The following is a 72,089-nucleotide window of genomic DNA, read 5'->3' on the forward strand; positions in this document are numbered from 1 at the left end:
AAATATCGAAGATCATTCTGAAAAGTGAAGAGGAGTTTATCAGACACGAGAAAGGAACCACTGTGTCATCGGTAGAAAACTGAAACTGAAACTTGGTAAACTGGATTTACAATCATTTTGGTTATGTCATTTTCAGAATGCGAGTGCAACTTTTTATCATATGGAGTTAATGCCTTGTCCGAAAATAACATTGTCTGTATGTATTTCTGAAATCATGGAAGTTAATGTATATGTTGGAAGTGTGAGCCTGAATTCGATGCACGGAATTGGGAAACTGCCATGTAAAGTTAGCAATATAACACAAATTCAGGACATACTTGATAAACTGAAATCAATAGACAACGCAGTAAATACAGACACAGATGTGAATTGCATTTTTAAAATAATAGAAACCTTGTTATCATCGGTTAAAAACAGTGTTGGTGAAGAAAGAACAAATATTGTTACGTTCCTTATTCAGCAAGTCTCTCTCCTCACAAGTAGCAAGTTCCAGTTCCGTTATTTACCTGAGATGTTAGTGTTCTTTGCATTATTACATTCAGTTGCACCACATGCATATCGCTTTTTTAGAAATTCAGGGTATATAATTCTTCCGCATCCCTCTACATTGCATGGTGTGTGTAGTCCTTTTCCCACTAGTATACATAGCGAGCAATCTGAAAGTGATTACCTTAGTTACATAAAGCAAAAGCACGTTTATTTACAATCAAAAGACAAAACTGTGGTGTTGATGATAGATGAAATTCACTTAAGGCCATTCTTTGACTATAAAGGAGGTACCATTGTTGGGAAAGCTTTTGATAACACTGATGCTGCAACAAGTGCTCATGTTTTTATGATCTCCAGTATCCAGTCATTATATACAGACGTTGTCCATATATTACCGGCTAAGACAATCAATGCTATAGTGTTGCATTCTGTGTGTGAAAAAATTATCATAGGTTTGGAGAATCTAGGATTGAAAGTGATATGCATTGTGACAGATAATAATTCAATCAACAGAAAGGCAGTGTCGTTGTTTACAACTCCTCCAGTTCAAAGTATTGTTTATCCCCATCCCTGTGATAAAAATAGGCCATTGTTTTATGTTATTGACCCTGTACATTTACTAAAATGTGTACGAAATAATTGGTTAAATGTAAAAAATGCAGAAAAATGCTTGTGGTATCCTGACTTTAAGTATGAATCAAATGACAATGTTAAGACAGCTTCATTTTCAGTTCTTAAGCAGGTTCACAATTTAGAAAGTAACAGTTTAGCAAAATATGGATATCGACTATCGCTGAAGGCACTTGCTCCTACCAATATTGAAAGGCAAAATGTAAAATTAGCATTACAAGTTTTCAACGAATTTACTGCTGTGGGTGTTCGTGAACTTGGAAAGATACATAACTTGCCCTACTACGAGGATACTGCCAACTTCATTGAAATTATAGAAAAGTGGTGGAGAATTGTCAATGTTAAATCACCAATGAAAGGACTCCGTTTGAACGACACTTTTCGGAAACCTTTAACAGCATCAGTTGACGACTCGAAATTTGCCTTTTTGGGTGAATTTGTCAACTGGTTAGATCGGTGGGATGCGATGAATTCAAATACTGGCAAACTATCAAGAGAAACTTGCGCAGCGCTGAAAACGACATCAGATTCCCTCATGCAACTGGATGTTTATTGTACTAGTGAATTGGGCATGACTTATATTTTGCCAGGCAAATATCAAACTGACTGTTTGGAATCACGATTCGGTATGTACAGGCAAATGTCAGGTGCTAATTATAGTGTGACCCTTCGTCAGATATTTGAGAATGAGTCTAAACTACGTTTTCAGTCGGTCATGAAATTAAAAATTGCTACTGGCAGCTACGGTGATGTTCCGGTGACTAATGTTGATGATAATATGCCTGAAGTTATTCAGTGTGAAGTGTCGCACGTTACAGATGCGGATATGACGCCATTTTGTATTGATGTTTCTGAAGAGTCGCTTAAAAGCACAGAGCCATATTTACCAGTTCTTGTTTATTTGGGAGGATATTGTTCCTATGTTGCTTCCAAAAAATTGAAGTGTGAAGAGTGCAAATCAATGTTGGTTTCAGGCGTATGATACAAACTGTTGCTTGCTGAAACGTTTAGACAGGGGAAAGCTTACGTATCCAACAAATGTTGTTCTCAATACAGTTGTTTATAACTTTCTTATTGTTCAAATTTTATGCAAGGATTATGAGAAAGAATTTTTAAAAGTGCAAAATCAAAGAACAGTGGCAAGGGAACTAACATTCAGAGAGCTCCAGAGTAGAGAAATGTTAGATGTCTTGGATTTATGTTCGAATGGTCATACTGCAGAAGTTGTAATTCGTTTGGTGTTAAATGTATCCAGTAATTGTTTATTAAGTAACTACTGCAGGATGCGGTCAGACACAACAATGGAAGGGATTCAGCAGAAACAAAAAAGAAGGAAAATACAAACATTCAATTAGAAATTATACTAATCTTTTTATATTCTTAGTAGATTGATATAATCACGAATATTTCAGACAGTTAACCAGGTGTTCATTTACAGTACAAGGTCACAACAAGTTAAATCATATTATGCAGCAAGACATTTACATCCTTTTTCCTTTAACACTAGTGAAAATTCATCAGTTTATATATTTACATACCAATTTAGATATTATTTTTGTCTTAAGATACTTGATTGTATTAATATTATTTAGATGATATTAATACGCTGAAATACCTATGAGATAGAAAGAACGAATATATAATTAGGTAATAAGTACACTTATCACAATCACATATACAGAATTTCGTGTAGGAAAATTTAGAATATAAGTCTTTTAATACGTTGCTCCGTAAATACGCATTACTTCGTATACAAATTAATTAACTTCCACTGATGTTGAAGCAAATAGCATGTGAAATTTTACTGAAAAAAAATTAGCCAAAACTGTGACCAGATTAGTAATTATAAGCAGTTGCTTAGGTCAGATTTCGCTTCTATTTATGCATATTATTTAAGCCGTTGTGTCCTTGAAAATGGACTATCCGAAATATCGTCTACTACGAATATAAAAAAAGGTTAGTGTAATTTCTAGTTTGAAAAATGATCTCCCTACGTTTTATTAGTCAGATTCAATTAGGTGTTTCGACTGTGATTATTAACCCTCTAAATCTGTCAGGCACGTTCATGTGTATTTATATTAACGTTTTCGTACTAATGTATGATTGTGTGTACGCTTTTTTACCATGTATGTAGGCATATTATTTAATATTTCTGTAGTGTTTGATATGTATAAATTAAGATTTAAATACGTCAAACCAAGTTATTAAAGCCTTGAATAATAATTTCGTTTTTAGTCGTTGTGACAGCAAATATTGTTTACCTGTGTGGTGCGTCGTGGGGTATTTTTTCCTACAATGTTTCGCAAACTTCACGGTTTCCTTATCCATCTAGTCTTTTTCTTCAGATTACTTGTTGAATTCCTTCATTAATGTTTTCTTCTTTTCTTTCTTTCTCTTTCTCTTTCTCTCTCTCTCTCTCTCTCTGTGTATAAAAATATGAATTAAACAATTGAACAAGTAGTCCGGAGAATAAGACTAGATGGATAAGCAAACATTGAAGTTTGCGAAATATTGTAGGAGAAAATACCCCAAAGCGCAACACACAGGTTAAAATATTTGCTTTCTTTTATATATATTAATAGTTCGTTAAAATCATTCATTGATGTATAATTTCTGTAATTAATTGGAATATTTTTGCTGCTTTTTCAAATGGTATATAACTTTAGAATAATTATTCACTTTTATGCTAGAATATTTTATTTATTTTAGAACTCTTAGATTTCTAAGTTATAAAATTTAAAATAGTGTAAATAAAACGAATAATGCAAAATAAATGCAGAATTTAAGAAAAATGCCTATTTTTTAAAAAAATAATATTGGTATCAGTGTTACAATGAAAGTAGAGAGAGGAGGTAACAGATATGACAATTTCATTGGTCGGAGCTGTTACTCTACTACACTTTCATCTCCAGTACTCACTTTGTAAAAGACACTTGTTCTCCAGGTAATAGGCGAATTTTAGATGTTATTGATGTAATTCCTTTGATAACATGTTTCTTAGATCTGCGTTTCCATATGATGCATTATATAAATAGAATCAAAGCTAATTTTGTATTTAAATTTAATAAAAAGGCTGAAGCTATATACATTAAGTTTTTTTCTAGGAGGATGGACAGATAGTCTCATTATATGCCGAAATATTCACGATAGATAATTTATGTATTTTGATCTTTCCAATATCTAGCTCGCACGCAAAAAATTGGACTTTTTATTTCACGAAGATATTTTGATCGGTTTCTAAGCTAAAAATTTTAGTACTTTAAGTTCTAAAAATGTCTCCAAATTAATTTATCGAAAGTTGGGACCAAACTATGATCATAAGAGCTCTTTTATGAAATCTTGAGCCTACCAATAATGATGCTGGATTAATTTTGCGGTACTTGACTTTTAGCTAAATCGTTTTCTTGTATCTCAAAACGCATGTGCACAAAATATTGTGAAGATAGTTTGTTCATTCTGAAATATAATGGAAGTGCTCGAAAACTCCATAAAGTGATTTATGGTAGTTGAACAATGATTAAATCGCTTTCTTATACGCTCCAACGCATTTGTACAAATTTTCTTGAAGATCCTTTATTTTTAAATATAATTTAGGCATTTCCGGGATGAAGCGCCCGAAAAGGCCGGTAAGCAAGTTTTGTCGAAAGTTGAGACTAAGCTAAATCTCTTTACTACACTCAAAAAAGGTAGTTTTACAAAATTTCATGATGATCTTCAGAACTATTTTCAGTTAAAATATTTCCGCTCCCAAATGAAGTTCGAAAACTAATTTGCGTAACTTGAAAATTAGCTGAAACACTTTCTTGTATGCGAAAATGCACTTGAGAAAAATTCCGTGTATATAGCTTGTTCTTTTTGGAATATAATTGAGGCGCCCCTAAAATGAAGCGGCCAAAAACGCCACTAATCTAATTGTAGATAATTGATCCATACCTAAATTGTTTTCTTGTACGAGACAATATATTTTCAGAAAATTGGTGAACATTCTTTGTTGTTTTTGTAATGGAAGTGAGGCGCCCCAAAACGCCACTGAACAAGTTTTTCGAAAGTTGAAACCAAGGTAGATCCATTTCCCGTATAAAGAAACGTTTCATCAGCAAATTTCACGCAAATCGTTTGAGCCGTTTTTAATATAATGGGCTTTCAAGCTTTCCTCCATTGTAATGAGATAGCCCTACCGATGATGACGTCACATTTTCGTCCACAGGCCTTTATATCGGTGGCTACGCCTGAGGAGAGAAATTGTTGTTTACGCCTAACTGCAGGACGAAGTTGATTTTTCAGCAGGTTTGAATACGAGGCACTGGTTACTGTACTCATTTTTCCATGTACTGTTCGAAAATTACTCCCTTTGCATCCCAGAAGAGAGTGAGCATGACCTTTCCTCATGATGGTTGAGTACGGATTATTTTTTTCGGCGAAGAGCTATGCCGCCATTCCTTGCTCGCTTTTTTGGTTTCTGGTTGATGATAATAAACGAAAGTCATATGCCTGTAACAATCCTGTGCAGAAATGCATCACCCTCGGCGTTGAAAACGAAGCAAAAGTTCTTCACGGGCGTCGATGCGACGATCTTTCAGTTCAGCAGTCAACTGACGTGGGATCCATCTTGCAGACACTTTATTGAAATGCAGAACATTATGCACAATATGTTGAACTGAACCAAAGCTAATATTCATGATTGTGGCCATTTCTTTCAGCATTATGTGCCTGCTTTCCTTTAGGAGCTGTTCCGCTAACGCAATGTTTCTGGCAGTCAGTTTCGGTCGGGGAGGAGCATCCTCCATAGATGATAAGTCACTTAAATTACCTACATCACTCGCATACTTGCTGCAGGGATAAACACGAATCACCATACTTTGCTGCCATCCTGCGATGAATTTCAATTGGTTTCACACTTTTAACTACTTAAAAGCTGGATCACCGAACGCTGTTCTAACGCAGTGCATGTGGACAGTGGGGCGGCCATCTTGATAGTGACGCTGGCGCGTTCGTCGTTCTTCTAGCAACTCTGCCACCCGTCGGTCATTAAGTGCAACTCGAGGCATATTACTGCCACATATCGAAACAATCGTCCAACTTCACGGCATTTGATTGCATTTTTAAGGTTTTCATTTGAGTCTCCCTCATACATGAAATATTTATACTTGACAGCAATATAACAGTGTTCAGAAATGTTTATTAAATTTCATTTATTCCAAACTAACAAAACCATAGGAACAAGTTCGTTAAAAGAAGTAGGCCTACCTATTTCAGAAGGATCCAAAATGATATAATTGTAAACATTTCGGCAAAACGTTGGTGCCTTCTCCAGGGCATATCTCATTAGAAGGCAATAACTTCTTGCCGAAATGTTCACAATTAGATAATTTTTGGGGTGAGTACTTTTTAATGAATATTGGATAAATAGCGATTCATAGAAAGAGTTCATCAATTTTCTCATAGAATGAAATATGAATTGTTCAGATTTTTAAAAAGAGCTTGAAAGAAAAACAAAACTCAGTTATTTTCCAGTTCCTGAATGAGTAAAAATAAATGCGTAACTACTTGAGTTGAAAATCATATTAGACCGTTACCTTTTGTATTCTTCAAATAGGGTAGTACAATTGTTTGTCTTTAAAGTATTCGGCACGTTCAATGCTTCAAAATAGTAACATTTTCTAAAATTTGACTGATGTTACGGCCCATGTTCGCTCCTTGAAATCTGAACGCATTGTCGTGGAACGTGTGAATTCCATCTTAAACTGTAGGCCTAAGTTTTGTATACCTTCGGTGCTGAACAGGGACCCCGATATTCCCTTTCAACTGATGTTAAAGCTCATGAAAAGCTATGGCCAGCCAGGAGGCTGTTAATGAGTCAATACATCAACTCTTTATCGAAGTGGCCCCGCGCAGTATAGTCGCTAATGCCCTCGCCTTTGGTGCGACGGGTCCCGGGTTCAACTTCCAACACATGTTTAAAAAAAAAGTATAAAAGGTTTTTCCAGGGCAGCCACTTGCTCATTCACACAGGCAAATGTCGGGATGGTACCTAACAATGTCTCAGACTGCTTCTCTCTTTCCAAATTTCTCGGGTAATGTGATCGCCGAAGGACGTCATATGTCACGGGCTCAAGTAGCTTTTCAGTTGCTGTACAGTGCTGGATTAACATAGAATACTGTATGCTTACACCGGGAAATACACCCGCGGTGACAATTTTATTGCACATACATACTGTACATGCATTTTAAGAAAGAAATAAAACAATGATATATACAATGTGTGTGTGTGTGTTTCAAAACACCGACAACGTTTGGGAGTTGATTCCTGACGCCAAGATCAAACAAAAGTTTTTATTATTATTATTATTATTCCTGACGCCAAGGTCAGACAAAAGTATAGACCAACCTGGGTGCACAAATGCTTCGTTTCGAAATTATAGGCTGCCGAAAACTAGAAAAATTAACTTTAAGGTCGTTTGCACACAGCAACGATAATATCGACGGTGGAATCGACTTCAATGTGCTCAAATCGTAGCTTGCACACGCCACCGGCATTATCGGCCGATCTTCCGACAGGCAGATGCTGTCACCCAAGCCCCCGATATTGCCGGCGATATCGCAGACACCGGTTTTGTGAAGGGCAATGTTTTCTTATGATTGGATTCACATGCGGCCGATAATATCAGCCGGCCAGTGGTTTAGGTGAAGAGTGAGTGACAAGGCGCTGTGTATTCTTGTTTCGTTTCTTGTCTTTGGAGTTTTTTTTTTTCATTTTTTCTATTATAATTTTATATTATTATTATCTTGTCCTTCAAACAACTTCGGAACAGCTTATTATTATTTTTTTTACAGTCTCTGTTTTGAAGCAGCTAATTCCTTTTATTAAATAAAGTATAAAATGTGGGAAATCTGAAGGGTACTGATTTTTCTCTAAATAACTATTATCAAACAGAATATAGGAAATTTAGATAACCAATTTCCGTTTATTATTTTCTACTCCCTTTTTATTTTTGTTCTCTCTTTTTGATTGAATCTTTTTAAATCTACTAATGCATTTAAATTTTATTACATTCTGAAAATTAATTTAAACGTGATTTCCAAAGTTTGATATACTGTGAACATAAGCATATGGAAAAAATCCTGATTATTATTACTTTCTTTTATTTTCATCAGAATTTTGTACAGATCACTTTTCCCGGTCCCACTCAATAAGCAATGATTGAGTAGAATATTTGTTGACAAGTCAAAGTAGAATTATTATTACTTTGAAACGAAACCAGCACAATCAAACACTCTATGCAAAGCTCCCAAGGACAAGTGACTCATTTGACATTTTCATGATTGTAATCTCAACACCAGGGATGCGACTCCACGATTCACTTGTGGCAATTGAAAAGGAAGACCAAAGCTATCTATCCAAGTTTTCCCTCTCCCCTTTGTACCGGGATCGGCCACCTGATAGAGTTCTGCAGTTTAACTGCAATGACTGGGTGAAAATATTGTGTATTATTGCATTCTTACCTTTCTAGTTCTGCTTGCTTAGAATTTCAGAGATGGCAAGAATTTTTCCATACGATATTTTAACCCTTATTGAACTTGTGGAATGTACACCTTGCATATGGGATAACAACAGACTCTTTCAAGGACAGAATTGATAAGCAAAAAGCATGGCGAGAAGTTTATGCAAGCCTTGAGGAGGATTTTGACTTGATGAATGAAAATGATTAAAAAAGACAACCGACAAGTATGTATAGAGCAATGTAAAACAAAATTACTAATTCGAATCTTATCATTTAATCTCCTATGACATTAATGTTAATTGCATGGAAAACAATATAATATAAATACATAAGATATGTAACAGTGTTTCAACAAAAATTAAAACTAATATAGTTTGCAATGTACCGCAGCATCAATTCTAATCGAAACGAAAGTAACATGTTTACGAAATCTATTTAAAACGGCACTGTAAAATCTAAACATGTTTAGGCATAGGTCTATTTTTACTAAGTTTTGTAGTACCGTCCTCCACACCTCATCAGAACAGTTTTTGTAGTCCTTGTTTTAAAAAATAATTTTCCCGACTATTATTACTTTTATTTGTTTTCATGTATGGAGAAGATTTTTAGAAAAACAGTGCAGAATATATTGTGTGTCGATTAATTCGCTCGGTCTAGAAGTCTGCACGGGCCTGAATTTTTAGCCTGAGCCACCCCGTGAATTTACAATGTGAGGCCCGAGCCGAGTCCGAAATATGTTTTAGCATTTAGGCCCGAGCCCGGCCCAAGCTCGTATGATAATCAAATGAGCCCGAAATAGGCCCGGATTACAGAAACTTAATCATTAACGCAAAATTGTATTTTTATTTATAGCAACTAGAGGTTTAATTTTGCAGTTGTACTTTATCCTCTCCAGAAAGAACGGTGCAATATATATCGTTGTACAGTATTTAGACCCGAAAAGTCCCGAGAAATATGGTTGTATATTTGAAAATTCACGGTCCGAGCCCGAAATTATATATGTTTTGTGGGCCCGAGCCCGTGCAGACCTCTAGCTCGGTCCCACTCGACAAGCATCAGATGGACTCATCTTTTCTCTTTCACGTCCTGTCCAATACCAGCGCCGACACCGACATTGTCGGCCACGTGTGCAAACCATCACCGGCAACGGTATTGTCGGGGCTTCCACCGACATTGTCGGTGACGTGTGTAAAGTACACCGACACCGACATTATCGACGCTTCCTCCGATTTTGTCGGTATCGTGTATAAACATGCTTATGGTCCATAACTCCAAAACTATGTGACCTACCGTAGTCGGATGGAGACTTCACTTAGGAACTAATATGTGTGCTATCCAAAAATACATGTTTCAGAATCCTAAAATACTCACGCAACAATTTTTATAGAGGGAGTTTGGCTACAGGCATATATTTTGAAGTACTCTCCAATTACCTCTATAAAAATTGTTAGTACCGCAAGATTCTGATACATGGATTTTGGATAGCGTACATGCTAGTTCCTAAGTGAAATCATGATCCGACTTTCGTAGGTCTCATAGTTTTGGAGCTATGGACCTTTAAAGTTCATTTTTTCATATTTTCGGCAGCCTATAGCTCCAAAGGAATCATTTGTGCAACCAGATTGGTTTATGCTGTTTGTCTTATCTTGGTCTTACCTCCCAAATGTCGGTATTGTTTTGAAACACCCTATCTATATATTTAATAAACTAGAAGAAGCTGGAATTACTTTAATATCAATGCAATATTTTATATTATCAAGGCACGAAATTTGAAGTTTGAATCCTGTGGCCACAAGAAAGAATTTGGTCACCATTTTCTCTATGCAATTCGAAGGCAAATGAAGTAAAGGCCAAATCCCCATCGTGGAACTAAAATATTAAGTTGGTGTGAATGAAATGTCCGTGCAGCTGTAACTTTCCAAAGGCCAAAAAATCAATAAAATAAATACTACAATACCTGGTTAATAAAAATAATCGCCGTTTGCAACCTCACACTTCTGCCGTCGCTCGATTAGATTTCGTGATAAAAGAAGTCTGCGATGTGAAGTCATTCTTAACCGCACCTTGCACCACACCTCAGGGAAGGTCTTCCCTATCAAGAAGTAAGAGATACAGAAAGAGGTGGTAGTGATATCGGGGATTTATTGTGGATGAGGAAAGGTTTCACACTGTAACTCACCGAAAGCCTACAACGTTCTTTGTGGACAGGATTGTCGTACAATAGGAAGACATCATGTCTGTTGACCACTGCTTGTTACTTGCGAACAAGTTTGTAGTATATTACATAACACTGTGGGTGGATGAAGTCACAATCCAATGTAGATAACTTTCCTCGTTGTTCCTTACAACGAACTGCATATCCCCAAACGGCGAGTCCACTTATATAGCATTCAGGAGTACAAATTTTCGCCGTACCGCATGCACGGAGTCGTCGAAGGATACTTTTCGGAGGATCTGCTTCCACGGTGTTTATGAGGAGCTCATCCGAACATGAAGTTGGTCGGTGCACGCAGTGCTCATTTTGCAACGCTATGTCACCGGAACGAAATTTGACAAACCAATGGTAAATGGTACATTCATTTGCCATCCTGGCGTAAATACACTAGTTTTTTTTTTTTCTGTGCAGAATATTCCCGTCTGAATTCGTAAGAAAAACCACTCACAATTGTGTGTTCTTCATGGTGCACTTTTATACAAACTTGTTGAACAACGAGCGAGTTTCCCATCAGACATGCATGCGGACATTTAATTCGCACCAACCTAGTATTTCCTGGCGACCGGAAATTCCGCGCTCTGCTGTTACTGTAATCGCGAACGATCAACTACAGTGTAATGAATTTTTTAATATTATGTATGTATGTGTACAATCGAAACAATACTTCCTTTGTGGTTTTCGAAGTACCGACATCTTATTTTGATGCATGGACAACCAGCAAATGACAATTTCAATATCTGAGTTGAATCTGTCTCCAGTGATTAAAGAGCACTAGGGTTTTATTAACTGAAAGCATGTAAAAAACACTTAAATTTTTCACACTCACCTTCATATTTGCTGAAGACATATTTTGAATATGTTTGACAGAAGACATACATCTAAAAAAAAATCGCATTAATAAAGAACGTACGAAATAAGAACATATGGAAAAATGTGGAATCGTTACTGCCGAAAGAAGAAAAACCAAGCAGTGTTTGTAATACTGCACATGTTTATGCACTATACCTGTCTTCAGGAAACACAGAGAATGTGAAAAATTTACACTAAGGATGTTTACTTTTTGAAGGTACAAATTCTTTGAAACTCTTACACATTTTGCGAACAAACATGTATTACAAGTATCAACTAATATCTACGTACAATAGTCAACAAAACTAGTTCTGTTGATTTACATTCTTTCCTGAACATTGGACATGAATAAATTTAAAATACAATACTGCTAGAAAAATTAAGATGCAGTTTGGTATACATGTCAAAGCAACATGACACTCTTTCTGTATAAATAATACAAACACTGCAACACCAACTGAACCTAACTACATCTCCGTACAGTAAACTATACATTTATTCTAATTTAATAGCGGCTCTAAGTTTAGCAGATCGACTTCTTGGATTCAAGCATATTTCCTCATCAGTTGGTGTTACAACATGTTTATTCATAAGATGCCACTTAGGATATGAAAGCCCCAGAATGTCCTCTTTATCCATCCACACGGACGGATCCATTAATTTCTGCGAAAGAGGATTAGCAGCATTTTCTAGAACATTACCACATAAATGACGTTTCACTACGCGATCTTCTAGAGAATGAAAGGAAAGTGTAACTATTTTCCCTCCAATTTTAATATACCTATGTGCAAGTAACATACCGTAATTAAGCTCATTAATTTCGTTATTTACAAAAATTCTTAACGCCTGGAAGGTTTTGGTTGCTACATGTGCACTCCTTTGCAATTTATCAAGCCTATTCTCCTCCTCATCATCAAACACAGAGGCTACTAAGTCGGCAAGTTCTCTCGTGGTTTTGAGCCTTTTAAACAAATATCTAGCTTCAATTACCGCGCGAGCTATTTTCTTTGCTTTTTTTTCTTCCCCATAGATCTTCAAAATCTTTGCTAATTCCTCCTCCGTGACTTGAGCCAGAACATCTGCAGCAGTAGGTTGGTTTGGTATCCTGTCTTGATCCATTCTCATATCTAATGGGCCATCCTTACTTAAACCGAAACCTCGCTCACTAAAATCAAACTGCATGGAAGAACACCCTAAGTCAAATAAAATACCGTCTACAGAATTTGGTTTAACATTATAAGAACGAAGAAGAACTGGTAGATCACTGAATTTTCCTAATAAAGGTATCACTTGATTCGGATACTTAACTTCTAACTCTTTTGCCAAAGAATACGCAGTTGGATCTCGATCAAGACAAAATATGGTAGCACCACACGCAGCTTTAAGAATCTGTGTTGTATGTCCACCAGCACCAAAAGTCATGTCAATAAATACCTGATTAGGTTGTGGATTAAGAAAATAAAGCACTTCTTTCGCCATAACTGGAACATGATGTTTGTACTGAGCAAGGACATCTTGATTAATAGAAGCTTTAGTGTAACAATACTTCGGTTTAACTAAATGTCTTGTACACAGAGATAACAATCTCCACTGTTTCTTGTACCACATTATTTTTTACTAAATAAACGTGAAAAGATGCCCTGCTTTTTTTCCAATTCTTGGATAAATTCTGTCGAAGCAATGGATTTACACTGTTTTGCTGAAAGTCCGGTGGCCGAAGAGTTTACTGTTCGTGGATAAAGATCTGCGTAGTGATTGTCAGCCAAACGTTTCAAGCTGAAATAGATCTTCTCACATTCTTCTTCATTGACTTTGGAAGCTTCTCCCTTTGGAAAGGCTTGTGCAATTCTCTCACGAATGTGCTCACCAAGATTCCTGAAACGACACATTTATAGAATGATCATTACTTTCTGAAAAAAACTTGACACGCAAGTTTCATTTATATTTTACTACATAAACTAGATGTTAGCAGTGACTGTGCCCGCATTCACTTGTAATGTGCTACACGATGTTCTTTTTTTGTCACTCAATACCAGTATGATCATAATATCTTGCATACAATTTTCTTAGAGCTTCAACTTTTACTAATTTTTTGCACTTCTTTTTTTTTCGAAATTTGGACAGCAAAGAACTAAACTTATAAAGTGCATTACGTTTTGGAAGCAACCTAATTATTTGTTTTTATTCACATTTACATATACACATAGTTTTGTCGTTCATCAATCGGGATTCCATACAACAACAATAGTTTTTTACCTTCCAAGAAAACAGAATGCTCTGTTTCATAATTACTATTATTATTAGTAATGTTGTGCATTAAAGAAGCTAGCGACTTCCCCTTTTCCCCTAGTCTTATACTTTACAAATATAACTTAATTTCATTAACTGAAAAATTTCCTGAAATTTTCGACTTTTTTTTTTTTTTTTTTTAATCGAGGAAGAGGGGTAAATTCACTGTCTCACTAATACTAGAGGCACGAGTTTTTCACAATGCGCGATAAAACGAAATGCGTCAGATTTAAGTAATTTTCAGTTTCTTTACGTTTTATGATGTTCTATGTGTATTTTCATTGGTTTCCGTTGCGCGATAAAATGCGAAACTGGCAGTTTTGTGCGAACTTTTAGAAATACGTTTTCATTAATTTAAAAACGCGTTTTCCACTGACGGAACGGTAGAACGTGGCATAAACGGTACATTTTGGGTGATTCGGACACGGCTATAGAGAACATGTGCGTTAGCTATCACCATCGCAGCTGGATGGGAAGGAGCCGTTTTAATTAGCTAGCCAATGACATGGAATCGTGATAAGTGACAAACGTACAATGAAGGAGGAAAATGTGGAAACATGTAACATGCTTATGTTTAATGCTTAAATTTTGTAACTTGTACTTTTGCCTGTGTGTTTTCAGAAGACAGCAAAACTTTACTCCTCACAGTAAGTTTAGTTAATGATTTTCCTTCAGTTTGATCAAATATATATATATATATATATATATATATATATATATATATATATATATAATTTTCTATAAGTGAAATTTAGTCAATGTCAACGTGAAATATTCAGTGTATTTTGTTTTTAGGTAATTAATGGTTTATTTCTGTAGTGATTTATGAATAAAAGGAACAATTTTAAAAATGTCAGGGAATATCTTTTCCACAAGAACTACAAAATGCGAAACTTTATTTGGAAAATGCGACCAAATGCGAAATATGAAAAACGAAACGAGAAATTTTCAAAGTCTTAGTGAAAAACTCGTGTCCCTACTAATAGCCGATTCCAGCCCCAAGAAACAGGAATTGTGGTAAAACCTCACAGATCATCATATTCTATCAAAATCGAATAATTTTTATGAAAACCAACGTGGAACATATTTCCTAAACCTCTGGAGAGAAGAGTTAACTGCATTTCCTCATTCTTGACTCATACAAAATCCAAGCACTGCGATGTTTGCTCAGAAAATCAGAAACATATATAATGCCATACTCCACCAAAATCGTATATTTTTTAAACGAAAATTAGGATAGAAGATATATTTAATTCGGGAAGGCTTCCCATGTATCTAACGTGAATCTATTGCTTATTTTTCACTGATTTTTATCCCATGTACACGGATCATTGGAAGCCTCAAACGAAATATGCACCACATTGCTTCAAACTACTATTTTTGCTTTTACTGTGGAAATTATTGCGAAATATACTTTTTTTTTTTTTTTTTTTTAAATTCTGGAGAGAGAGATGGTAAATTCACTCTTCCTTTTTAACAAAGTTTAACACCAAGCAGTCGGGTGGGTGGAAAGTCTCAAATAAAATATATGCCACAATGTATCAAAATTCAGTAACTTTGATGAAAGTTATCACGAAGTTATTTTCTTATAGTATCCCAATAAAGAAACTTTTAAGTGAGAGAATGTATTTATTCTCTTTTACTCACTTATATTTGGCCAATTTCACCTACAACCAATAGGTACGATCAAAATGCCCTGAAGAATTAGTCTATGGGATAGTGCAGGTGGGGGATGAGTATAATTTGGGAGTACCAGACTTCCTTCGAATCACAAGTGTATTGGTGGCAATCGTGGTTCTTCGTCTTACTCAGTCACCAAGACAATTGTAGTTGGAAGGAAAACTATTACTTCAAATTTTTAAACTCTTATCTGGCCCATAGACTAAATATATATACTATGTTTATTCAAAATCGAATGTTTTATATAGTTTATGCTGGAAAATTGCCTTTCATGTATATCTGCGAACTTGCAAATAGGTGAATTTTACCTCCAAAGAATAAGGTTATTTCTGAAAGTTAACACGGCAACACACTGCGAAAAGTTATCGTGGAACAGACATACAAATGCTGATTGAGTCGAGTGGTAGAGCTTTGATACTTTCGTTTCAATTACTTTCTATAACGAAAAGTATCCCCCGCCCCCTTTGTCTCGAAGTTTGAATAACACAAGAAACTTATTAAAAAAAAAAAGTGCCAATAATAAGATAAAAATAAGCACTATATTTTTTTGAGGTAGCTTTAAAGTTTCTAAAAACAGTGTGTTCGAAAATAATAAAATGGGCAACAAGAAAAATATGTACTTTCTAAGTAGGAATACTTTACATAATAATATTGGTGTTGTTTTCTTGGTTCATTTCATCAATTGGAAAAGTCTGAAGTCTGTTGTGTGATGTAAAAGTAATAGTGTTGAGATTCCAAATGCATGTTTTAATCGTGCACAAATATATATATATATATATATAGTAAATTGCTGATTTGCATATGGACGATGAATCACAGAAAAACAGTTGGTAAGAAGACATTGATGAAAAAATAAATAAATAAATATTACTGCACAAAAGCAACTGACTACCATGTCGGCACATGCAACGGAGCACCTGAAAAACGTTTACGAGAAATTGATTTTGTCCACAAAAAGCTATACAAACGACATCAATGTAACTGTGGAAGGAAACCCTACTTAGGCAGATAGTGGAAATCCTTTTAAAGTATTTTGTCTTTGTAAACTAAATGCATTCCAGAAAGGATTTTAAATACTATACAGTAATTTCACAACAAAGGCAATAACTCAAAAATTTCACACTATTAAATACTTGCTGTCTAATAGATCTGTGATATACGGAGTTAGAGAAGTTGGAGCAGTTAAGAGAAGCTGGAGCAAGTCATAAGTAAACGCATTTAAAAGGTGAATCATTTGTGACAGCATCATCGGAACTAATTATTGGACACGTTATTTGAGTTTAATTATTGATATATACTTGAACTTAGTAACGATATTTAAAGAACAAAGTTCTATGTTAATTACATATCATCTGGTTATAGGACTCTTGTTGAAAGATTATTTGAGTAAAGTTCTTGAGGAGAAAAATCATGTATTATTACAGTTGAAATATAAGTGAAGAGATTCAAATCTGAGTTACTTTGGGAATTTGTGTTCGTTTTATTAGTAGATGATTTAATGTGGTCTTTGTTTTATTTATCCACTGTAAACTGTAGTTTGATTAGTAATTATTTTTGGATAATATTATCGCAAATATTCCAGTTGCATAAGTTATTGCATCTGAGTTTGAATGTGCATAAGTTGTAGCAATTTAGTAGATGAAGTTTTATTGTCCCAATAGTATAGAGGAAAACAGAAAATTAGCTGGGTAAACAAAAAATAATACGCAAGTATAGCAAAAAGTCAAGAGAGAGGTGCATGGACGCTCCTCAACCTGCGAGACAAGTGAACCACCAGGAATAACATAACAGTGACGATATTGATGAAAATGAAAATATAAAAAGTAAAGCACTTTTAGTAATGGAGTATTCACTAATATTTCTTTTTGATTACATTTACCAGTAAAATTCCATTCCACTGACAGAAACAGGTAAACGAAACACTATAACTCTTCTAAGAGGTGAACCATTTTATCATGCAACCAGGTATTTTATGCATTATAGGAATACATTTTTTTTGTTGTTGTTGTTGTAAATGGGTAAACTATGTAACATATCCATTGATGGTATTTCAATGTTTTGGAGGTAGTTGACGTATTTGTTATTTAAGTCAGAAGAACACGGTTTATTTATTTACTTATTATTATTATTACTATTATTGCATTATTATTATTATTACAATATGCCATTTTCAACATATATACATTGCAGAAGTCATACATATGGTAATGATTTTATTATACTATTAAGTATTTCATTTTTGTAGATACATCAACACTCAAAATAACAAGGTGTATATACTTACGACGAAGAATTTTGATTTTTTTTCAAGTTAACACGATCATTAACAGTTATATTAGGATATAAATATACAGTTTATGGCCGTTTCCCCGACTTGAATCCCATCGGGCACAAATGGATGTTAGAGGAAATTTCTTGCAGCTCGACCAGATGCACTAACGACCATCCAGGAGTTCTCAACTGCGATGGTTAAGGGATGGAACTCCATACCACAGCTCACTGTCAACTTTCCGAGCGGCATGTGAGCACGCTGATGCATCGATCGCTGTTCGTGGTGATCACACACCCTTTTAAAGACCATTTCACCCCTTCTCTAATGTCATGACAGGGGGGGATCATGAGTCGCAGTACTTTCAGTATAAATTATTGTCTCTATAAAAAATGTACTGTTTTTTTTTTAATCATGTGTTCATTGTATTATACTGTGAGCATTACTTACTCTGGTGCCAATCCAAATGAAATCGACCAATTTCCAGGTCAAAGGGTGCTGACAAAATTATATTTTTTTTTTGAATTTTTTACCTAAGATTGTATCCCATTCAGGGAGTTGAAAACGGGTATTCATTTATTTTTTAGCCGCGCAGGTTTGTTTGTGGCGACCAGTTTGTATAGGCCCCTGGGCGTATTTTGTACTTTTCAGAGAATTCCGTTAAACGATATAACTTTTTAGGTTTTAAAGATAATTAGTTCAAACCAAAACCATACGAAAGATAATGGAGTGGACAACATTCTGTGCACATTGAGACGTACTTTAGAACGTCAAAAAAAGAAGCTCTGAACACTGAGGTTGGAAACCTAGAAATGGGCATTTTTGAATGTACATTTTGAAACAAAATAAGTAAGACTCGCCTTCAATTCTTTGTCTACATAGAGACTAAATAGTAAACAACGTCTCAAACAAGTTTCAGATTTGAGAACCTTATACTTGATATTTTGGAGATTTTTAAACTTTGCGAATTTTCGAAAATCGTGCATTTTCACCATCAAGTATCTCAGGGAGGACAGAATTGAAAAATCCCAAATTTGCACAAAATAGACGATAGTTGTGCAGTAGCAACTGAATAAAATTCCATCACTGAGACTTGAGTAGTTTCTCAGTTATAAGTTGTTGCAGTGATGTGAAATTTACGAGTTTAAAAACTGAACAGATGTGCAAATTTTGTGTTAATATAATATCTCAGGCATACTATTTATCTATGTTTCATCAGAAGAAGTGTAGTCAAACAAGAAATTCGAGATTTGCTACTTGTAAAAAAATTATCAATACCAGATCATATCATAGATTTGTACCTCTGACGAAAACACAAATCAGATGTTATGAATACTCACAATCAGATGAATTTACTGATTGCAATACTTCAGTACTTCCTGAACATAGCATGTTGTCATTTGCACCTACAAATACCGTAGCCTGTATTTATGACAGAAATGGTGTATACATCAGTCAGGAAAATAACGATCTTTTTGATCACTTTTTCCATCCCCATGGACCAAGAACCTCTTTTAAACTATGTATGAATGACAAAGTGTGGGTGCCAATTACTAAGGTTCGCCAGAAACTCTCACCCACAGAGCTCACAACTCCTACAGGTCGTACTTTCAATATCAGTGCCAAATTCTGTACACAAATTAGTCAACTATTTAACTCACTGATGTCTTTTAACAGCAGCGCTATAGGCAGAAAAGAAATAAGAGACGACTTTCGTTTTTTGCACAAGACATGATTCATAAATTATGCACACTTTACCCATCTAACATTAATTTCGTGTTATTTTTACTTTTGCTACAAAGTTTATATTCACTCCAATGGCGCTTTATGATATTAAGTCCCAGTGAAAAAAAAACCTTATAACTCAGAAACTACTCGAGTCTCAGTGATGCAATTTTACCCACTTGTTACTGCACAACTATCGTCTATTTTGTGCAAATTTGGGATTTTTCACTTCTGTCCTTCCTGAGATATTTGATGGTGAAAATACACGGTTTTTGAAAATTCGCAATGTTTAAAAATTTCCAAAAAATCAAGTATATAGTTCTCAGACCTGAAACTTGTTTAGGACGTTGTCTATTATCTAGTCTCTATGTAGACAAAGAATTGAAAGTGCGTCTCATTTATTTCGTTTCAAAATGTACATTCCAAAATTGCAATTTCTAGGTTTCCAACCTCAATGTTCAGAGTTTCTTTCCTTGACATTCTGAAGCACATCTCAACGTGTACAGAATATAGAATATTGCTCATTCCATTATCTTTCATATGGTTTTGGTTTGAACTCATTCTCTTTAAAACCTAAAAAGGTACACAGCGTTTAACGGTGCACTACAAAGTTCAAAATCTGCTCAGGCGCCTATACAAAATGGTCGCTACGACTAAACCTGCGCGGTTAAAAACAGGGTGGATTGATTTAAATCAGTCTGATTTAAATCACGATTTTAATCAAGATTTAAATCACTTGATTTTTTTAATAAAAATCGTTGATTTAAATCAAATTCCGAAATGAATTAATTTAAAGTGAAAGTAAGTAAAATCCCGTTTCTCTTCTGTTATTTCGATTATGGAAGATAATAATCATAATACAATGAGACTCAAATGTATGTAACCACAGTATGAAAACGAGTATCATGTAGGGAACGATCAGGGAAAATCCCGTTTGAACGGGAACGAGTGAACCCTGCTTTCTTCTCTTTGTAACACAGGGTTTTAAAATTTCTACTCCAATGGGGGAATCACCATGGACATTTAAGATGAAAACTCTTTTGTGTTCACGTCTATTTGTTTGTTTCCAGATAATAGGGGCGTATTTAGAGGGGTCCGATCCCCTTTCCGAAACAAAAAAAAAAAAAAAAAAAAAAAATAGATTTTAAAATTTTGGGCGAAATTTATGTACTAAATACATAGAAGTTCCTCGGGATCGTAATACGACAAATTTTGGATGCGTTAAAATATCGAATAATACTTTTGATAAAGTGGATACTTGACCCCATTGCAGAACATGCCGCGATCTGCGATGTGATCGCAGAAAATTTGCCGCACCTGTGCAGAAAAAATTGTTAGAGGAAATAAAATAGCCAACAGAAAAGTATAAAAACGTGCCTGCTATGTATAGATGTCTTAAATGCACGGACAACTCGCATTTGAACTGTTTTTCACGTCACATAAAGCATATTTTTAACAATCACAAGTGTTTCTTCTTCTCGAACTGATCATCTTGATTTTTTTATTTTGGAATTCCTGCAGGGAATTCGTGTTATTATTCAGTTCAAAATCTCTTATCGTCGTGAATTGTGTCGAGGAATTTGAAGCTTTAAAATATATAAAACGATAATTATGCCTGTTGTGCTGTATGGTTGTGAAACATGGTCGCTTACGCTGAGGGAAGAACGCAGACTGAAAGTAATTGAGAATAAAATTCTGAAACGAATATTCGGAACCACAAGGAACGGAAATGAGGAATGGCGAAAACTTCATGATGAGGAACTGCATAATTTATACCATTCACCAAATATTGTTAGGGTCATCAAATCTTGGAGGCTCAGGTGGCCAGGACATGTAGCGAGAATGGAAGAAAGTAGGAACGCTTTCAGTTTTAACTGGAAGTCCAATCGGAAAACGACCATTAGGAAGGCCTAAGCGCAGATGTGAGGACAATATTAAGTTGCATCTCGCAGAAATAGGAATACAAAGTACAAACTGGATCCAGTTGACTAAGGATAGAAGTTAGTGGTGAGCTTTTGTGAACATGGCATTGAAACTCCGGGTTCCATAGGTCATAGAGTGAGTTAGTTAATTTTAGGCGAAATTTACGTATTTTATATGTATTTCGTGCCGCTAGCTAGTCCCAATTGTTTAAAAATATGCCCCTGTCAAATATCAGTAACTTTCGTGAAAAGAAAAATGTCATGTTGATATACATTGCTGTACTTTTTCCTTAATGCTTAAGAAACTGTTTGGTATTAAAATAGGTTAACGATTGGGAATTAATTCAAAATTAAAACCCAATACTTTCACTTAAATGACATAATTAACATTTAATACTAATTCCTAATGTTTTTTCTTCAGTTCGCGACTTGTATTATACGAAAAAAAAGATTTGATTTAAATCAAAAAAAAAATCGATTTAAATCAAAAAAATCAACAAAAATGATTTTTTTGAAAAAAATCATGATTTTTTTCCACCCTGGTTAAAAATAAATGAATGCCCGTTTTCAACTCCTTAAATGTGTACAAACTGAGGTAAAAAAATTAATAAAAAACTAAATTTTGTCAGCAACCATCATTGGTTGATTTCATTTGGATTGCCCCTGGTTCAAGTTTCACCGATCTATCGCACTTGGAAGTGGCACACAGTACAAAATTACTTTCATTTTTAAGTTTTACCACTAGTGTTCTGGACCCCTAACCACGCTCGAATTTGAATCTGATGCAACTGGCAGGTGTTCAAACTCATAAAAAGACCAGCTGGGACTATTTCGTCATAGAGCAAAATTCAAGGGATGCGTCACAATACGCTCAATTTGATTAATGTTATGATTATTTTCTTTGATGTGCTATTTAATTTTTGCGGCTCCATCATCAGTACTCTGTTTAGTCAGGTTTTTTAGCAGCCATTCTCTTAGACTTTTCTTTTCAAGCTCGTTTAATACGTTTATGATGTCTACTCTCATTCTTACAAGTTAAACATCATAAATATACCGTAAGTGCTGAGTCACAACATCACGGAAGCTCGACTCACTGCATTCAAATCATTTAATATATTGCCACCTACTTATTGTTTTTGCTCTTACTAATTCTTGTAGCTGCCCATTCAATTTAGTATACAGGTTAAAATTACAGTACAAAATTTTCCTAGCATGCTTTAAATGCAACATAAGATAAACTATGGTAGTCTTAAAGTAATAACATGTCTATCGTTTTTTAGTATCGTCTTTGTTTATTGTGGATAGAAAGTGTGATTTCGTAACTAGAGAACCTATATATTTCATTGTTTTTCTTCCATTAAATGAAATTTTAGAAATATATATTATCTACAGACGTCTGTTAGCATGTATACTAGCATATGTAAGAAGGGTACTACCATATGTGTTTTTAAGATGCACATACCAGAATGAAATCCAGAAAGTGAAGAAAAGCGACAGGCCGCGGACTGGTCTTGGATGTACGGTTTAATACGCAGAAGTACAAGTAACTACGCTACCCAGTTCTCTGAACCAGTGGTTCTCAACCGATGTGTCGCGATAAACTGATGTGTGACGCAGTCCCCTAAAGTGTGTCGCGAAATTTTATAACTTCAAAATCATGAAGAATTCAATAATAATTAGTTAAAATCGAGACATACGTACCACTCAACACCTCCAGCGATAGCAATAATGCTCAGTGCTAAATAGAGTTATTATAAAAACTAATAGATTTCACTATTATAATAGATATTATTATTATTATTATTATTATTTATAATAAAAATATCAAACAAGTGTGTCGCGATATCCTGGAGGTTCAGTTAGGTGTGTCATCAGTCTAAAAAGTTTGAGAATTACTTCTCTAAATCATAAACTACGCCGTGTCCTTAAAAGTGAGAATGTGTAGCTGATCTTAAGGAAGGACTGAGTAATATAGGGTTAGCTCACCAAGACGGTAAGCCGGAGAACTGGCTTCAAACCCAGGCTCTGTTGCTATTACATTCTTTAAATTTCACATAATAAGATACATGTTTTCTGATGCATCCAATAAATTTACCGATGTACCCTTCTAATTACGACGAGGCAAGTATATGTTCTATTTTGCTTAACTATATGTACAGTCATAAGGACAAATGCTTGCACACTGAAAATTACCATCTGTAATTGCCAAATAGAACTACGAACGCTGAATGATTTGATTGTAAATTTGGAGCTTAACCTTCAGTTCTACACCGAGGCTATATGAGACGTGAACTTACAACTTAACGTGGGATCCGAACTATACAAGCTACCATCGGGAACGAATCTGGGTCTCCTGTGTCCAAGGCTCGTACGCTAACCCTATAGCCACGAGGAAGTTCAAATAAAGATTTATTGCAAATTCCTTGTAAGTAAGTTTAAACTTTTATTTCACAACTACACTTAAATTTCATTTGATCCCCGCTGAAGGAGCTTGATATACTGGAAACAGCAGCAATCATGTTAAAGAATTCCATGGAAGACAACAGTAGTTATAATGAAAATAATGAAACAACTAACCACTCGATATGTGCCTCCGTTACTTTGACGAAACATACATTTAGAAATAATTTTGAAAGCTAGCTCGACTCTCTTTAGGAACACTTAAAATTTATGAAAATAAGTATCGAGGAGTTTACATATTTATATTATCATCATTTTGACGTGTGACTGGCTAACAGATGCATATAATGCGTGACAAATTTTAATTTTAACAAAATATGCAAAACGCTTTCTTAGCAAAGAAACCAATGAACTTATTTAACAGAAAGATTTTATGTAGATGTGAAGAATTTATTTGCAAAATGTAATTAACTCTCTTTTGCTGCCTATCTTTTCACTTCTATTGCAGTAATATTTTCGTACTCCTGGCAATTCTAACCCACAGATTAGTTGTGGCCGGCTAACTGACGCCCGTTCAATTCGATAATGCGAGCTCATTAGTGTTAACATTATTACATGCTATACAGGGGCTCGCTATCTTTTAATTTAATTAGGTCTCAATGGGCTCACGACGCTGGAACACCACGAACTTATTAGAACTATATGAAGTATTGGGACGGAAGCATAATTTGTACTAAGTGAATTTAACCCTAATCGAACTTATTTCTTAACATAAAAAATAACGAAATTACATAATAATCATGAAAATGTTTAAATATTATGTCATATTATCAATCTACAATCCTATACCATAAACAGCAAAATAATCATTACCATAAAATAATCACCTTTATAGATAGGCTGGAAATTCTGGTAAGAAAAAGTCGTTTCAGAACAATACAAGATTCTTATCACAATCAACTGTTCTTCTAGTGTAGTTTGATATGTAAACCATCCACGAACAAAGAATCCTGTCTCTAGCTTTCAGTCGGAAGTTATGGAATGATGTGAAAAACCAACGCCTATTAACAATTGCTCCCTGAGCACTAATCACTATTTACGTACTGGAACGTAGATTTTTAAGGCCACAAATAGTGCATATGAAGAACTAATGAACACATAGGCCATATGGAAGTGAAAGATTCATCTTATAAGAATATCATAACGTTTTCAACAACACATCAACTTACGAATATTCAATATTCATATTCACTAATTCTGTGAAATTTTCAAGTGTCTCTATTAACGAGAAGTCCATTTTGTGCATTGTTATCTGGAACAAATCTGTGCAAAGCAGCAGTGAGAACAAGTAAGGAACCTTGCAGTCCAGCAGGAAGATGGCGTTCCAACCAAGTTTCTCTATACTGTTCTATGTGTGACAATAACTTATTCGCAATATCCGTTCTAAAAGTAGGTGGAAGATTAGATATTCCTAAATTTATGACTGCTAGTCCCATGTTGCTACTCGGATTTTGTCCTATGGTGATAAGAGTTCGACCTATTCTGCAAGCGGTTAGCATAAGATCAGCAGTTAATTGTATTTCATGAATAACCATCGACGCTAACGAACACTCCAACTTAGCACGATAAATGCTGTTTTGACACTTTTTGATGTGTTTAGTTACTCGATTAAATACATCCACTGATAAATATTCCAAACTAACATTATCTGGATCACTAATCAACTTGTATAACGTCGAACCGTCCTGGGCAGGCAATTCTGAAATGTCACTTTTGTCCTGAACACGACCTGACCTCAACATGTAAGTTTCTGCGTAACCTAACTCCATAATCACTTGCCCAATAACATTCTGCGCGTCTAGAAATATGTGTGTATTGAGCAGATCTGCAAGTGATGTGTGTAGATAATCCCAATGAGTGGAAGGATTCCACGACAAACCTGCTCCGACTACAAACCCAGGCCAACTAAATGGTTGCGGTGTCAAATGATATGAACCAGACCAATGAGCCACAACGATCCCTAGACTTTCTTGTTCCCCAACTGCCTGTACAGCTCGGTATATATTACATATCGATGCTTCCGGACAGCCTGCTAAACTGTTCCAACTCGCAGTCCCTGGTGAAAGGCACGTAGTAAAGCCCTGCTGATAGAAGTCCTTTGTCCACTCTAGAAAATCGAAATCTGCTTGAAATCCATACTGTACAAACACAACATTCGGAGGAATTAAAGTACATAACTGATTATCTTGTCGTAATCCGTTGCAACACAACATTACTGTTATATTTAGCGGAATAGAAAGTATTTTCCACAAATCTTGCACTTTTCTCTCCCTTTCCGCGTCTCCAGTGCCCTGTTCAGAATGAAGCAACACCATACTCAGTCGTGGACCAAGGTGGATGTATTTCATGTTCGGAAAACTAGCAAATATCTCTTGAAATACATGCCACAACTTTGCAATATCTCCGTAAGAAACACTATCTTCCACATCAATCACTGGAACGAGACTCAAAAAGCGATCTTTGCAGTATCGATCAATGGCTACGATTTCACTTCTTGAATAACACAACTGCCAGTCTGTAGATGAAACAAGTCTAGTATACAAATGTAAATGACTCACTTTTAAAGAGGACCATATATCTATCATGTGAAGCAGATATTCCATTGTTGGCACCCTCCCCTTTGGAGAAACATCTAAAAGAACACCTCTATGTTGCATAGCAGGTTTATCTTGAATTAGTAACGGAACAAGGCAATCCCCCGAATCAGCACTTAGGCACAAAAGTTGAGTGAAAGTGCATAATGCATAATGTAAGGCTTGTAAGCTTGCCGCTGATATTCGGACTTTTGTAGAGTTTATATGAATTTGGTAAGCATCCTTGGAAGTGAATAGATTCTCGTTAACCATACATTCTACTTGACTTTCTGATGTACATCCACTACTAGGTTGGACATCACCAACTTTAACATCGAAACCAACCGACAAAAGCCTTGGACGACATATATTCCACACGTCTAAGATACTGTGGATGGACTCCGTCCCTTGCATTACTGAAATCTGTAATTCCTTCTGTGGCACAAAACATGGACCTTCCAGCTCTACTATTTTGTATGGTTGTGGCCATAATAAATGTAAACTGCTGTGTGTTACCAGAGGCCTGATAGGAGTTCTAATATGTGTGCGTATCAAATTTTCTATAACTTGATCCAATCGCGGACTTAAATCTAAAGAAGCCTGTGACGAAAAAATTGTTCCAGATCTGGACAATTTCCTACCAACGAACGATTCTTCCGCAATACTTGCGAAAGATTCAACGGATGTACTACGAGTTTTACTGATGTGTTTCAAAGAATTATCAACATTATTTGCGCAGAATGAAGTAAATTTTTCGACTAGCGCTTGCAGTTCTGGCTTTTTTTCTGCTAGATCTAAAGGTGTTTTACCAGCAAATTTTCCCTTCAATGCTTGAATTAAGGGGTTAGCTCCATTGTGCAGCAACTCTTCAACTATTCCCAAATCTGCTCTAAAAACAGCATCATGTAATGGAGTTGCCCCACAAGAATTCATTGCACTCACATCGGCACCTCTATCAATAAGGCACGAAACCATGTCTCTATCTGCATAACAAGCAGCCCAATGCAATGGTGTGTTTTTACTTTCATCACTATCGTATGAATTAATGTTTATACCAGCAGCAATAAGCTGACAAACACGTCCAACCTCAGAATTGGCAGTTGCACGAAGTAACTCTTCAACATATATTTGTCTCATGTGATCAGAAGCAATCACGTCAATAGCATTTTCTCCTCTATCATTCTGTACACCTGGATCTGCACCAGCGTTTAACAACGTACGAACCACGTCTCCTTGGTTCAGCTTTGTTGCTAAATATAAGAACGTACCATCACTTACTAAAGGACTATTTAGAACTTTATCTTTTATCATACGAGTTTCCTCATCAGCTCCTAATTTTACACATACTTCGAGTAAACTCCTAACAACATCTGAGCGACCCTGTTCAATTGCAGTCTTTATATTTTCACACACTTCCTCATACATTCTTGCAATGCTATGCACCTACTTCCTATAAGGTCAACATGGAATATAACAATTTGATGAAAATACAACAACACAAGAAGCCTTCCCGATATTCTTTAGTCTGTACTCAGTACAAAGAACCACTTCAGATGAATTTTAACACTGAACACAACCGAGCTTTCCCTTACGTGCACCAACGTCCCTACTTCTATTCTAGATGTAGGTTAACTAACCAAGTTAATCTAGCTAACCTTCCTTTCTTTGTGGAATCTATCGGCCAGTGTTCCAGAAGACGTAAAAATTTCCTATAACTTCCTGTCATTATTAGGTGTAACTAAATGTCTATATTTCCCGCTTATCATCAACATTTAAAACTTTTCCACACATCAACCCTCAAATGGAAAACCATACACATACACAAATCGTGTTCATAGTATATAGTCCAAGAGTCTACGTATCTTGAACATCGGCAAATACAATTAAATAAGATACTTAAAAATTCCCATACTCCGAAACGTGGTTAAATAATATCCCTTAACATAAATATCTCTATTATAAGGCATTCTCAAAGTATTTCTCAAATAATGTAATTATCACATATTTACGAAAAAAAAATTCTAAATGACTTTAAATATTGAGGTGTTTACACTATAAGTTTACTACTATGAAATAACACGCAATAATCGTCTGCCAACTGTTTCAATGGTACCAGCTCCCTCAATTTCTAAAACTAAATTAGTAAGGTGAAAACACACGTGAAGACTAAATGAGAAAATGAAACCAAGATGAAAAAATTTTTTCGTGTTCTGTAAATAATTAAAATATGAATTATAACTTCAACATTGCATGTGACAAGCTAGCAAATTTCTCAGTGGTGAATTAAGTTTAGATATTTCCTCCCGAGTCTAAAACCTTGCTTTTGACTTCGTGAAGAGACGCTGCAATAAAAATTACGCTCAAAATGCTCTTGCTTTCCAGAATATACTTCAAGTTCGAGCAGTGTTTCTTTCAGAAAAAATGTTCGAGGGAGAGGGGCATAGTTAGTATTCGGAGAGGCACTGGTGATACTATTCTATTATTCTTATAGACGCATTGTTTGTTCTCCTCCGGGGGGCACTGCCCCCCGAAAAACATATCTGGAAAATACACTGGCTTCAAGACTGTCTTGCTTTTGATAACGAAATAATTATCCAACTTAGTTTGGAAATATTTTGATTGAAGGCTACTTTCACTTGACTATCAAATCGCCATATCCGCTTTAACGATAAATCAAACGAAAGTTTAAAGGACACAATTCAGTACAATTGATTGAGACTATTTACGATAAATAATTGTTAGAGTGGCTATTTTGTCTTGACATACGTTATAAAATTTGCAAAAATAAACGTACTAGTTTACTTTCGGCTCACCACTAAAAAGAATTGAAAAATTATATTTCTTTCCTTAAGTCCCTTCTTATTGTCCCCTAAAAGGTTTCCGTTGAGCGACATGAAAATATCTCACTTGGCATAGATAAAATTTAAGGTGGTCATCAGAAGTAATTGTTGAAAAATTACAATTCTTTTGGTTACTATTTTTGTACGGTTTCTGGATATGTTGCATAAAAACTACAATGCAAAAAACAGAAACCAACCTGTGCTAGGTTTTCAGTGAAAAGCACGAATGCTATTTAATTGAGTCACTGCAGAATGAAGTTGATGAACCCACTTGGTAGTACAGTGGTGCATACGAAGGGAGTAGGCGCGTCAGCGATGGTGGGTATGCGCGTAAGAGAGGATAGTAAAAAGAAGTAGGTTTGGCAATGATATGAATTTTAATAGCACTTGTCATGGTCTCATACTAGCAACGCTCCACTTGTTAAGGGCGGATCCAGGGGAAAGGGCGATCGGGGCGATCGCCCCCCCAGAAGAGGTAACTTTCTTATTTTATATATATAATAAAACCCATCCCAAAGTTTGGAGCCCTTAAAAGTAGCAGTATGACAACCCACCGCCCCCCCAGAAGTCGGTCCTGGATCCGCCCCTGCCACTTGTAAACATAAAATAGAGATTTTGTAGTGTGCAGAAATATACCTCTGGTGGAAAATACAAAATAGCACCTAATAGAGTAATCTTTCTTATGCACTCACTTATTTTATCCATCGTAAATCGCTTACAATGATTTTATAATAGTAACCCTACACCTGTAAAGCTAAAATACAGCTGTAGTACTTTGTATTTAATTTTGTAGGCGTAGAAATTTGTTCCTTATAAGCATCAGACCCGAAACCAGCACAGAGGTTTCGGGGGTCATGAATATGTTTGGGGGGCAAGTCATTAAAAATTCTAATAAATATCTAAATTGTGTGTGGTTTTTTGGTATTAATAATAGCATTTTGTATTGAGGTCTGAAGGGGCCACGAAAAGTTTGAGGGGGCCAGTCCCCCCATCCGACTCTGGTTGCGGGCCTGATAAAAATGTCATTTCCTTCAAAGTATTGAATTTTACTTGTCAATCTTCCAAAATGTAGTGCACCGAAACTACACCAGCACCAAAATAAAATTAATTTAATTCAAGAAAATGGAAATAGGAAAATAAAAATGTAAAACGGAAGTGCGAGTGTTCCCCTATAAGTGACGATATATATACTCCCAGTTTTCAGTGAAATTTTATATATAATCGAATGAATCAAAAGTCCGACGTTATAGGCTATTTAAGCCCCACTACACCAAACTTCCTCTCTCCAAATGCTTAAACTAAACCACGTTATACTGCAGTTATTACTGAAACATTTTTGTGCTATCCTACTTTATAAGGACACAGTTTTGTAAAATTTACGGAGTTCTTGAATTATTCTCTCGAAAGAAGAATATTCAAGAATATGTGGATCTGATCTGTAACATGCGTAAAATGCTAGAATATGATAAAGTCAGTACTTGCCAACAAAATAACGAACTGTTAAACACGAAGCCGTATTAAGTGATGTTGTAAATCGTGATCGGTAATGATCGAAGTATCTGAAAGGTTTCAGAAAGTATCCGACCCATTCCAATGAGTGATGAGTGATCTGAAGTAACATGCTGACAATGATGATATTGTCCGAAAACATGTAAAGTAATGCCGGAAATCAGTGGTGTGGTATTCCTACAGCAGAAAAAATCGAAGCAGAAATTGGGACTACTGGGCCTTGGAAAGTATAAAACGTAAGGATTTTAAGGAATCTCTCATATATACAATACGGTAGAAATACGAAATGCAAAGAGCACGGGCGTCGTTAGCGGGGTAGGGGATGCATCCCCCCAGATTTTAGTCAAATATATTTAAAGAAACTATACTACTTTGTATATGTAACTTTTGTCAGAAAGAGGATTTTGATTTTGAACCATCCGACCCTCTTCAGAGTTAAAAAGCTAACGACGGCAGTAGTAATGGCGTGACCTGAGGACACTTTTTGGCCCCTGGGTCCCTGCCTCAGGATCCATGGTCCCTGCCCCGGGGTCAATGACCTAGGGGTACATAGGACCACCCCCTCTAAATTTTGGCAGGGGTACCATGGCCCACCCCCTAAATTTTGGCTGGGGTACATAGGACCCCCCCTTAATTTTAGAAATTGCCAAATCTAAAAATTTGGTGTGGTAGCCTAGGACCATAGTATGTACCTCCATCAGTATTGGGTGTCTATGTCGTTCCCTTTCATGGGTAAAAAATTGCCAAAAAGTCAAATTTCGGAGGTTTTTGACCTAATTTATCCCCTTTGATGAGGTATTATTATCCTATATAGTTATATGGGCGTATACAGGGGTCCATTACTTTTCATAAGACATGGGTATATTAATGCACCCCTTGAAAAATTTGGGAGGGGTACCTTGGACCACCCCTTAAATTTTGGAATAAGACACAGGTGTATTTGTGTACCAATCTTAAATTTTGGGAGGGGTACATTTCTTATTGTCATATCAATAATTGGTAATTGTTCATTGGGTAAATCATTGTGAAACATTAGTATGATCACGTGATCAGTTATTGACCTATGATGGGATTAGGAGTCCAGGACATTGGTACATTTAAACTTTGTAGGATAATTTGAGAATGCGTCATTGCTATTGATTATTACAGCCAAATATAAACGTAAGCAATACGATGTACCACGTGATTGACCTTGATGAGGTAGTGTACAGGGATACATAGCTAACCTTATTGAATCTTATGACTCATAGTCTTAAGGGAATACATGCTACAACACTGGCAAAGTTATTGTTGATGCAATTTGATTGGTTGATCACTATCTTTCGTGCAATCTGATTGGCTGATCACTATATTTCGTGCAATCTGATTGGTTGCTGATTTTCAAATCTTTGCTGCATTCAGTTTTAAGTTTTGTTTAACATTTAAAAATCTTGGTTTCGTTCAACATTTTGCACTCACTGATAAATATGATCAAAACCGTTTATTTGTTAATCGAATAGTTAAAAACCTGATAAAGTTTGACGGTTAACCGTGAAACGTAAATTTTTTAGTTTGAAAATTTTTTGTTTGAAAGTTTTTGTTTGAAAACTCTTGTTTCAAATTTGTGTTTGAATTTTTTTTGTTTCAGAATTTTGTTTGAAATTTATGTTTCAAAATTTTTTGTTTGAAATTTTTTTGTTTGAAAATTTTTAATTTTTTTGTTGCAAAATTTTGTTTGAAAATTTTTTGTTCGAAATTTTTGTTTTCAAATTTTTCGTTTCCAAATTTTTTTGTTTAAAATTTTTTTGTTTGAACATTTTTGTTTGGAAAATTTTTGGTTTCAAATTTTTAAGTTTGCGCACTCATTAGTGAAGAACCGGAACTGCTTAGAAGAAAATTTGGTTTGAAAATTTTTGTTTCGAAAGTTTTGTTTGAAATTTTTGTTTCAAAGTTTGGTTTGACATTTTTAAAAGATTGTGCACTCATTAGTAAAGAACCGGAACTGTTTAGAACTAAAACCTCTGGCAACATTGTGGTGCAATAGTACACGTCAGAACATGGGGTTGTACTTGAAATGAAAAAACACAATTCATTGAAATGGATCATTTTATTACACTCCACATACACCCATACCAGATATATGATCTGGATATTGTCGATACAATGTATTTTTAACTTCTTGCACTAGTTTGTCTTTAGCATATAATTTTAATTCCAATTGAAGTCTTTTAAGGTCTATTGCAATATCAATTGGTGGAAACTCAATGTCCATTTGATCACAAATAAACTGTTTATCAATACAGGTATGCACCCACGAACGATGTTGACAACCATCACAATATCTAGATACATGTTGTACAATATGCATAACACATTTTTCAAAATAGTACTTTTTCAGGAATATACTTGTTTTGTTGCACACTTTCACTGCATGTTTAACACACTGAAATACGCTGATGAATTTGTTCCATTCCGTTTGCGTTAGATACACCATGTTGCGAGGGACATGGAATGTACTCTTTTTACGTAACAGCACCATCTTCTCTTCGAGGACTGTACGCAGCACCACTTCATGATTTGAGCCTAATGATTTAACTATGGTCACATTTAGCTCATCATGAAAATAATCGTTCATTTGGTCGATTCGTGAACATAATATTTGCCATTCTTCACAGGTCAGTTGTACACCAAATTGTTCTGCTTTGCCCAATCGAATCACTGGTTCAAATGTTCTAGCACTGATACCAATCATCACATGTTTTGTTTGAAATATATTTATTGGATAATAGCTTGCGAAGATGAACTCTTTATCGTTAGAAGTACACGTCTTTCCTCCTGAAAAGCACTTGCTCAAATGATTTCGTGGGATGACAGTGTATTGGTTGATTTATAGAACTACGGCTGACGTCATAGGAAAGGAATGTGCTGACATTTGAATTCATGATTTCATCACAGTTACTGACGTCAGGCTGACCAACCAAATTCATACAACTGTCTGACGTCAAAGGAATGTGCTGACGTTTGAATTCATGATTTCATCACAATTGCTGACGAATCCGGCTGTGTACTAAATTCAAATTGATGACTTCGACCCAAGAATCCTTTGTAACATAAAGATACAGATCCAGTATTTAAGAAACGCAGCACTTCTTCTTGTTTTGATGCTTTCATGGGTAAATATCTTGCTGGTAAAATTATATTCTTATCATTTTGAAGCTTCACTACGATTCTTAATCCAAACTTTGTAGGGATCATTTGGCTAGCTAAAATTCTATAAGGTACATTCTGTTGTAAATCAGTAATCTTGGTAAATGATTTTATCACATCACGTGTGTTTAAAAACTGCAAACAAGTAGCCATGATAATGTTATCATAAATACTAACTCGAACGATACTTATATATGATGCAAAACTGATGACGTTGCATCATCATGTTCTGACGTGTACTATTGCACCACAATGTTGCCAGAGGTTTTAGTTCTAAACAGTTCCGGTTCTTAAATAATGAGTGCACAATCTTTTAAAAATGTCAAACCAAACTTTGAAACAAAAATTTCAAACAAAACTTTCGAAACAAAAATTTTCAAACCAAATTTTCTTCTAAGCAGTTCCGGTTCTTCACTAATGAGTGCACAAACTTAAAAATTTGAAACCAAAAATTTTCCAAACAAAAATGTTCAAACAAAAAAATTTTAAACAAAAAAATTTGGAAACGAAAAATTTGAAAACAAAAATTTCGAACAAAAAATTTTCAAACAAAATTTTGCAACAAAAAAATTAAAAATTTTCAAACAAAAAAATTTCAAACAAAAAATTTTGAAACATAAATTTCAAACAAAATTCTGAAACAAAAAAATTCAAACACAAATTTGAAACAAGAGTTTTCAAACAAAAACTTTCAAACAAAAAATTTTCAAACTAAAAAATTTACGTTTCACGGTTAACCGTCAAACTTTATCAGGTTTTTAACTATTCGATTAACAAATAAACGGTTTTGATCATATTTATCAGTGAGTGCAAAATGTTGAACGAAACCAAGATTTTTAAATGTTAAACAAAACTTAAAACTGAATGCAGCAAAGATTTGAAAATCAGCAACCAATCAGATTGCACGAAATATAGTGATCAGCCAATCAGATTGCACGAAAGATAGTGATCAACCAATCAAATTGCATCAACAATAACTTTGCCAGTGTTGTAGCATGTATTCCCTTAAGACTATGAGTCATAAGATTCAATAAGGTTAGCTATGTATCCCTGTACACTACCTCATCAAGGTCAATCACGTGGTACATCGTATTGCTTACGTTTATATTTGGCTGTAATAATCAATAGCAATGACGCATTCTCAAATTATCCTACAAAGTTTAAATGTACCAATGTCCTGGACTCCTAATCCCATCATAGGTCAATAACTGATCACGTGATCATACTAATGTTTCACAATGATTTACCCAATGAACAATTACCAATTATTGATATGACAATAAGAAATGTACCCCTCCCAAAATTTAAGATTGGTACACAAATACACCTGTGTCTTATGAAAAAGTAATAAATCCTGTACTTATTCAATAATAAAGCCGGTCAACAACCTTTAAATTTTGAATATTTGGCCATAAGAGGAATACCAATGGGTCCTAGAAAAACGTTTACCGAATTTTGTTATTTGATAATTCCCAAATTTAAAAGGGCACATAAACATATAAAGGTAATAAACCATATAACGTGCTAAATAGGGGTCAATAACCTCCGAAAATTTGATTTTTGGTAGTTCTTTACCCATGAAAGGGAACGATGTGGACCATCCAAATTTATAGTGGTACATATTGAAGACCTGTACGAAGATACCAAATGCTTATATTAAACAATTTCTAAAACTGAGTGGATGAGCCAAGACACCCCTCCCAAATTTTAAAGTGTGCATCAATGTACCCATGTCTTATGATAGGAAATGAACCTATATACATGACCATATAACCATATACGGTAATAAGACCGCATCAAACGGGATAAATTGGGCCAAAAACCAAACACGTGGTACAACATATTGCTTATGTTTATATTTTGGCAATTTTTTACCCATGAAAGGGAACGATGTGGACCACCAAAATTTATCATGATACATATTGAGGTCATGTACTATGATAGCGAATGCTTAAATTGGAAAAATTGCAAAATTTAAGGGATTGGCTATGGTACCCCTTCCGGTGTGCATCAATCTACCTATGTCTTATGATAGGAAATGGACCATATACATGACCATATAATCATATAAGGTAATAGGACCTCATCCAAGGGGATAAATTGAGCCAAAACGAAACACGTGGTTGTACTAAAATTTGGCAATTTCGTACCCCTAAAAGGGAACGAGGTGGACCACCCAAATTTATCATAATACATGTTAGGGTCAAGTACTATAATACCAAATATATAAAATGAGCAATTTCTAAAATTTAAGGGGTGGGCCAAAGTACCCCTCCCAAATTTTAAAGGAGTGCACAAATGTACCTATGTCTTATGATAGGGAATAGACCCCTATACATAACCATATAACCATATAAGGTAATAGAACCTCATCCAAGAGGATAAATTGGGCCAAAAGACCAAACACGTGGTACAACGTATTGCTTACGTTTATATTTTGACAATTTTGTACCCCTAAAAGGGAACGAGGTGGGCCACCCAAATTTATCATAATACATATTAGGGTCCGGTACTATAATACCAAATCTTGACATTGGGCAATTTACAAAATTTAAGGGGTGGGCCAAAGTACCCCTCCCAAATTTTTAAAGGAGTGCACAAATATACCTATATCTTATGAAAGGTAATGGACCCCTATACATGGCCATATAACTATATAGGATAATAACACCTCATCAAAGGGGATAAAATCGACCAAAAACCAAACACGTGGTATAACGTATTGCTTACGTTTATATTTTGGCAATTTTGTACCCCTAAAAGGGAACGAGGTGGTCCACCCAAATTTATCATGATACATATTGAGATCCTGTACTATAATACCAAATGTTTAAATTTGACATTTTCCAAAATTTAAGGGGTGGGCCAAGGTACCCTTCCCAAAAATTTGAAGGGGTGCACCAATGTACCCATGTCTTATGATAGATAATGGACCACTATACATGACCATATAACTATATAAGGTAATAGGACCTCATCCAAGGAGATAAATTAGGTCGAAAACCAAACACGTGGTACAACGTATTGCTTACGTTTATATTTTTTTTGGCAATTTTGTACCCCTAGAAGGAAACGAGGTGAACCGCCCAAATTTATCATGATACATATTAGGGTCCTGTACTATAACACCCAATGTTTAAATTGGTCAATTTCCAAAATTTAAGGGGTGGGCCAAGGTACCCCTCCCAAATTTTTCAAGGGGTGCATTAATATACCCATATGTTATGAAAGGTAATGGACCCCTGTATACGCCCATATAACTTTATAGGGTAATAATACCTCATCAAAGGGGATAAATTAGGTCAAAACCCCCGAAATTTGAATTTTTGGCAATTTTTTACCCATGAATAGTGTTGCCACGAGACGAGACATTTCTCGTGTCTCGTCTCGTCCCGTCTCGTAAACGAGACGAGACACGAGACGGGACAGAACCCTCTTAGACGAGACACGAGACGAGACAGACTACTTGTCCCGTCTCGAAAACGGGACGAGACACGAGACGAGACGGGACGTCTCGTGAAATGTCTCGTCTCGTCTCGTGTCTCGAAAATGAAAACGCTGGCGGGAATGGCCAAGACTGAAATTGCCAGTGGTCATATAGATTGCAAAAGGAAAATCCCCTTTGTGAGAAAACATGTTGAAAAGCCTTCATAGAAAAGTGTCCTTTGTCTATTGAATGAAACAATCGTGATACATGAGCTTCCAGGAATATCATCCTTAATGTCTTGTCCCCAATTCCCCTTGCTGTAAACTGAGGAATTCTATTTTTTTTATTTCTGGCTGGAATGGTGACAAACAAAATCAAAGACAGGGAAGATTTTTACAAGGTCAAGAAACCGAACTACCACCATCATCTATTCAATTTGAAAACTGGGTAAGGTCTACACTTGTCTTTATTCTCTGGTGGCGGTATTCTTTTTGCTATATGAACCGAAAACGGCAATTGAAGTATGTCATCTTGCAACTAAAATTTTGTCTACTCTCTCTCTCTCTCTCTCTCTCTCTCTCTCTCTCTCTCTCACACACACACACACATAAAAACACACTTTTACCATTTTACCAATCGCTCGCTTATTATACAGCAGTCATGTTGTAAAATTCACCTCTTCGTTTGGAAGGCGGGCGGACGACAAAAGAAGCAAAGATACTATCGACGAACCCTTCAAGTTGTTTGCTTTCAGCAAATTTATGATACTAATAATAACACTTTAGGTAAAGAAGTTTTACAGGGGGACCTTCGTTTTGTTACGCGGAAATGTTTGATCTGACCAGAGTGCGAAATCGCCCTCTGCTTCGAGAGGAGGGAATACTTCCCTTTCCTAGTGAATAATATTCGTTAGGACCTGAATTATCTTCAGAAATTGTTTCTTACAGACGCACTAAACCTCTCGAACTTGATAAGTGTAAAGAACATTTGGTATAATATTCATGGAACTCCGTTGAAAGCAGAAAATATCATGAGAATGATAAAATTCGAACATTGAAGAATATAATTAACAGAAAAGAAATAGGATACCCAAACCATATTTTTAAACCTGCTATAAAATGTATATCCTACATTTTTACTAATTCCTTACTCCCATGAAAGTATCCTGGGGAGGATATTCTCTCCATTTTTTTCAGACTGAAATACTTTTATCCCGTACGATTCCCCCCCCCCTGACACAGTACGAAAAAACAAATGTTGTTAAAATCCATACACATGACCCTTCCGGGACTCAACCCGGGGCTTCAAGCCGACGGTCTATCGCCGCAGACCGCTCGGCTTGGTATGAAGATGTACGTTGTATGATTGCGAATAGATCCCGACAATATAAGGAACTTTAATCCAAAATGGCCACCCAAAAATCAACTTTTTTTTTTTAGCCATTAGCTAATCTGGGTGTACTGTCATGAGTTTGTTACACACACCCCGCGGTTATGGGAACAGATTTGAACCATGGAGATGAAGACTGGCCCCAAACATTCTTTCGTCCGATGTGTCGTTCAGCTCCCATTACTATGGCACTTTAAGTAGAGCTTAGTGTGCAGTAACATATAAAATTTCAATCAAATACTTTCCATTACTCAATAAAATTATTTGGTTCCGAGCTTTTTTTAAAAAAAAAAATTGCAACAAATCTATAGGCCTATATGCTAAAATGAAAAGTAGTTTTTGGATTGTTATGGGTTAACACTGTGAAACCTAAAGGCTGGAATATATGAAATCAAAGTGTACACACATATCTATTTCTCTATTTATCTATATATCTTTCCATCTCTCTCTCTCTCTCTCTCTGTATATATATATATATATATATATATATATATATATATATATATATATATATATATATATATATATATATATATATATATATATACAGACACTATAAAGCAAGTGGGCTGATAGTATACGATAGTGTCGGGGATGATGACACCTTTACATCGAACTTTGCTTGTCGTGTAAACATTATTTAACATTAGTGTCTTCATCTTCGACGTACCTATGAGCAATTTACTGTATATTCCTGTATTGAAACTGGTGAAACAAATTTCAATGTTTTAGAATGAAAAAAAAAAAATAATAAGCCAGGGTCGAGAAGCCTCAGACAACTAACAGCAGAGATATATTATCTTGTAAACTATTTGTCCTTGCCTTGTGAGCTTATTTGAATTTATTTTTAAGACCTTTAGGCAACTTTGGCCGAATGGATGATGATGGGAAAATTAGTGGAATGAAGAAAGTGGTAGGATACTAGACAACTTCGAGAAAACGCACACATTCGAAAAATGAAATGAAATGAAATGAAATCTTTGAGTTTTACGTCCCACGGTTATGCCGGTTAGGCTAAAGGAGACAGTGATGATGAGTAATGAATGAAATGGTGGAATGAAGAAAGTGGGAGGAAACGGGAGAACCCCGAGAAAACCCACGCACACGGTGTTTGTCCACCACAAAGTTCATTTGGCGGGGCTGGGATCGAACCCGAGACCCCAAGCACCAGAGGTGAACGCTCTACCACTAAGCCACCGCGGTCCCCACACACATTCAATGTTTGCCCACCACAAAGCTCACATGGCACTAACCGAGATCGAACCGGCTACCACATACACCAGAGGTGAAGGCTTCACGGTGTAGCTACCGTGACATTTCTTGTCTTGTGTGTTCTGGGTAATACTTGTAACTTACAAGGGAAGAGAGGGAGATTATATATCGAAGTGGAAGATGGTTTATATACCAATCGAAAGCACTAATGAAGTAAAACTGTAACAAAAATAACTGTAATAAAAATTTTCCGAATGCATATACTATGCGAGTTATATGGATATATAGAGTGTCCAGATAATCCGTTATCACCCCTTGAAGTCGCAAACGATAAGACAGATGCCAAAACTCGAAAACATGTGTTTGATCATTTTAAAAGTACAACGTATCAAAGCAAAAATTCTTGTCACAAGGCCACCCGCAGTGTACTGGGCGGGGTCCAACTCAAAAATTACAAAAGGTATGGGGGTCAAGTAGCATATCGTTCGAAACTTCTTGGGAAATGAAAGAAGACGGAACAAGTCTCAATACTCTAAAATTACCTTGTGCAAAATGGCGGCCGGTCAAACTGTCAGCAAAAACGTCATTGTAAAGTCGATGGCCACCCCCCAAAAAATCCTGAAACTGTGAGGCAGATGTCAAAACAGGAAAACATGTGTGTCATCATTTCAAAAGTACAATGATTGGAAGTAAAAATATTTGTCTCTGGGTCCTCCACAATGTCCCAGGCGGGGTCATGCTCAAATTGTTCAAATGGCAAGGGAGGTCAAGTAGCACATCGTTTAAAGCTGTTATTAAATGAAAGCAGAAAGAACAAGTATGGACTCTCTACGATAATACTGTGCAAACATCTTGCATTTTAGTTGTTCTTTCTGTAACCGGGTTTTAGTTTATTTTCACTTTAATTCTTGTACTCAACGGAAAGAAAGGAAATGTCCGGAAGTGAAAGGAAGTGTATATTCATATAACTCGCACAGTATATGCATTCGGAAAATTTTTATTACAGTTTTGTAATAGGCTTCATTAGTGCTTTCGATTGGTATATAAACCATCTTCCACTTCGATATATAATCTCCCTCTCTCCCCTTGTTAGTTGTATCTTGATTAGCATGGTGCAGCCTGCTACATTTTACTTTCGTTCCCATGGTATGCTGCTATATTTTTACGAGACAAGACGAGACAAAACGAGACAAACGAGACGAGACGGGACAAAACCTCTCGAGACGAGACACGAGACGGGACGAGCACATTTTTTCGAGCCGAGACACGAGACGAGACATGCTTTGCACGAGACGAGACGAGACAGCCTGAAGTCTCGTCTCGTCTCGTCTCGTGGCAACACTACCCATGAAAGGGAACGACATAGACACCCAATACTGATAGAGGTACATACTATGGTCCTAGGCTACCACACCAAATTTTTAAATTTGGCAATTTCCAAAATTTAAGGGGGGTGGTCCTATGTACCCCTGCCAAAATTTAGGGGGTGGGCCATGGTACCCCTGCCAAAATTTATACGGGGTGGTCCTAAGTACCCCTAGGTCATTGACCCCGGGCCAGGGACCATGGGTCCTGAGGCAGGGACCCAGGGGCCAAAAAGTGTCCTCAGGTCATGCCATTACTACTACGGCAGTGCAAAGAGTGATCTTTAAGTAACTCAGGATGAAATGGAGTACTATGTGAAGGCAATGTATAGAATGATCATAGAAGTGTTGCAAAGCTATGCCACACGCGAGGCATGTTTTTTTATGCTATATTAAGTAGGATGGAGCGTTTTGCGCTTTTGTTGGAAATTCGATGACGGCTAGTGCGGAAAAGTGACACCAACCTTACTGAATTTTTATATTTCTTATTTTTTGGACAACCCCTTACCCTGCCTTACCAGCTTCAAGTTTTTTGAGTGTTTGGTTAAGCAACACGCACAACACCAATGACAGAAAAGCTACTTGTGGTCGTTTTTAGAGTTACCTGAAGGCTATAATACAATTATTTTATTAAAAGAAACTTATAGCAATACCAGTAAATAATTTTAAAATGTTTATGAGTCGAAGTACAGCCATATTAGCTCAGTTGGAATTAATGTCCAGATTTTGTTTGGAATGCCACGTTAACGATGATTATAGGCATACCTCTGATATAACACGGTTTTCTTTGTGCAACTCTTCGCTTATTTTGCTCTGTACGCAAAATAACCCAGAACTCACCACGGAGAGGTGGTTGCACATCGACTTTCGCCCACCCATCCTTCCCAGTAGGCATACGTTGACATTTGGCCTTAGGTCACGTAGTTCTTCTTGGTCTCGAAGCGGGGCATTCTTGTTCTAGACTTCATCTTGGCTCTAACGTAGATATCTCTTGCGTTCTTGCCGCACTTTTTGGACGCTGCCTCGGACACCAGCTTCACTGTGCGTTCCACAGCTTGACTATGGCAAGGGAATGTTGTTGTTAGAGTAGCTGAAGTTTGGATGTTTTCTTCAAGCTGCCGATCCGTTATGTTTCGTGTGATTGGCGGCTCTGTTAGACATTTAGGCCAATTAATCATGTCGTAATAATTTCAGCTGTAAAGTTTAATTTCGGAACAATGAAGTTATGTGGGCGGCTTGATCTCGGAGTCTTCTGGCTGCGGCACTTTTTTATCCTTCTCCAGCCTAACGTTCGAATATGCGGAATTTCATCTGCTGTCATCGCTATCAGCAGGTTTTCATGATGAGCGTAGTATCCCTTTGTTTGTAGAACAGAATGAACTATGTGTTGTAGATTTTCTGGCAGAAAACGTGATAGCTTAACTATGCTAAACAGATGCATGGCGCCCATTTCGCATGAAGGATTTCGCCGTATTGAAAACCAGACGGGAGCGTATACTTTACTGGCAAAGTATACACAAACTTGAAATAGGTTTATCAGTACTGATGTAGTGGCGAAGCATCCTACAGGCCAATGTAAGCCATCGTGAATGTGATAATGGCCCTGGTTTTCTGTTTGCTAGATCGGTAGTACACATTCCTGTAGTAACAGCCTTACAAATTTCAAAGAGATAATTCTGGTCGCTGCTTAAACCATCTGCTTTTTCCATTTCAGACACCCATTCAACGGGAATGGGTGTAAAGGAGACGATCGGTGAAGATTCACAATCCTTTAATTTCTTTCCGATGGGGCCGGAAAAAGCGTGGGTCCGGTTGTCCCACCATCCAATTCGGTAACCAGGTGTCGAAATGGCAACTGGTTGGTGTGAAGAAGGCAAATGAGATGCTGCAGTTCCTTTCCTAGGGTTCTTTGTATCTGACTTATCACGCCGTTATCTCATCCTGTGTTCGTGGCTTCATTGCTGCCGACTACAGGCGCTGATAGCAAGGGGCGCTGAACGAGCAAGGAGAAAGAAAAAGTGGTGTTGGTCATGAGTAAAAGACGAGTCGCTCCCAGAAAGTATTGGCGCCGTCGATCAATATTGCTGTCGGTTATCAATGAACTATTTAGATTTCTTAAAAATTTTCTTGCTCGCTTCGTTCACAACCCAAGAATTTAAATAAGTCACAACAAGTTTTTACTTATTACTTAAAGATTTATTATAGATGATTTCTTAATAACATGCGGTATACAAGGTGCCGAGTAATGACTTATAGTGTGCGCAGGAGCATTTTCAAAATCAGAAACGAGCAAAGTCGTATTTGGCGTTTTGACAGTGATGAGTTTGCTTAGTTCAAAACGTTTTTCTACCCAATCGGATTAATCTCGACGCACAGTGGAGCCAAAGCACTGAATTCTTGGCAAAAATAAGAATTCGCAACATGAAGCAGAAAACTGAAAGAAAACCAATTAGTTCGGTGTGTGCAGTGGCTACAATAATGTTATTTCGACATTATTTCATCAAAAAACATAGTTTTACATCATAAAAGGAAATATTCTTTATATTCACGCCTAAATTATATAACAGATTATATGATTGGCATAAACAAACGCGTGGGCAATATGCTTTGATTTGGCAATTTACGATTGGCTTACATTCTTACGCATGAAAGGAAAAAGTGTACTTATTCATTTTACAACTGAAGAGTAATAAGATTGAAGAAAAGTTCTTGCTTCTCAAAATTATTTCAAAGTTGTGGAGGATTCGTTATGACAATGAAGATGCAAGGACGCTTCAATACATAAAAATTATCTCATCACAAGTTCGCGATATGAGTATATTATCACTTATCAGATATATTAAACATATTATAATTTACACGCATCGGTAACCTGTTCAGGTTGTTTCACATATTGCATCGTGCAATACGTGGGCTTATTTCATGGCTTTGATTGGAACACTCTGAGCTGGAGCGAGCGGAGGCTCATTACAGTTGATTCCAATGTCACTTCTGTGCACGCATCACAAAAAACACAATACTGGATTGATCAACACCATTTTTAATATGGTTCTACCTTATAGACTATAGATTGTTTAGCAAACATTGGCGTTTCAAAATGTCGCCACCATTAATCAAATACGTTTGACTAGAGTTTAGTTCTGTTAGTGAATGCCAGAGAAGTATGACTAGATGTTAGAAACAAGATGGATCCTGGGGGAGAAGACCCCAACGAGATCTAGTTTCAAAATTCCAGAATCGACCTACATTTAACTTTGTCACTGCGTGCATGGGGATCACTCGTCTAATAACCTAACATTTGCTCTCACATTCATCCCAGCTCAATTCAAAAGCAGCATTGCATCCAGAATGCGGTTTTCCTGAATCATTTTCATGCGCTATATTTCTCAAAAGTGTAAATATGTGCAGGTTTTCTCTTTGCATACAGTAAGAACAATGTATCCGCTACGACATATTAAAAAATCACAGACATATTATGCCATATTTTCTAGTAAAATGCCATTCTATCGTTTGACCATAGCTTATATGCTTTCAGTACCACAGCATTTTCCAAATATGATATTAAGTAGGGGATTATCATAGGGATATGATAATGATATTAGCATCATTTCAAATATGATTATTGACTACACATCACATCAACATTCTAAATATAAAAGACGATACATACATGTCGGTCGTGTCACCATTTTTACCAGCCTTTGAATATCTACACGCAATGTAGAAATAGTCGCATTTAAAGTCAATTTCAAATCTTCTGTAGAATAGGGGCTTAAGGGATTAGAAATTAGCCCAACGAAGTACGACTTTTTCAGACACTTATCACTACCAATGATTTACTTTTAAATTCCATTGACATATCAAATGCTTCCAATGTGGAGGAATTTATTGGGGTCATTTTTTCATCAACTATTCGTATCGCCAGCATATTATTTTGTGCATACGTGTCTAGTCGTGTGATGTTTTTATCCATCTACATACATACAAAACTTAAGTACACACATTCTTTACATATGTAAGTGTTAGAGTATTTTAATATGTTAATTAATAATAAGTACCTTAAATTCGGAACTTTCATTCATTAAGAAATTAAGTAATTACTATAATTTCAGGCATATGTAGTAGCCAAAGTATATTTTGGATTTTAAGTACAAATATTGAACATATTCTTCACCTCCATCGATCAATATTTAGAAATTCACAAAGAAGGCTCCTTCTGAATTTCCATTACATTTCACAACATTTCTTTACCATAAAAAGATCGAAATTAAAATGCTATTGATGTGGCCACATACAGAATAAAATTTAAAAAGTTTACAATTATTACTGGAAATTATTACTGTCACCCATTTCGAACAATTTAAAAGCACATAGTTTTTAATGTATTGAAATTTCATTTCTTATCGATAGTATGAAACGTTGTAAATACGATAGTAGTAAGCTGTTCTCCTAGTGAATTTGTATACAACCAAAGATAGTTTTGTCAAGTTTAACAAAAAGTCCAAAATAAGAGCCTGAAAACAGCTCTTATTTGGAAAAGGATACATAATGATCGTTTTTGGTTTTTGCAATGGCCTTTTCAAGAAGATTAATAAAATAAAGCATAGCATAACAACAAAAGCTGTTTTTCTTTTATATATATACAGTGAAACCTCTCTAAAGCGGACAGCCGCGGGGAATCAAAAATTGTCCGCTATAGAGAAGTGTCCGCCTTCAAGAAGTTTCAGTATTTTTTTATGTAAATTAGTGAGCAAGATAATATACAATTAGAAAAAAATATTTTTGCATGAATTAGGTATTTACGAATATTATATGCATTATTATCTGTCTTCTCTGTCATCCAATACTCTATGTTCGAGGCACAACATGGAAATAACATATTATAGTTCTCTGCACTTTACACTTATCAGTACTTCCTTCGTTTTCAGTATGGCGCTTTAATTTGTGGGATAATTAGAGTCCTGAAGTGTTCTTTTTGAGACAATATACATATCTGAGGGTAAAAAGTACTAAACTTGTCTTCTGGTTGGTTAGAGAATCCAACGGGACAATAGCATAATGTGTCATCCCTAACGGCGGGCAACTGTCAATCACTTTTGTGTCTAAAACAGCTTGGGTGGGAGTGGGATGCAAGCAAAGGACATAGGCCTAAGAGTGTTGTTAAACAGAGACGCTTCGTCTGGGTTGCTAAGCAGACAGTTGAGGGGGCAAAATGTTGTCACAATGCTTCCTTGGTAATACATATATGAATTACTAGAAATGTATTTTTACTACACTTTTCAACTTATTTCTAGAGAAAGTGTCCGTAATACGGAGGTAAATAATACCTAGAAAAGACAGAAAAGACTGTCCGTGTCCGTACTAGAGAGTGTCCGCTTTAGAGAGGTTTGTCAATATGCTTTTTCCTATTCCAGTGTTTGGGGAATACAATATATGTCCGTTAAGGGAGGTGTCCGCTTTATAGAGGTGTCCGTTAGTAGAGGTTTCACTGTATAATGATTGGTTAGGTGAGTGTAGGGGCGCCGAATTCTACTTCGCCCCGGGCGCCGAAATCTGTAGCTACGGCACTGCTGCCGACTGCCTCAAGACTTGACACGTCGTACTGGTTCTTCTGTAAAAGCTCCAATATAGAGTCGGCAATATCCTTGCCAGTGCCTGACTTAGGTGTGGCATGACCCAAGTATTCTGAACCGGGCTCCGATAGAACTGTGATATGCTTTTCTGTAACCTCTCATCTTCGTAGTTTGCCGTTAATTTTTTCTTGCACAAGAATTGCATAATTTTTTCCGTCGAAGTAGAACTTGTAAACGCCCGGCCTAGGTGAGCCTTTTCTTTCTGAACCTTCTCACTCAGTTTATATTTTCCTCTTCGTACCTTAGATCTGTCAACAACAAGATTTTTGTCCTCTGGAGTTGTGACTCTCGCGTCCTGAAGTACGGCAGAAGCGATCAAAGTAACCTGTCTGTCTGAAGCTCCAGTTCTAAACGCTGCCTCCGCTGTATTTTGAAGACAGATGCACTTTAGGCTATGTTTCCTTCTTGGTCGCGCCTCGAAGTCAGATCCCGACGTGCTTCCGATTCAACAGCTTCGCTGGATTCCCCTGACGACGCCAGTATCTTTGACCTGTGCCTATGCTTAACCCCACTAGTTGATGGACTAGCTTCAACACTTCCAGCGTCTTTCTTGGTTGTCTGCCCCTTAAATCTGCCCACTTTACGGGAAAACATCATTGACAGATATTTGCTTGTTCGGACGTCAATGTTACCAATGCTCATTTTCCGTGATGTTCTCTAGTCCAAAAGAAACTTGCATTCTCGTTTTGGAATCTTGTGTGTCCTCTCACAGTTGCAATCTTCGGCGGTTTTATATTTACAAGACGCAATATCAAAAAGAGACTTTTCCGCGTGTGCAACAAAACCTGCATGAAGTGTTGTTTCTTGTCCTTGTCGACTGAAATGTTTTTCCTTGGTGCGACACTGGTTATAAAATGTTTTCAGCATGTCAAAAACTCCCTTTTCTGAAACCACAGGAATGCTTGCTTTACGCCAAATATGTACAACTCTTTGTCCAACTAGTTTACAAATGTCAGTCACTGGTAATTTAGTTACACTTTCGTCACCATTTAAACCACTTCGAAACCAATGATAATGTCGCATAACGCCAGCGTATGTGGGTAGTTGCACTTCACTCATTTCACTTGGAGTGCCAAATAAGCCTCGTTTCACACTTTCCCGCATTGGTCTGCTATGAGCCTTTTCCTTCATCTTGCTTTCTATTGCTTCCGAACTTGGAAACCAAAGTATACATAATGTCTCTGAATCGTATCGCACTAATGGGGGCGCGGTGGCTCAGTGGTAGAGCGTTCATCTCCGGTGCTTGGGGTCCCTGGTTCGATCCCAGCTCGCGCCGTGTGGACTTTGTGGTAGACAAACAACGTGCTCGTGAATTTTTTCGGGGTTCTCCCGTTTCCTCCCACTTTCTTCATTCCACCATTTCACTCATCTCTCATTATCACCGTTTCTTTTAACCTAACCGGCATAACCATGGGACGTTAAACTTAAAGATTTCATTTCACTTCGTATCGCACTAAGAAGACTGTAACTTTAGGTACAATGCACAAACTCTCTGTCTTAACAGAAACAGTAGCGAACTAAAACCGTTAATGCTTAAGCTGCAATAAACTGGCCTGTTGGATTGGTTGGCCGAAGTACGCAATATTTATACCACCGCCGAACTTCGAGCGAGAACATTCTAGAAACGTCGGCGTAGGTTCTGGAGCCAACGAGGCGAGCGGGAGGTGCGCGAATCTTCTGGACGGAGCCGGACGTTGCGACGACGTTCGAAGAGCGTGGCCATAGTAAGCAACCACGAAGTTGTGTAGCCTGCCGCTAGATGGCATTTGCTGTCGGTGTACATAACAAGCAAAGAGTTGCCAAAAACAAATCGTGTTATATGAAGAGCTATGCCTATAATTATCGTTAACGTGGCATTCCAAACAAAATCTGTATATTAATTCCAACAGCTGAGCTAATATGGCTGTACTTTGACTCATAAACATTTTAAAATTATTTACTGGCATAGCTACAAGTTTCTTTTAATAAAATAATTGTATCATAGCCATCAGGTAACTCTAAAAACGACAAGTAGCTTTTCTGTCATCGGTGTTGTGCGTGTTGCATAACCAAACACTTAAAAAACTTGAAGTTCGTTGGGGCAGAGTATGGGGTTGTCAAAAAAAAAATAAGAAAAATCAGTAAGGTTAGTGTCACTAATGGCACCTTTTCCGCACTAGCCGTCATCGGATTTGTAACAAAAGTGCAAAACGCTCCACCCTAATATTAAGTGTTTATCACAATCTCGTTTATGTGTACTCCTGCTCCTTACGGACGCACCCCCTCGCTGCAACTCAAGTTCCTCTGCTGCGCTCCTACCCTTACTAGGTTACATAATGTTCATAGTTTTTAATGGGCAGCTAGCACTTGTTAGTTTGTGTTTCTAAGTTAATTTATGGACTGCAGTTTTTATGTCATATATGCACACACTGTATTTATACTCAGCCCTCGTAAAGTCAATGTCCACCATTAATGCAACACCTTCCTTAAGAAACACTTTTTAAGGCAGTAAGAGAGTAGTTTTTGCTAAGTGAAGTTCACCTCAAGAATAAAAGTAGGTGAAGTTTGGACATAATGAACCCCCGGGGCAAGATGGTCACTCCGGTATATAACGGTGTTCCTCTGATGACACTGAACTGGTATTACTGCACAAGCCGTAGTTAGTGTGGCGCGAAGTGTTGAGAAAGGGAGACGTCGCTAGCTCCAATAATGGGTGAAATAAGCGGAGAAAACCAATTTCATGGAACGTCGATATAAGGTATGTAGTGAGTATCCTACCTGTTGCTTAAAAAAGTAAATTAGATGAATAAAACATGTTTCACACATAGATGGTGAGAAAGGCTTGGCCATTAAACTATCAGGCATGATTTCCTCGTGGAAAGTGGCGGATAGCAGAAAAAGGGTTTTTGAAAGTTATATCGCCATTGGGGCAAAATGGCCCCTTAAAATTTTACCGGGGGCCAATATATCTTCCTGATCTTTCTTCGTCTTCCATTGATGTACTTCCAATCTGGAAACGTGCATTCCATTCAAGCTTGTCGTCCATGTTGAAATCGCAAAAGAGGTGACGCATGCAGTCACAATAGCATTGAATGCGCAACTATAGATACACACTGTAGGCTATCTCTGAACACACTGACGTATGAAGGTCAGTGCTCTCTGTGACCGAGCGTGTGTCCTTGTTCTGTGATCTGTTGGCATGTTAGAGGCATAGTCTCGAGTGTTTTTGATAGCCCCTCTATTCCACTTTGTATTTTCTTTTTATTTAGTTTTATTTTAATATTATTTTCGTTTTTATAGTTTTTGAGTTGTTTTATAGTTGTATACACGACTCCAAAAGTGCATTACCACATGCAATTCTCGTTTTCCTGCAATACCAGGCAACCCAAAAAGCTCGGCGGTTGGGTTGGTTGCGAATTCGAAAGGTGTTGGACGAAACCTCAATTTCGTAACAAATATATCAGTGTGGCAAACTGCAAATAAGGAAATAAAACAAATTGTTAAGAATGACAATTTTATTATCGTGAGGGAGTTGGATGACATCAAGTTACAAAATGATCTTACTTAAGCAGTTCAAAAAAGATGAATGGCAAGAGACATATATCAGAAAAAGCATTTCTCTCCTTCCCACCCCCAAAAAAGAATTTCATAAAAAAAAATTAAATAAAGTAAAAGTTTAATAGGAAGCCCCACACAAAATTTTGAAATTTGACACCCGAAAGGGAAGGACAACTGAACCGGAGTGAATAAAATTGTGCACAGATATTGCAGACGTAAAATGAGGGAATACAGGCTTCGTATTTTCCTGTAAAAAACGGTTTGGATGGGCATGAACCCCTCCAAACCTTAGATCACGAGATATCAAAAGTGCTAGTAACAGTATGTCAGATGTGTGTAAAGGACATGAAGAATTGTAACGAAACTTTTTCTATGGACAACACTTCAAAAATATCGAATACGAGTTTTCAATGTTCTGCGGAATAAAGGTTTTAAGGGGCAAAAGCCCCAACCCAAAATTTTGAAATTTGATGCCCAAACGGTAAGAAGAGATGAACCGAAGAGAATGAAATTCTGCACAGATATTGCAGACGTAAAATGAGGATATGGGTTTCGAATTTCCCTGGAGAAAACGGTTGGGTGTGGCGCCGACCCCTCCAAACCTTTAATCACGAAATATCAAAAGCGCTAATAACAGTATGTCAGATGTGTGTAAAGAACATGAAGAATTGCAACGAAACATTGTGTATGGAAAATACGCAAAAAAAAACAAAGGAATACGGGTTTCTTATTTTCTGCGGACAAACTGTTTTAGGGGTCGAAAGCTCCCACCCAAAATGTTGAAAGTTGACACCCAAAAGACAAGAAGAAATGAGCCGAAGTGAATGAAAATTGCACAGATATTGCAGACGTAAGATGAGGATACAGGTTTCGTATTTTCCTGGAGAAAACATTTGGGTGGGGCGCCGACCCTTCCAAACCTTTGATCACGAAAAATCAAAAGTGCTAGTAACAGTATGTCAGATGCGTGTGAAGGACATGAAGAATTGCAACGAAACTTTTCGCATGGACGATGTGCTGAAAACAAACGAATATTGTTTTTTTTATTTTTGCGGAGAAACGGTTTTATGGGGCAAAAGACCCCACGCCAAAGTTTTGAAATTTGACGTGCAAAAGGTAAGAAAAAGTGAACCGAAGTGAATAAAATTTTGCACAAATATTGTAGACATAAAATGAGGGAATACGAGTTTCGTGTTTACCTTGAAAAAGAAAACGGTTAAGTGGGGCACAGACCCCTCCAAACCTTTGATCACGAAATAAGCGCTAGTAACAGTATGCCAGATGTCTGTAAAGTACTTAAAGAACTGAAACGAAACATTGTGTATGGACAATACGTAAAAAGTAAATGAATATTTGTTTCTTATTACTGCGGAAAATCTGTTTTCGGGGGCAAAAGAACCCACCCCAAGATTTTGAAAGTTGACGCCCGAAAGGCAAGAAGAAGTGAGCCGAAGTGAATGAAATTGTGCACAGATATTGTAAACATAAAATGTGGGAATACGGGTTTCGTATTTTCCTGAAGAAAACGGTTGCGTGGGGCGCCGACCCCTCCAAACCTTTGATCACGAAATATCAAAAGTGCTGGGAACAGTATGTCAGATGTGTGTAAAGGACATTGAAGAAATGCAACATAACTTTGTGTATGGACAATACGCAAAAAAAAAAATAGGAATACGGGTTTTTTAATGTTCTGCGGGAAAACGGTTTTAGGGGCAAGATCCCCACCCAAAATTTTGAAAGTTGACGCCCGAAAGACTAGAAGAAGTTAACCGAAGTGAATGAAATTGTGCACAGATATTGTAGACGTAAAATGAGAATACTGGTTTCGTATATCATTGAAGAAAACGGTTGGGTGGGGCACGGACCCCTCCAAATATTTGATCACTAAATATCAAAAGTGCTAGTAACTGTATGTCAGATGTGTGTAAAGGCCACAAAGAATTCCAACGAAACTTTTTGTATGGATAATAACCAAAAAAATAAAGGAGTAGGTTTTTTTATTTTCTGCGGAAAGACGGTTTTAGGGGGCAATGGAACCCACCCCAAAATTTTAAAAGTTGACGTCCGAAAGGTACATCTTGTCTCAAAAGGGTTGAGGGCATTCTTTATTGCTGTTTTGAGGCAAAAATTTCGGGTATCTTCGGGAAAAAGTAAACCAGGTTCGAACCTCGAAGCCAACCTTTGAAATCGGGAAAAAGTTTGCAGATTTTTTCTTCTTTTAAATATAATAAGACGTTACTAATTGTATAAAAACGCAACATTGATTGCAAAACAATATTTCGAACTTGTTTCTCATTTAGCTCTCCATACGTAATGAAACATTTAGATACGTAAACGAATCTTTCGATATGTGAAAGAATGCTGAAAGTTAAGACATAGAACATAATTGTCCCCTGAGTACTTAAATAAAAGTCAAAATAGAACAAAATCAGCGCTTGCAGTGGATATGCATCAGAGCCCTGCACGGGCTGGACGTGCCCGGTTCGGCCCGGAATGTGCCCGGTCCGGACCTGTCCGTTTCAAGTAATATCAAACTGGACCGGGTCCTAACCGGGCCGGACACAAATGTTATAGGGCCGAATCGGGCGCATATATTTCCGCGCCGACCCAGGCCGGCCCGGCTCGGGCCGGGCACTGAAAGACGAATCGGAAACTAATGTTGTCATTTTTTCTTAAATGTCCTCCACTACCCCTGCCTTTGCCGTGTTCGTACGGTCTGTCAGAATATGTTAATCGTATTGTGTTTGGGAAACTGACTCTTTTTTTCAAAACAGCTAAGTACTGTAATACTACTAATATTACTACTTCTACTACTACTACTTCTACTATTACTACTATGACCACAGCTAATACTACTATAACTGCTACGATTTCGCGTCAGAGTTGACATGTCTGCTGGTACAGAATTTACCTTCTAAGTACAGAAAAGAACGGAGAAATGCTAGTTATTATGGCCAATCTGCATAGAATGTGAAGCGATGCTTGATCTACGAGGGACAACGGAGGCTCAGTAGGTAAAGCACTCACATCAGATGCTAGAGGTCGTCGGATCAATCCCTGCTTGTGCTATGTGAGCTTTGTGGTGGACAAACACCGTGTTGGTCCCGTTTCCTCCCACTGTTTTCATTCCACCAATTCATCCTGTCATCATCCATACGGCCTGAGCCGTAGTTATCTAAAGAACGTATGATGAAGTCAAGTACTTGATCTACTAAGTAAATTTGGTACGCTATCATTAGACCACGGAGGCCGAAACCGTGAACCGACGTGTTCATAAGATCAGTGCAATTTCTAGTAATGTTCAATTAGCAAGACAAATACCAAATGGTATCACATGTTCCTGTATTGTTTATAGTATGATACTACAAATATAACAAAATATAATGATAAAATAAATCACCAAGACGCCAGGGTCTATTAGGTGTTTCTGGAATGGTGGCTCAGTGGTTGAGCGTTCAGCTCTGGTGCATGGGGTCCCTGGTTCGATCCCAGCTCGCGCCAAGTGAACTTTGTGGTGGACAAACACCGTGTGGGGGTTTCTCGATGTTCTCCCGTTTCCTCCCACTCTATTAATTCCACCATTTCATTTATTTCTCATCATCACCGTCTCCTTTAGCCTAACCGGCATAACTGTGGGACGTAAAACTCAAAGATTTCATTTTCATTGTTTTGTTTTCGTATTACTAGTAATAGCTGTAGTGGTATTCGCTGTCGTATTAGTATAGTAATGAGTAGTAGTAGTAGTAGTAGTAGTGGTAGTAGTAATATTAGTAGGAGTGACAGCAATAGTGGAATTAGCACTAGCATTCGTAATCGTAATAGTAATAGTAGTATTAGCAGTAGCAGTTGTAGTATTAGTATTATATGCGGTGTAGCAGTTTTACATATCTTCTATGTTAGTCATAACGCACTGATGTGTGTAGTACAAGACTTTTACGTCCATGAGCAGTGTTATTGTATAATAAACATGGCTGGACAGAACAAGTACAGATAACAAGTAGACAGACAGAATAGGAATATAGAAAGTAAACCTTGGGTAACCTTTCACACGATTTTTCCATTCAAGAAAAACAAAAGGACATCAATATTATGACGACACAATTCTCATTTTCCATTGGGCCGGGCCGGGTCGAGCCGGATACAGAATACAGATCCATCCAGGCCTGGTCGGGCCGTCTTCGGGCCTATTTTTGTAGGGCTCTGATATGAATGTCATAATTATCTAGAGAGCCGAATATATCGCTAGAAGGACGTTCCGAAGAGTGTGTGCGTTGGCTCAGTGGCAAGCCGTTGGATTTCAAATTGTAAGGTTATGCGTTCGATTTCCATCTGGGTCAATGATTTTTTTTATGAAATTCTATTTTCCGCAATGCATGAAAAATTATATAAAATAATTACATTAAAATACATCAGTTGTATATGTATATATAACATAATCATTGCAGAACATAGTAATTATTATGGTTAAAATATAACATCTGATATAGGTGTTCACAGTAGGTCGGTATTATATATGAGAATGTTAAATACAAATTAAGAAAATAATACCATAGCAAGAAATAGGTTATATAGTGTATTTGTTTGCAGCTATTTGTCATATGTGGGTTACTTCTCAACATTCATATTACAGCATGTCACTTATGTTCTCGAAAAATTATCCGATGCATAAAAAGACAGTATAAACAGAGAACCCAAAGTCGGAATGCTCGCAAGAAATTCATGAGCCCCAAAGGAATTGTCCTTATGAAGCATGCCGCAGCAGAAAGTCTTTACATAGATTTTTAATTCAATACCTGATAGCTTTTGCAATGTTGAAGTGGTGATGCCCAGATGCCCTGGGTCGTCCTCCCCCTCTCTCTCTCGCTCGCTCGCTCACTCTGTACATATATATATATATATATATATATATATATATATATATATATGTGTGTGTGTGTATAAAAGTGAATATATACGTGTGTGTGTCAACATAATTCTGATATGTCTAGAGCAATTTTAACCATATTTCTTACAATATGGAAAAGAGTACTGTCGGCATACATATCAAAAATGTTAGAAAAGAATCGATATTAGTATCGAATCCTTAGTTCGTGGTCGCTTAGGTAAATAGTTCTACTATCAATTCAAGTCCAATTAAGCTCCCATTAGCATACAGAGTGGTTACGTAGCGACATAAAAATATCGAAATAAACCGATATTAGAGTCGAATCGTAATTTTTCAGCGCCGCTAACTGTGCCGCATTTCCCATTAGTACAACTAGGCTCGTGCCTAGAGGGAAACGTCTTTGAAGAGCGCAATGTTTCAAAATTAAATAATATTTTAATTTTTTCGTATGAAAAAGTTAAAAAATCAAGAGAAAATATACTATTTCATAAACAATCCTGTTTTACTATTCTAATATGTTTAATGAAAGCGGAAGAAATCTAAAACTAATTCAGAACATGTTTCCCATTTATTTTTTGTTACGTAGTTGTAGCTGTAGCATCTAGTGAGTGGTGTTTAACTGTAATAAATTCACTAATTAAGCATATTCGAATTGTTTTATTTTTAAGTTAGGGATCAAAGGGCGGAGAAATATGTAGTAATTGGGGGCGCCGAAAGCAAAAGTGCGTAGGGACGCAGAGCTTCTAAATGCAGCACTGGTCGCTAAATTAATTGATAGAAATTTTATTGCCATTTAAGACCAAATTTAGTCCTAGCGGTGGCAGCATCCGTTTGCTCTCCTAGGGGGAATGAAAGGGACTGACATCAAAATTATAAAAAAGGACCGACATTAGTGTCGAATCCATAATTTTGGTGGTCGCTTAGATAAAGAGTGGCACTCCAGATGCCATGTAAGTTAAGCTCTCATTAGCACCCTGAAGGAGTGTGTGAAAATGACATGTAGAAGTAGTTGAAAATTACCAATGTTAGTGTCGAATCCATATCTTCCGGGGTCCCTAAGTTCATTGGGAGCAATTCTGATGACCTTTAAGTTCATCTTCCAGTATTAGTAAGATCCGCTAGCACATCCAATAAGGAGAGTCGAAGGGAGTAACATATACAATGATTCAAAACGACCGATATTAGTGTAGAGTCCATAGTTTCGTTATCACCGAGATAAATAGCAACACTTCTGTACGAACATGTCAGCTGGATTTTGAATTTGAATCTCTGCCAGTTGCGGACGTCCTAGTTGCGGACGCTGCTATTATCTGTTACACCGTCCATACATTGACGTATTTTTCCGATGTAGCCATAAAATTTCATGCGCTAGTCTTGTTAGCAGCTGTCAATACGTTAGTGTATGGGACCTGGCGTACGTTTACGTACCGAATTTTTATACGCTGGAAAAGTCTGGCTGCTTTTAAATTCGAGCGTAATAACGGCGCGTAAAAACGGCTCAGATGAAAGGGTTTTCGAGCAGCAGGTGGTCTCTTGTCCTTTCCATGGCCCTCTCCCTGGTCTGGTCTTATTGTTTTCAGAAGAGAAAACCTGTTCTTGTGTTGTCCTCGCGAATCGTTGCTGAGGTTTGCTGGTAGACTCATCAGAAATCATCATTCCGATCTAGTTTCAGTCTTTCCATACAAGATGCGATTTCAGCTAAACTAATATTTCCTATTGCACAAAAGGAGACATTCTTTCCTAATTAAAATTCATAATTAATTTTGAGTGCGCAGAGAAAAAGGTATTTAAATCCAATACTTCCTAATCTGAATTCGCAAATTATAAGAGATCCTCCGTGGCTATATAGTCAGGGTACGCGTCCTCGGTGCGGGGCGCCCTGTTCGATTCTAGGTGGGAGCTCATGCGGCTCGGGTTCTACTTCTCATATAGGCTCGCTAAACTTATCGAACCTGATGCCTTTCGACTAGGAATTTAAGATTTAATTTAATATTTGGACATTAGATTTTTTTTACATAGGTAAAGGCGCATATAAAGATGAAGTCACACCTTCAGAGTTACCCATGTTGTGATACTGAAATGAAATCTTTGAGTTTAACTTCCCACGATTATGCCCTTTAGACTAAAGGATACAATAATTAAGGCAAGTGAATGATGATGAGAGAATTGGTTGAATGAAATGTGGGAGAAAACGAGAGTACCCTGAGAAAACCCACGGACATGATGTTGCCCACACAAACTTATTTGCACGGGGATTGAACCAGGGACCCTACGCACCAGAGATAAGTGCTTTAGCACTGAGCCGCTGTGGCCCTCTGTTGTGGTATTTTTTTAAAAAAGTATGACTGTCAATAGCATTTGACCAATTCTTTCCGAATTAAAAATTATCTATAAATAATATGTTGCTCCCACTATTGAGTATTGTTCTCCTATCTGGTCTATGGCCTGCCCTACTCATTTAAAAAATTAAATTCTGTAATTAATTTCTTTTTAGCCATTAAATCCTACCGAGTACCTCACCTCCGAACACCTCCAAAAAATAACGTTTTAAAATCCCTCAATATCAAACCTCCATTAGTGAGAAACAAAATTTCTGTCCTAATATTTTTGCAAGAAATTGTAAATGGCCACATATCATATGATCAGTTGTTAAGTCAGATCAATTTTCGCGTACCCGCTAGAACAACACGGTCTAGTGATCTCTTTTACACTCGAGCGGTGGGAGTTAATATTATCCAAAGGCCCCTTCTAAACAAAATTATCAGTACCTATAATCAGTTACCAGAGACTGTAGATGTTTTTTCAAGTGAGTATACTTTCAGATCATCTATAAATAAGCTATTTGTAATGCCGCTGTTGTCTTGTACCATCTTGACCTCAAATTGTGATTAAATTGTTATCACATTGTTAAAATGTTTCAGAGTAAAATGGCCTAGTGCTGTATCTGAAACCTGTTATAAATAAATAAATAAATAAATGATGCCACGCTATTTACAAAAACGTAAAAAGAAAAAGAAAGAAAGAAAAGAAAAGAAAAGTGAAAGATACGGTTAGCGCAACCAGCAACAATGTTTCTTCCAGGAAGTTGGTTCCCTCCGGCCGAACACAAATAAACCAGATCCCAATAACAAAGATAAATTACATTTCACTCTTGTGCAGAACACTCCTTCACCAACTAATGCAAATATATTTTTTTTATCCGACGCTTCCCTGAAAAAATTATTCGAAGAAAGCATCACCAGCATTAAAGCTATAGCTACCTACGAAGTAAGTTTAAATAGTAGTAATCCTGACCTTGAACAAGGTACTATGTGATATTTCCCTGATAACACGGAGCAAATAATTGAGTTTGAATATCGAAATTCGATGACGATTCTTGCCATTTCGACAATGTATTGCTTGTTATTTTAAGTACTTTCTAAACTTTACAAGAATTTATAGCGAAATAGATTCCGAAGGCAACTATTTTTTCATGTGATCTTGACATTATTCGTAAAAAAAGAATTAATAAACCACGAGATATAATGTTTCTTTCTTCGTATATTATTCCAAACCTCAGTTTGTGCAAATATTTAAATCTAATAATAATCCTATTTCACCATTAATGCTTACATACTAAGTCAAATAGCAAATCGTTGTACAGCTTTTTTTTTGTGTGTGTGTGTGTGTGTGGTTGCTTCCCAGCCGTAAAAGTTCTGGTTCAATTCGAGGTACCGGCCATGTTGAATATTTTTCAACATTGTATTATATCTCATCATGATAGGGATATGTTTACGAACACACCTGAAAAGTACAATAGATGTAAGCCCAAAAGAGATCATAACTAAGACCAGAATTGAAAATTACACCCATTTACAGGAAATACACTCATAAATTTATATTAACTTATTAAAGCATTTCTCAATCTCAGTGTTGGGAGTACTATCAAACCTTCCTAGATAAATGTCAACTTAAGCTATATTCCATAAAATATTATGTAACACTCAATACTTCTCATTTAAATAATTTATTTCACGAACAACTCAATCGTTTTACTATGTTTGTAAGTAGTATATGCATCATTATTAGGCGAATTGACATAATTGACGCAATCTGCTACTTAATTGTGTATATTTTTCATAGACATTACATATTGAACATAGTAGAAACTCATCTTCAAGACTGCTTCGTGTGGATGTTTCCATATTGCAGGCTATTAATTAAAAATTTATTTATGAAATATGAACTATCACCTAAGGCGTTTTTCAGAAATTCGAAACAAATTCTCCCTCAAGAGTAAACTACCCGTTGTGGATCTTTTCAGGAAAAGTTAGTTATGTCATATTGCCCGGTTATTAATAAACCATTTATTTATTAATTACGAACAAAATTAACCGACTCGTGTTTGAAAAATATCTCGAAAAAACTCACAGGCAAGAGTAAATTAACCTTTTTGTATTTTTACCACAGAAATAACTTATGCCAGATAATAAAAGTGGTAATGAAATATTGATGTACGAGCAGAATCGTTAGAGTCATTTTCGATAAAATCGCGTTTGTCTTTTTATTTTCATCTATCAGTGAACTTCCTTTATTTTGGGGGATAGGAAGAAAATTCGAAAACTTTCCCTTGGAAATCCGATAAAAGTATTAAGTTTACAAACTTATCGCTCGAATTTAAAGAAAATTATCCGATGTTGAGTTCGCCCTTACTACTACTCAATTTGATTTGTATGTATATATGGAAATCCTCAAGTTCGGGTGGATTTTACCCTCATATCACATACCTGACAGCAAGAACGAAGAAAAAAGTCATAAGTGTTTAAAACATTTTTTAATACAGCAAATTACTAAAGACTACATTTAAAGAAAACATGAAAATAAACAGTGATAAACTGGCAATAAACGAAAACCAGAGTAGAACTGAATTTAACCTGACCCCGCATGCTAACACCGGGCGGCGGTAATTTTGTCACCGGAAAATTCGTCACGGTAATTTCGTCACCGGTAATTTTTTGTGCGGTGGTGTATCAGTGCAGTGAATTTAGTGAATATCCGGACCTGTAACTATGGTAATGGATTTTGATAGAGCGTAAATGCTGGCTGTAAATGCAACTTTTGGAGGTTCAACTCGTTTATAGCGTTACTTTTTTCACCTGACTCAGTCAACATGGAGAAAGGTCTAAGAGCTTGGACTCTTAGAACGGTACAAGAGCAAGAGCGGTATTTCTTCCAATAGCAGATGTGCATCGATTAATACAAGTGACTTCGGAGGAAGAGCTGGAACTTCTGGACTATGTTGATAGCACTTACGTGTCAAACACGTATCGCCGTGTTAAAGCTCGGTCTGGGAATATTTGTTTGCGTAATGTGCCCCGTCTATATCCCCCCAGACAATTGGAATGTTCACCAAGCTACCTTTAACAGCAATTCTAGGATAAATACTATTTGTGAATTGTGGAACTAGAAGTTTCATCATCTAGTAGGAATGTCCCACGCAAATATTTAGAAGCTTATTCATGAAATTCAACAAGTTGAAGCAACGGTTTCAGCTGTGCTTCATCAAGATGCTGCGGGGCAACCACCCAAACAGCAACCTAGAAGAGTGTTTCAGATTTTTCAGAAACGGCTCTAGTCTTTGTGCTTAACTTATAACACTGGAACTAAATGTTTGAAAAAAATTGCTTGTTGTTTCCTATAATATTATGAATAGTAGAAAATGAACATGTAAACCATTTATTGCATTAATACAAGGTATATTTTGTTTGCTAATTTTAGTTCTGAAATTTTAATATTGCCAAAACTTAATATTTGTAAATAGTGATATATAAATCCATTACTGGCCCATTTTGCCTGTGCTTTTAACATTTGCTGAAACTGACAATATGTTATTTTACTGCTGTTTGTTCTTGCTTAGAGTATCCGAAACTTTGATTTTCCAGAGTCGAACACTAACTGAATTGTTTTCCAACTTTAAGATAAGGCCAGCTGTTTCGGTCGTTTACTTTGTCTCTACTTAGTTCAACAAAGATGAAAAAATGACCATGACAAAATTTCCTGCATGCTAATATTTTGGTGACAAAATTACAAGTGACGAAATTACTATGTCGAAATTTCCGGTGACGAAATAACCTACATGCTAATATTTTGGTGACAAAATTACCGGTGACGAAAATTCCGGTGATGAAATTACCTAAGTCCGCTAACACCCAACCTTTCAATAAATAAATATTTAAATGATTTTTAACAACTAGATAAAAACTAAATGGCAAGATAAACTTTGAAATAAAAAAAGATAGGTGGAAGCAGCGGGGAGGATCCCTTCAACTTACAAAACCCAGGTAACAAGGATCAAACTATTTCTAAAGAATGGGGCTGGAGGTAGTTGTATAAGTCTTGTTTTTCCTTTCTGGCCTATTTTTGAGCTATGGATAAGGTAGTAAAAATTGGTATCCCGTGAGGGGATAATTTATTCTATTTGTTACTACTATATTCTTCGTTAATTTTGTAAGAAAAAAAAAACGAAAGCTGCAACCATTAATAAATCATATTTTATTTAAATTGAATTTATCATTCAGTAGCCCACTTTTTAACGACCAAAGTCAACAGTCTAAAACATTGTATAACAAAAAAATCAATCAATTATTCAACTATCGGAACACTCCTTTACTCCCTTATTCTTTGTAAACTGCAGTTCCAAACAATAGGCTTATTTCGGAAGGTAAGAGGAAACCACACATCAAGCTCGTTCAGATTGTATTAAATCATCATTGTATCTGTTTAGAAATTTAAATGTTCTCAATCTACATCGTAAAAAATTGAATATAACTTTTTCCCTGTCCTGTGTCCTTCTCCTTCGAAATACGATTTATATAAATATTTAGCGATCTCAGATCACTAAGTACAATGATCTAAGATTGTACCAAAAATAGGCCAAATTGATTGAGCTGCTTGGACGTAATATAGATAAATGTGAATTTTTAATCCTCTTCGGCGTGGCTCCCAGTCTGTTTCTTCTATGCTTGCTTTTTATTCTTTTACTTAACAACATAATGTTTATAGCACCTGCACTTCAACCCATGGCCTTAGATAGATCCTTCTTGTTCAAGCAACTTGAGTAAACTGGAAAACGACCATTTGCTCAAACAACAGGCAAGAGGAAGAGCGAGAAATGACCGTTTGGTTTTCTTCTTCTTTTACACGCCTATTTTTACGCTAGGTATATGGGCCAACTTACGGACCGAAATTTACGACATCATTTTACGGACCGAAAATACGCGCCGAAAATACGCTAGTGTATGTTGGCCTTTAAAATCATTCCCAGTTGCGGACGCACAGGTGTTGTAGTTTGGAATTTCCATGCCTCGATTACGATGCAACCAGACTTGTTAGTCCCAATTGCGGACGCGTGCAGGAGAAGAGGTAAGATCTATTGATAACAAGCAGCACCCTGCCTCGATATAAAGAATTCAAATCTGTCAGTATACGAGCATCTATAATTATAAAGCTATGTAATATTAGAGATACTACTAACCACTAGTTTATCCATTGATTACATATGAAATACATGTAAATTACATCAGAATTTCTGTAATTATTTAGCAGATTTTAGCATTATTTAATTTCATTTATCCCAGCAAATTTTTAGTGAGGGAAATTTTCGTAGATGCTAGCCCAAAATAACACTTCCATTTTTATTTCTCCTGGCGAAATTGAAGTTATTTAAATTTATTAGTTTTGCATGATAATTTAGTTAATTACTTGTTTCGAAATTACTTAATTCCTTGTTTTAGAAGTCGTTAACAAAAGCTTGTAACTTGCAGAATATTAGTTGATTAAATATTTAATCATAATCGACCGTTTCGCACACGCTCATCGACGAGGAATATTTAGCGTCCGAGGAAAATTTCTTACAAAGGTTCATTAAGAAGATCCATTTCTCAACGTAATTGCACGCAAACTCCTAGCCTAAAATCTTATGATGAATAATAAAAGGAGAGTAATAAAATGAAATTTAGTGGAAAGGTTCATTTGCATGAACAATTGAACAACACACAACGTAATAACTTCAACTATAGGTTCATTCTACATGTAAAGTAAGAAAAACGGAAGAAAATAGTGCCTCCGGAAATGTGACGTTAAAAAAATCCACTGACGCGAATAGGAGAACTTCTGAAATATATTTCCTTTTGAACAAAACAAAACCCAGATAGATGAACGAGGCGGCTATACAGAAACGACTAACTTTATACTATGATTCTACCCAAAACGCTCCCATTTTCATAATTCTTGTTAATCAGATAGAGCTCATCCCGGAGATTCATTAAAACCACTGAAACGTGATTTTATGATAGCATATTTCAACCACGGGAGACATTATTATAATTATTATTCCTTTAGCAAAGCCAATCTGTACTACACTCTATGTCAAACTATATTTCAGTTGAATTCCACTTAACCCCCTACCGAGACCAGAGGGGGAAGTAGAATTGAGGTATTTTTTTCTGAAACATTTTCCTACTAAGACATAACAAATACTGTAACTCTATTGGTCACTGACTGATGGCTTCGCCAATCAGACGCAGGCCTTCGGTTTCCCTGAGAGCGAAGCTTCCAATACAGTAACAAATTCTACCATTATAAATTTTCAGCTAGAATGAACATGTGCACAGTGCTGGTGTGTTTGTGTGAGTTCGTGTTCGACACCGTTCCAAAGGTTTGACATTGGATATCATAATAGAAGACGTGGTTATTATCGAAACCGAAAAGAAGAAACCATATGCCTTACGTGCCGGATTCCAGTACAGAATTCATAGGTAATTGGGTGTTATTGACTTATTATTACATTATTTTTAATGAAGTTAGTATACGTATACTAAAAGGTGCAAACTGTTTTAACGCAGTAGGATAAAATTAATATATTAAATACGATATACATGATAGGTATTACAAAACTTGACATTCTCCTTTTTCAAATAGATACATTAATAAGAATGGTGTATAGTTTGTTGCTCATAGTAGATGCAGAAGCGTCATTTAGGATTTTGTTGGAATATATAAGAGTTGAAATTGTTATGTTATTATATTAGTAGTCAATAAATTAGAATATAAGTATTTCTCAAACTTTGATTTTTTTAAATTTATGGAATCTCAAAAATCAATACTTTGACACTTTCAGTTAATCACAGAAGTCCTAAGATTAAAATAGTGTTCTTTCATGTTAATCGCAAGTTAGCTACACCATGATTGCAATACATGAGGTGCTTACTTTTAAAAAAAGACCACTTAATTTACTATTATTATTATTACATTTGAAAATCACGTTTCAGTGGTTTTAATGAATCTCCGGGATGAGCTCTATCTGATTAACAAGAATTATGAAAATGGGAGCGTTTTGGGTAGAATCATAGTATAAAGTTAGTCGTTTCTACATAGCCGCCTCGTTCATCTATTTTGGTTTTGTTTTGTTCAAAAGGAAATATATTTCAGAAGTTCTCCTATTCGCGTCAGTGGATTTTTTTAACGTCACATTTCCGGAGGCACTATTTTCTTCCGTTTTTCTTACTTTACATGTAGAATGAACCTATAGTTGAAGTTATTACGTTGTGTGTTGTTCAATTGTTCATGCAAATGAACCTTTCCACTAAATTTCATTTTATTACTCTCCTTTTATTATTCATCATAAGATTTTAGGCTAGGAGTTTGCGTGCAATTACGTTGAGAAATGGATCTTCTTAATGAACCTTTGTAAGAAATTTTCCTCGGACGCTAAATATTCCTCGTCGATGAGCCTGTGCGAAACGGCCAAATATGATTAAATAATAAGACTATTCATGGCTTTGGATTAATTGTTTTAACAAAAGAGACACTGACCAAAGCTTAAAACTTTATTTTAAATTATAATTTGTAACTGTTTCGGATATCTAGCATATCCTTCTTCAGACACGATCGAAATTAATGAAAATACAGACATTATTACAAATTATAATTTAAAATAAAGTAAAGTTTTAAGCTTTGGTCAGTGTCTCTTTTGTTAAAATGATTAAATAATTAATCAACTAATATTCTGCAAACTACAAGCTTTTGTTAAAGACTTCTAAAACAAGGAATTAAGTAATTTCAAAACAAGTAATTAACTAAATTATCATGCAAAATTAATAAATTTAAATAACTTCTCTTTCGCCAGGAGGAATAAAAATGGAAGTGTTACTTGGGCTTGCATCTACGACAAATCCAAAAGTTGCATAAGGCGAATGTCAACGAAAGACAATGTTGTGTTCTGGGTTTCACAACATTCGTGTCTACCAGACGTTGCAGTAGCTGAAGTAAAGAAGAAAATATCCAGCGCAAAGAAACGAGTCCGGGAAGATCAACCTATTTGGAAAATATGTAAAGAAGAGTTCGCTGATTTATATGACCAGGGTTATGATTTGGTGGCTAACATTCCGCAGTATTCTCCTTTAAAGTCTTGTCTTTACCGCTGCAGGAATCACTCTGGAAACACATCGTGGAAACCAGCTCAGGATATTGAACTTTCTTCTGATATTCTTCATTTTGGATATGGATTCAATTTTCTTCTTTTAGATGATGCAGGCGAAGACAGGACACTGGCATTTGCTATTAGAAATGGAAGAAAGTGTTGTAAGTTGCAAAGTGTTTTTTTATGGATGGAACATTCTAAAGGTGCAGCAAACAGTTTGCCCACCTTTATACAGTGCATGCCGACAATGGTAGCAGCGGTGAAGAAACCAATATTGTTCCGACTGTGTTTGCTCTTCTGCCAAGCAAAAGACAGCAAATATACGAGAGACTTTTCGCAGGAATTAAAGGACAAGTCCCTGAGTGGAAACCGGAATGGATAATGGTTGACTTCGAAGAGTAATCCATAAACGCATTGCGGTATGTATTTCCAGAAGAGCAGGTTAAAGGATGCAATTTTCATTTCAACTAGTGCCTATGGAGAAAAGTGCAAGAAGTGGGGCTTGTACAAGAATACACAAATTATGATGAGGTTAGGTTGTGCATTAGAATGTGTGCTGCTTTAGCACACTTGCCAATAGATAAAGTCATTGATGGTTGGCTGTGTATTCAAGAAGACACACCATGCAACAGTCAATTGCAGCAATTTTATGATTATTTCGTCGTCCAGTGGTTGGAGAACTCGACTTTTACTACAGAGATTTGGAACTGCCATAACACAAGGCACAGGACAAACAACGCACTCGAAGGCTGGCACAACAGACTGCGTACTATTACAAACAAAGCACACCCAAATGTCTCAGAGTTAGTCCGAGTTCTCAAGGATGAAGCTCGGCACAGCGACTTTCTGTACGATCGTTTGGATTTAAAAATTGGCGGGAAAAGAAGAAAGAAATCGGAAATATTATCAGACAAAAGAATGCATATAATTCTTGCGGAATTTCAGGATACTCGTAACATCAAGAAGTGTTTGCGTTGCATAGCATATGTTCAGAGACTTGAGTAGCTTTGTGTAAATACTGCATATAAGTGGTTTGTGTAAATATTGTATATAATTCACTACCTGACAAAGGAGAACTGCAAGCTCATTCTCATACAGGCGTAATATTCGACAGTGGCTATTCTCCTGCAACTTGTAAACACGCCAGTGCCAATAGTTTCAACATTGACACTGCCAGTCCTAAGCCTGGTTAAGTGTGAAAGGAAGTTGCATAGAGGGTACGAAATCCTTGTGTGTGGGGGGGGTCCCAACTTATTTTTTGAAATAAAATTCTCCTCACTAAAAATTTGTGAGGAGAATTTTATTTCGACATTGTAAAAAGGCTAAGGCCCCTGAAAAAGTCATGCCCCTATAAGAACTTGCTAGCTACACCCCTGAAGGAATCTCTTTTCAACAACTTGTATTTTTGCAACAATAAGTCCTTCTCGTTGCTGAGGGCGGGGTAGTAAATGTAATGAAATGAAAAATGTGGCAACGTTGCTGCTTGTTATCAATAGATCTTAACTCTTTTCCCGCACTCGTCCGCAATTGGGACTAACAGTTCTGGTTGCTTCGTAATCGAGTCCTGGAAATTCCAAGCAACACCTGTTCGTCCGCAACTGGAAAAATTTTAACAGATAAGAGCAGCGTCCTCAACTGGAAAGAACTCTTTGAATTTACAGAAGCAGCATAGAAGGCATTGCTCGCACAGCTCTAAGTATTTTAATGTTTCTGTATAAATGAATATTCCAGCCTAACTCCGGAATGTCTGGGACAAACTTTACGAAACTTTGGGGACATATAACTTTCAATCTAAGAAGAAAATATTGTAGTAGTATGAAGTTATGGAAGTGGGAGGTGTGACATCTAAAAATAATGTAAAACGACTGATCTTAGTGTTTTATTCATAATTTTCTCGGTCGTTGACGTGGATAGTGCTGCTCCAAATGGAGTTTACATCCAAATTCATTCCCATCTTTACAGGATGATGGCCTGGGAGAGCTAAAAATAAAGTCTCAAAAATTACTGACATATTTGTCGAATTCATAGTTTTCGGGGTTGAGAAAGCGATTCTAATAACTTCGGAAAGTAGTTTGTACCCACTTCGAGATGGGCTTTTTAATCATATCAATTTCTCACCGTGAGAAGAAATGACCATTTCAACTATTATATTAAGCCAACCTTCGCAATCGATGAAAAAATTGTGTGGATGTATGTTTCGTCTTTTAAATGAAATAAGACATGTTAGAATCAAATATGGACTGGGTCAATGGGTCGGTTGGTAAGTGGGTGAAATGGGTCAAGATTTGTGAGTGGGTCAGTGGATCGTGGGTCAAAAGGACGTGACCTACTGCAAAACACCACTCACTGTGACTCACACTGACCCACCGACCCATTCTGTTCAGTGCATTGTAGACAGCATCTTCTTCTAAACACTGATGAGCTTGTCTACGTTTTACTTTCAAGATCTCAATTTTTCTTCTTTTCTCATTTGTTTCTAATGAAAAACGTTCAGGTACTTTTGGATTTTGATATTTGCAATTGTAAGAGTGGCAATAACAATAGGAGTTCGATTTTGAGATGCAGCCCTCGAGCTTTTAGAGAATCTAACTACTAGAAAAACATATTTTTGAACCACCTGTAATATATGAATTATTATATATAAAATTGAAAGTAACTATGTTTGCGTGGTCATCACGGTCAAATTGCATACTCGTCGTCTTCTTCTTCTTTTACATCGTTAATAAAGTCTGTAATCTCTTTTAATTGTTCTTGCGTACTCTTCTTGTTTTTCATTTTATTCCTCCTATATGTATATATAAGTATTTTAAAAAAAGGATATTTTCCTATATGTATATATAAGTATTTAACTCGGATATAAGTATGTAAAACAGGGTATAAAGTCGCGGCCACCGATAAACCTCCCTTACCCATATCCTTCGTAAGAAAGAGCAAACATAACCACAGGTGACCACAAAGGTCTTTTCTGCACGTGCTGGGGGACAAGGTTGTCACATTTGTTCTTGAAAATGTCTGGACACCATATGTTCTTCTCTTCTAGAAAACGCCATGTAGCAAATCATAGTAGAAACGTTTGACGCGTGAATTGTGTAATAAAAAGTGATCTAAGAAAAATGTTAAATGATCCATTGCCTACACCATAATTCAAATCGGGCGAAAATATCAAAACAACACAAATCATTCTTTTTCCTTATAAAAAAGACAGGGCCTATACACTATTATATTAAAAGATTAAAATAACTTACTCATCAATAACTAAGTTAAACTATTATAGATAGAAACATGAATTTGCACAGAATGTTCCTTTGTCACAAGATCAAGGACTAAGGATTGTTTTGAAGTATGTCTTGTAGGGAAGTAAAAGAGGGTTTAAATAGTTTTTGTTAAGAATAGGGTACCTCACGAATCCTTGAAGTTATTTTAAATATTCTGTTTCTGAGAAGGGGAAATGGAGTCATTTTCTATAATGTTATACCTATAATTTTAGTTTTATTGAGGAAAATGTCCCAGGTAATTAAAAACAAACATTAGTGCAAAATATCAGAAAATTGCAATTTGATTAGTACTTGGTTAATAAAACTGTCAGTAATCTAAAATAAAATTTAAAACAGACTATTTTGAAAATGATGACTTGTATGTAAATATTTTACTATAGTATTGAAATCAATATAATTCAGTTGATTGCAAATGTCTTACATGAAAACGTATCCTAAGATTAGAGGCTTGGGCTGGGGTTATAGTTCTCATCATTAAAGCGAATAAATAGGCGATATTAATGAAATGTTTAGATTTATTGTATATTATGCGATTGGGACGCGCGGAAACGATTTAACTCGATCTTGACTAGTGTTGCCCACGAGAAGAGACGTCTTGTTCAGTTTGAAGAAGTCTCGTCTCGATTCTCAAAGAATTCTTTTCATCTCGTCTCAAAAAAGTTTCATCTTGTCCAGTCATTTTATATTCTTGACTTTTAAAAGTAATCTTGGTAATTTTTTACATTTAGCCATAAGAAATTTAAATGCTTTATACGGATAGAGATTTAAATATTTTTAATTAATGTTAAATAATGTTAATTTAAAATACATATCGCCCAGGTTTCTTAACCAATGTTCATATCGAAATCAGATCTATAGCTAGGGTGGCCAGAGGCTTAGCTCGTGTTCGACTACTTTTAGCCTTCCTGAAATTTTCACTTCTTTGTTGGTTGTATATCAGATAACTTTGCTTCTATGTTGTTTTCGGTCTTCAGGTAATGAATCATAAAGGATAAAAGAAATATGTTGTATTACCAGTGGTAATACAATAAAACTGCCAGGTATTACTCTATCTGTACGTGAATTCTTCTACAAGAGCAAGCGTTATCATATTACAAAATAAAAACTTGCAATAAAATATATCAATATTTTAATTACCGCAAAAAATGGGGAAATTATTTTTAAATGGAGAATTCTGTGAAAACGTGCAATTATATGTTCGCTCATTCGTGAATACAAATATTTTGAACAAGAAAAAAAATTAATCCGACAGTAACCAACTACAAAGTTTATAAGTTGTATGTTCGCGAAAATAAGAGAATATTAAAAACTATGAAATACTGTCGTCATACCTTGCATAGTACTATTCCTGATCTAAGTCAGAATCGTCTGTTGATGGATCTGTTATTTCCACTAAAACTCTGCTTGAGTTCACTCAAGATTTCTCTGTTCTTCAATATCCTCAACGCGTCTTATGTACTTTCTCCAATTGTCAACCCTAATTCTGTTGAGTACACTTTTTAATAAAGACACTAGTTTTATTAGGGGTTCGCCTTTCATCTTCTGGGATGCTACCGTCCGTTTTAATTGTGACCACACCATTTCAATTGGGTTAAGTACGCAATGATATGGATGTAATCTTAAAATAACATGCGCATATGATGCTGCCAGTTCGTCTATTGCGTACCTTTTTCTTTTTCCGTGCGCAGGAAGTTGTTCATCAATAATTTGGAAAACATTTATTATTGGGACCGGACTAGATATGGCACTCTTGTGGATTCGCATATAATTAAGAAAAGTTTCTTTTCTCCACGAAGTATTAGGTTTCGTATTAATTACACGGCTATGGTAAGGGGTATTATCCAAAACTATAACTGATATCTCCTCTAAGTTTTTTAGTATGGAGTATTCTCGAAAACGTCTGCCTTTATCGTCCCTTGATAATCGACAGGAGCATCAGACATTTTCTTGTAAGTTATAAATAAAGAACTATCCACAAAAGCAAATCCCTCACCAAAGTGCGTATTAACGATCCTTTCCCCTTTTTTGTCCGAAGTTCCAACTGTGCAATTGTCAAGAGTCGTCGGACCATTTTTTCCTTTGGCACGTGTTTCTATCGTACTAAGTTTCGTCTAAGTATACGTCACAGTATTCTGCGGAACGGTAAGCTTTAATTTCTTCGAGATAACAGTATCTCTAAAGAATAGCTTCATTGGACTCACATTTCGCGCTTGTTCTTGACACTGATTTATACGAAAACCCTATACTATGTAACAAACGACGTAATATTCTGATGGAATAAGGGAATTCATAGTCTCGGATGTCTTCACAAATCATCACGTTTCTCCCCAAAAATACATTTCAAATCGAATTTTTGGAAGGGACAGTCCCCTCAGTTCCAAGATTGGGGGGACATGACCCCTCATACCTCCAGGATTTGTGCCAGTGAACTAATGATGGCTATAAACAATAAATTGAATCTGTCTATAAGGAACGAAGTTTATTGAGAAAGCATTTAATGTTAATTTTTTCCTTCTTTCTATTCGTTTCTTTAATTTTCAAAACAGCAGAAGAAAACTTTTAACTTGAACTTCTTGCATATATATATATATATATATATATTCATTCATGGATGAAGAAGACCTAAGTCAAACTGTTTTTCTCTTTTTTGTTTTTGCAAAATCCGGAAAACTATAAAACTCAAGAGGGAAAAAGGGAAAACAACCCTACTACCTGCTAGTGCTCTCAACGGGTCGGGTCGGGTCGGGTTGAAGACCTGTGACCCGAATTG

The 72,089-nt window shown here is 36.3% G+C and overlaps 3 protein-coding genes across 4 annotated transcripts; 1 reads left to right on the forward strand and 2 right to left on the reverse strand.

Annotated features, from left to right (window-relative positions):
* Positions 1 to 11,929: 11,929 nt before the first annotated feature.
* On the reverse strand, positions 11,930 to 13,432 carry LOC145664322 (putative methyltransferase-like protein 15 homolog). Its single transcript, XM_081730892.1, has one exon. The coding sequence runs from the start codon at positions 13,291 to 13,293 to the stop codon at positions 12,181 to 12,183; it is 1,113 nt and encodes a 370-aa protein (XP_081587018.1). The 5' UTR covers positions 13,294 to 13,432; the 3' UTR covers positions 11,930 to 12,180.
* LOC145664321 (uncharacterized) lies at positions 13,424 to 28,644 on the reverse strand. 2 transcript variants are annotated; one of them, XM_081730890.1, is made up of 2 exons: positions 24,858 to 28,644; positions 13,424 to 13,560 (listed from the first exon to the last, which is right to left on the reverse strand). In XM_081730890.1, exon 1 carries the CDS (start codon positions 28,026 to 28,028, stop codon positions 25,239 to 25,241), a length of 2,790 nt encoding a protein of 929 aa, XP_081587016.1. In that variant the 5' UTR covers positions 28,029 to 28,644; the 3' UTR covers positions 13,424 to 13,560; positions 24,858 to 25,238. The 2 variants fall into 2 exon arrangements, with proteins under 2 accessions (XP_081587016.1, XP_081587017.1); XM_081730891.1 differs by having other exon boundaries at positions 24,844 to 28,644.
* A 37,949-nt stretch (positions 28,645 to 66,593) lies between these two features.
* On the forward strand, positions 66,594 to 67,049 carry LOC145665226 (uncharacterized). Its single transcript, XM_081732513.1, has one exon. It carries the CDS (start codon positions 66,594 to 66,596, stop codon positions 67,047 to 67,049), a length of 456 nt encoding a protein of 151 aa, XP_081588639.1.
* The last annotated feature ends 5,040 nt before the right edge of the window (positions 67,050 to 72,089 follow it).

This window comes from Thermobia domestica, chromosome 11 (assembly GCF_964235325.1).
Source record: "Thermobia domestica chromosome 11, izTheDome1.hap1.1, whole genome shotgun sequence".
Taxonomy (NCBI): domain Eukaryota; kingdom Metazoa; phylum Arthropoda; class Insecta; order Zygentoma; family Lepismatidae; genus Thermobia; species Thermobia domestica.

Bases quoted from the DNA above. Each gene is read 5' to 3' on its own strand.
- LOC145664322 (XM_081730892.1), bottom strand. From the start codon at position 13,293: ATGTGGTACAAGAAACAGTGGAGATTGTTATCTCTGTGTACAAGACAT.
- LOC145664321 (XM_081730890.1), bottom strand. From the start codon at position 28,028: ATGTATGAGGAAGTGTGTGAAAATATAAAGACTGCAATTGAACAGGGT.
- LOC145665226 (XM_081732513.1), top strand. From the start codon at position 66,594: ATGTGTGCTGCTTTAGCACACTTGCCAATAGATAAAGTCATTGATGGT.